This window comes from Lissotriton vulgaris, chromosome 11, assembly GCF_964263255.1.
Source record: "Lissotriton vulgaris chromosome 11, aLisVul1.2, whole genome shotgun sequence".
NCBI classification, from domain to species: domain Eukaryota; kingdom Metazoa; phylum Chordata; class Amphibia; order Caudata; family Salamandridae; genus Lissotriton; species Lissotriton vulgaris.
Window position 1 is genome coordinate 395,298,985 of NC_141699.1, and position 72,089 is coordinate 395,371,073.

Sequence of the window (72,089 nt, forward strand, 5' to 3'; positions counted from 1 at the left end):
CCCCAAGGTGAAAGCCAGGCATCCCGCCGCGGGGGGGCCGTTGTGGAGATTAAGCAAGCTTAATGCCCAGAGTTGCAGAGTGTGAACCCATGATTAGGTTGGGCACCGAAGCGAGAATTATCGAGTCCATGGACATTTGAGCTCAAGACCCTGCCGCGTCGGGAATTGAACCCTGGTCCCGGGTCTGACCTCTGCTTCAGGGTCTGCCTGCTCTAACCAGTGAGCCACACTTTTCCATTACCAGGGTATACTTACTATTCTGCTCCACCCAAACAGTACTCCAGAATTGACATGGCTTTGGTTAATAACAACATATTACTTCCTACTGATATAGAGGGTTGATCCCGGATAACCTCATATCATAACCCTATCTTGTTGGGGGGCGTGGCTAAGCACGCAATGGAGACGGACGCACTAGGGTAGAGCTCCGGCCCAAGCTCCCCTTCCCCAGGCCATTACTCCTTTAAAACTATCTGCCAACAGCTACAACTTCAGGCGAGGCGATATCAGGCTGTCGACCACCACCCTGCTGATTTTGGGGCTGAACAGGAGCTTTTGACCACGCTGAGGTCTTCCAGAGCGACTCAGTCGCACATCCAGCTGCCTGTCCAACGGGCCCATCTACGAGAGGCCGGTGCTTGTGTCTGCGCGCTGGTCCCTGAGACGTGGCCTGGTGGGCGGAGTGACCGTGACTGCCTGGGGGCACCAAATCCAGCGGAGGAGATTGCCGCTGCGGCCCGGAGGAGCAGGGAAGTTGGCCCACACATCCAGGGGTCCCCCATCCTGGGGGCCCCGAGAACCTGAAAATTTGTGCACCGAGGCGGGGTGCTTGCCCGGCGCGACTGGCGGTGGATGCAGAGACGGCGAGCCCATCTACGAGAGGCCAGGGCTTGAGTCTGCCAGCTGGGCCCGAGGTGCGGCCTGGTAAGCGAAGTGCACGCATTTGACTGGAGGAGCCGAATTACAGGGGGCGATCGCCGCTGCGACCCGGAGTTGCGCTGGACTTGGGCCACGCGCCGAGCTGTCCCCCATCCTGGGAGCACCGCGACCTTTCGGAGTTGTGCCCCTGCACGAGGTGCCGGCCCGGGGCGCCCAACGCAGATCATCGCGGAGCGGAGACAGGAAGATGGTGGATTGACTCTGCCATGAGGAGCACGTCCCTCCAGCCTTCCAGTAATGCCATTGTGTCTCACTGAAAAATGCAACCTGTCATTTGAAAGGTCTTGGCCAAGAATTGCGAAATAAATGGTAAAAACCTGAGCAAAGAAGATTACTTACACCCTCAACTTAATGTATTGATGGTACACACAGCCTCTCTGCCTCTCCTGGAAGCTGTTCGTGCATACTCGCTAGCTGATCGGCCTTGGCTGCTCTGTTTTCCACTGTCCAGCCTGCTCCTAATCCAAGCTATGGCTGCACAGAAGGCTAGCACGCTGAAGGGCAGACACGCCGCCCAGATTTCTCCTTCAGCGGGGCCAGCGCTTCTGCCAGATTAAATTCAAACCGGCAGAAAGTCGGAGTTCTTAAAAATGCCACGTCCCGCATGGGAAAACCTATCCTATAGCTACTTCAATCCAGCAAGGCAACAGGCATTCTGTGCGCTACCTCCGAGACGGCAATAGTTGACTCTTAGATTAACGCGGTTCAACTTTGCAGCACAGAAAAGACAGAAAGCAGTGAAGAGACTCTTGTCTGCCTGGGCTACTCTCAGAGCAAAGAAAAGGCGGATCCAGCGAGTGAACATCCTGAAAGTGTCTTGGTTGAGTAACTCCGATAAATGGACATTAATACAGAGGTTAGTGACATCGCTAGCGCTACTGTGTCCAATTTGGATACTGTTTCTACACCATTGTTAAATTCTCAGCAACTGGCAGAAGTAACTAATGCGCTGTGTAACAATGTAAGCTGCCTTAACACAGGGGTCTTAGCCCCAGCAGTTAAGTTAGACATATATTCCCCTGGTGGGCTAGAGCCCCCGCTGAAAGGGGATATACCCGTCACTAACTTAGATGAGCAGGCATGGAATCAGTCTACAGCGGTACATAATGAGGTGGATAGTATACCTGCCTCATTTTCTTTGTCACAGAGCATGGGCTACAGATCTTGTCAATGCTCTAGAGGATCCATGTGCTGAAGTGAATCTCTCCCCAGGGAAGAAGAAGCATAGTGCTAAGTCTGCCAGAACTGTCAAATGCTTTAAAAAAAAGTATTGAATGTCAGAGCCAACTGCACTACTGTTACGCACCCAAAGGGGGGGCGGATGGAAGCTCTCTACGAAAATGGACTATTTCCAGATGAGAAGTTAAGCCAATTATATCCCGACTCTCGAATTCCGGGCCAGGGGATGGGCCCAGCTCTGATTTGAACTCGACTCCACTCCCAGATGTACACAGCGCTTTGAGGAATTCTGTGAGAGGCGCCCTGATGCTACTTGGCTCTTCTCTCCCGGCAATGATCGAAACGATTACATCAAGTGCCAGTGTACAAGAACCCTCGCTTCTTTCAATTCTACAGGCCTTGCAGGTACAAAGAACCGAGGCACAGGAACACTATGCACAGGTTAGAGCTGATAACCTCCTGATTCACCAGTCATTATCAGAGGTGACCAGCAAGTTGCCATCGCTTACCAATGACGTGGCAGAACTACAACAATGCCTTGCAGACAATGAGGAGCTCAGGACATCTACAACTAGACTATTTCAAGCTTACGATAGCCATCTATCAGCCCTACATGGGAAAGTGGAAGGTTTGGAAAACCGACAGCGTCAAAACAACTTAAGGCTGTTTGGAGTGCCAGAAGGGAAGGAGGGGTCCGATCCATGTGCATTTGTTGTGTAGATATTTCAGAAAGCGTTTCCATACTTGAGAGATTAGGACTGGGACTCTCAAGTACAAAAGGCTCATAGATTGCCAATTTTTCTAAACAACGCTGATCAGATCAACTCACGACATCCTCGTCCACTTCTTATATTCATCGGTAACTTTCTTCTACGACAAGCTATTGCTAACAAAGTTCATCCTGCTACGCCTCTTGCTATCCAATCCATTTCCATCTTCGTGAGATATGATCTATGCAAAAGCACTATGGACAGGTGATGGAAGATGCAGCAGCTCATTGATCCTCTGAAGGCAACTGGGGATCAGGTGGTTCTGCAGGAGCAAACCCATTTGAAGGTCATCAAGGACAGACATTCTCAAACTTTCTATTCGTTCCTACAAGTAAAGCAGGTTCTAACCAAAAGGCAGAACAATACAATGAAATAATCTAAGTTGAGGGGGGGATCTCCTAAAGCGGCTATCGCAGTTAATGCTGCTTTTAGGCCGGATCACTTTGGTTAACCAGAACTAGATTTATTTGTATTCAGATATACTATTTGATTCTTATTTCTCTCTCTCTTTCTCTTTTTCTTGTTAGCCAAATATTGGAGATAATAGGCATACTACGGAGTGGGGGGGGGGGGGCGGTGTTCTGTGAAGCGTGCTTCCTGATGACTGTCACCAACGACAGCCGGGAAGGGGGATGATTCCTTTTTCAGGACACTGGGTGAGGGATAAGGGAAACTAATAACTTGAGGAAAGGGATGGGAAGGACAAAGGAGGGGCCTGACAATGGTGCTAGGTCAATGAGGGAAGGGAAATGTAAAAACCTAAGGGGCCAAAAGCAATCATGTTAACAATATGGTACAGGGTTACACCATAGACACGGTGCTCAATTTTATGAAATTTGTTTTTCTTTTTTCTTTTCTTAAGGATTTTGGGCAAAAGGCTTGGGTGTGGCACTTCATTTTGATTTTCACTGGGAATAACTGTGCTTGTAATGGGGGTAATTAGATGTATGTGTTGGAATGTAGTAAGAATGAATGCTGCAAGCAAATGTCAGTTAGTAAAGGAAGAGCTTAAACTATACAAGCCCCTTATTGTACTTCTCACTGAAACACACCTGGTGTACAAGGATAGGGCCTTACTCCAACAGATAGGTTACAAAACAACTGTTTGCAAATCCCAGATTGTCTCGATCAGAGCGGTAGCCATCGTGATGGATAAACAGATGAAGCATAACATTCTTAGGGCCTCTGCTGATCATCGTGGCAGATGGGCGATTGCGCAGTTTGAAATCAATGGCAGAAAGTATGTATTTTGTGCTGTATATGGGCCTAATGTGGATGACTTCGCTGTCAATAATGCTTTGATGTTAGAGCTATTGGATTGGCAGGGTAACTTGTTAGTTATGAAGGATTTTAATTGCACTCTGAATGATGGCATCGACTCTACAAAAGGGGGGGCTTTCCCAAGAATGGTGAAAGTCAGAGATTCAGTTTTGGAGCTGGCTCAACTTCATTGCCTTAGGGATGCATGGTGGACATTTTATCCTGCATTACCAGGGTATACATACTATTCTGCTCCACCCAAACAGTACTCCAGAATTGACATGGGTTTGGTTAATAACAACATATTACTTCCTACTGATATAGAGGGTTGATCCCGGATAACCTCATATCATAACCCTATCTTGTTGGGGGGCGTGGCTAAGCACGCAATGGAGACGGACGCACTAGGGTAGAGCTCCGGCCCGAGCTCCCCTTCCCCAGGCCATTACTCCGTTAAAACTATCTGCCAACAGCTACAACTTCAGGCGAGGAGATATCAGGCTGCCGACCACCACCCTGCTGATTTTGGTGCTGAACAGGAGCTTTTGACCACGCTGAGGTCTTCCAGAGCGACTCAGTCGCACATCCAGCTGCCTGTCCGACGGGCCCATCTACGAGAGGCCGGGGCTTGTGTCTGCGTGCTGGGCCCCGAGACGTGGCCTGGTGGGCGGAGTGACTGTGACTGCCTGGGGGCACCAAACCCAGTGGAGGAGATTGCCGCTGCGGCCCGGAGGAGCACGGAAGTTGGCCCACACATCCAGCGGTCCCCCATCCTGGGGGCCCCGAGAACCTGAAAATTTGTGCCCCGAGGCGGGGTGCTTGCCCGGCACGACTGGCGGTGGATGCAGAGACAGCGAGCCCATCTACGGGAGGCCGGGGCTTGAGTCTGCCAGCTGGGCCCGAGGTGCGGCCTGGTAAGCGGAGTGCACGCATTTGACTGGAGGAGCCGAATTACAGGGGGCGATCGCCGCGGCGACCCGGAGTTGCGCTGGACTTGGGCCATGCGCCGAGCTGTCCCCCATCCTGGGAGCACCTCGACCTTTTGGAGTTGTGCCCCTGCACGAGGTGCCGGCCCGGGGCGCCCAATGCAGATCATCGCGGAGCGGAGCGGCCGGTGGGCGAGGATCGCGGTGTGGAGCGGAGGGGGCGCGTGGGGCCTGTGCAGCAATGCCTCCAGTTACATACCTCATGGCTGCTCCGGGGAACTGACTCTGGCTTATTGTGGATGCCCTCGCTGCCGCAGTCGGAGACCACTGCCTGGAACTGAGTACTTCATCGACCGGCCCTAGGTGAAGGCACGGACACCCTCCATTCCTGATTCCCCTTTAGCCGGAGGCAAGGGGTTGAGGAGAGGTGCGACTGCCATTCAAGGCGAAGCTCTTTCCCCTGCAACCCCCCTTGCACCTGTGCACCTCTCCACCCGTGCTACCTGTGCTACCAGCTGCGGACCCGTCGGCCGCTGGCTGTTGCTGTCGAGGGTGCAAGCCATCCACCCAACCCGCTGCTCATGTCTGGGGCTACTAGGGCATGGACTGGCAAGGGAGGCGCGCAATTGAAGGGGAAAATGGACAAGACCATGAACCCTGCGGACGCCGACCAGACAGCGGCCAAACTCAACACAATGCTAGCTGCTATGGAGAGATTGGAAGAGTCAGTCCAGCTCACCCGCACCTCTCTGGAGACCAAAATAGACAGCGTCACAATTGATCTCACGCATCTGCGCGCCGACCATAGGAAACTGGCGGAACGTACCACTACTCTGGAGGGTGCCCTGGCAGATCTTGAACCCCGGGTCACTCAGGCTGATAAACAGGTACAAGACCTCCTCAATAGGGTCAAATTCTTAGAAGACCATGCTGAGGATGCGGAAGGGTGGGCACGGAGAAATAATGTGAGAATCGTAGGTGTGCTGGAACGATGGGAGGGGAAGGAGCCTGCGATCCACATGGAGAACTGGCTGAAGGCCCTGCTGCCAGAAGGAGTGCTGTCGCCTCACTTTGTCGTGGAGCGGGCACACCGCATGCCAACGAGACTGCTTCCTACAGGGTCTAATCCTCGACCACTGCTCCTTCGGATACTGAACTATCGCATCGCGACTCCATCTTGCGCAAATCCAGACAGCTTCACGACGTCCGCATTGACAATGCCAAAATAATGTTCTTCCCCAATTATACGATCCAAGTTCAGCGCCAGAGACACTCCTTCATTGCCGTAAAACAGCGTCTACGCCAACTGGACCTCAAGTACTCTCTCCTCTTCCCTGCTAGACTGAGAGTGGTAGCGCAGGACAAAACGCATTTCTCTGCCAACCCGGAGGAGGTTGAGGCATGGTTGGACAGTGGAATGGCTGCGACATCCCGGCAGGTACCGGGGCCTTCAACACTGCAGCGCATACGTGAATCACGACAACGACGGAGGGAAACAGGTCGTCGCCGGCCCGCCGGGCACGGGTGGCGGCGGATATCAGCCCACCTGCAGAACTTATTCATAATGAGCAACAGGATGCCCTCCGAATGGTGGCAGAACTTAGCTGCTCCCCAACCACAGATACTGTTCCGGATGCCAGTCCCCGAGACCTGCCAAGTGACGATGAGGCTATCTATGGGTTGCCTGATTCCCAGATGTCCACGGAACAGCCGGATGTCACACCGCAAACGGCGGACTTGCTTCAATCACGCTGCCTGACACTGTACGCCTGATTTGCGAGCTCCAGTTGGGCCCCAGCCTTGACAACACCCGGAACACGGACACCTTCTGGACGCTTGGCCAGTGGCGTGAGGTGCAGCGAGTATTGACTTTTGGTGATTGGCCTTTGGGGAGACACGGTGCTGGCGGAGACTTTCTGGTGCCCCTATCTGCCATGGTCCAGCTGATGTCGTCTTGACTGGATGGGGAATGTCAGGGCCAGCTTGGCCTTCCAGATGGCGCCTCAGTCCAAGTGGGGTGTATTCGGAGAGCAGTGCAACTTCTAGCTGGAACTCTTTATATCGGCTGTGGCTGGTTCGAGCTGCCTGGGGAGGGAGAAGCTTCCTCTGCTTATTCAGCCATTGTAACAACATAGCCGTGCCTAGTGCACAGCGACCCCCCTGGATTTAAACGTTAACTATCTCATTAGAGAGTTTGGACAGCGGCATGTTCAGCATTCGACCTTTTGGCATTCTTTACTTGTTATATTTTTTATGGCTCATTGCATTGTTTGGATCGCAATTTTATTTTATGTTGCACAATTATTGCAAGTACTTATTGATGTGTCTTTGATAATTCACTGTGGGGGAGTGCTGGGAGTGCGGGAGTGGCGGCCTGCTGTGGGGTATTGGCAGGGTGCGGGTAGGGGGGTAACTTACGGTAATAGAATGTCAGCAATAAAAATATGTATGTGGAATGTACGAGGCATGCATACACCGTCATGCAGGTACCAGATTTACTCCTACCTTAAGCGGCATCATGGTGATATCACACTCCTACAGGAGATGCATCTGAACGGCGCAGAAGCACAAACGCTACCCCATAGGTGGCGAAGGCAACTCTACGCCACGGGATATTCGTCCTATGCTCGTGGGACGCTGTTATGTGTGAGGCCCGGGACCCTTTTGCAGTCTCACACTCTCGCATAGGCCCGGAGGGTAGATTTGTGATAGCTCACGGTAAGCTGGATGGACAGCCTGTAGTCTTGGTTTCACTGTACGCCCCTAACACGGAACAGGGAGGTTTCTTTGCACTGCTATCTGTGGACTTGGCGCCTTGGCATGGGGTCCCCTGGGTGCTGGGAGGCGATTATAATTGTATTCTTGACATTGCATTGGACCGCTCTTTTCCGCCCCTGTCTGGCACTCCTGTGCAAGGGGCCATGAAAGTCTTTATAAACTGGGCCTGGCAGTGGGATTTACATGATGCTTGGCGAAGTCGTAACCCCACCACTATGATGTATTCCTATTACTCGGGCGCACCCACATTGCATGTACGGTTGGATCGGTATATGTTGTCAAGTGAATTACTCCCCCATGTTACTGACTCTTATTATATGGGCCGCACCCATTCTGATCACAACCCGCATGTACTGGAGTTGGCGTGGGACCATCCGCATCCACCTATACCCACTTGGAGGCTACAACCAGCTCTGCTCCTTGACGCTCCTTTTTGTAACTCCCTATATGCACAAACTGCTCACTATTTTGAAGAGAATAATGGCACTGCATCCACCCCCCAAATTGAGTGGGACGCATTTAAAGTCGTAATTAGGGGTCATTGTCTGGGCACACAAGCTAACATGCAGAAACAATTGGAGGGGGAACTGACACATATTGAGGCCGACCTGCTTTGAAGGGAGCAGGAGACGGTGGAGGGCGATGATGAGTCGCTGCTAGAGGCGCGAGCAGAACATACACGTTTGCTGGAAAGGCTATGTCATCTTAATTACGCGGCCCATTCGGCACGCACACATCATCTAGGTGACAAGCCCGGAAAACTGTTGGCCTGGCTGATGAAACAGGAGGACCGGGCGGCGCCTGTGGCAGCGATACGCACTGGCCGAGGCGATATGGTATACACGCAAAACAGAATACACGTGGCTTTTGTAGATCATTACCGAACATTATATTGCTCTCAGCTGCAGGTCCCCCTCGTGGATATCACTGAATTTCTCTCTGATATAACGCTGCCAGGGTTAGACGACGTACAACGGGATGACTTGGAGGTCCCACTCACACCTGATGAGCTGCGCACAGCTATTTTTGCCTTATCTAACGGCAAGTCCCCAGGTCCAGATGGGTTACCTGCTGAGTTTTTTAAAGCCTACTCAGATATCTTGATCCCTGAACTGTTGAGGGTGTACACTGCAGCTGCTGAGGATTCCTCCCTCCCCCCTACGTTGAATGAAGACAACCTAATTTCCCTCCCGAAGCCTGGTAGAGGCTGCACGCAATTGGGCTCGTATCGACCGCTGGCCCTCCTGAACACTGATTACAAGATACTTGCTTCCATATTGGCTCAGCGATTGGCCCCCTTGGTACCCGCCCTTGTGCATAGCGACCAAAATGGTTTTGTGTCCACTCGCAGCACCTCCCATAATATCCGGTGACTGTTTAGAGTGCAAAGTTATGCTACGCTGCAGTGGCCCCAATCAGGGTGTCTAGTGCTAGATCTCAAGAAGGCTTTCAACTCTGTAGAGTGGCCTTACCTCATGGCAGTATTGAGGAAATATGACCTTGGAGATGACTATGTTGATATGGTGGGCTTATTGTACCAGAAAACCTACGGTGCGAGTACGCACCGGTAAACTGCTGTCTGACACCATCCGAGTCAAAAGAGGCACTAGACAGGGATGTCCCCTGTCCCCGTTACTTTTCTCGCTAGGGATGGAACCTCTCGCTGCACTACTAAGAGCGCAGGGCGTAGAGTGGGGGATCCCCCAAGCGGATGGTCTACACGCGGTCTCTTTATATGCAGACGACCTACTCTTGTACGTCAGGGATCTAACCTGCTTGCCACTGGCACTGTCTGACACATTTCGCATTTTTGAGGCTATGTCGGGGCTCAGGGTTAACTGGGCCAAATCTGGAGTGTACTCCTTCAGCCCGGACATGCGGGAATGTGAAATCAGTATTAACAATGAAAGGCTTACTTGGTACCCCACCACGTTCCGATATCTCGGAATCTACATCTACAGAACCCTGCCTGATGTATTAGAAGGTAACTTGGTGCGAGCTATCTCCTCCTTACATTATAGGAAACAAAGGTGCTTAGCTTATTCAACATACATACAATACAGTATAGGAACACAATGGAATACTATACGGTTAAGGTTTCCTGACCCAGCCGGGAAAGGAATTTATTTTCAAGACACAATGTCTAATATACAATACAAATCGAAATAACGTAGTTATACCCATGGTCCTTAGCTATCTATTGGGTTCCCCTTGTTTCCAAAAATCTCCTCCTTACAGGCACAGATGGCCTTTAGGAAGACTCTCCCCCTCAATATGCCCAGCCGTGTCACACTGACAAAAATGATAGTTTTACCAAGATTATTGTATTATTATGCTAATATCCCAGTGTATGTCCCAACTCGTATTTTTCGGGAGCTGGAAACTTCGATCAGGAACCTTATATGGAATGCTGGGAGACCCCGCGTAGCACTAACGAAATTCTATGCGCCTACAGATGCTGGAGGCCTTGCCGTTCCCAATCAGGAACTTTATTATCTAGCGGCGCAGCTGCAATGGGTGGCCGGATGGCTGAGTGGGAAGAACCTGTGTGATACTGCTACGAACGTAACTGTCTGGACCCGCACGCAGGTACACACATTGTTCCACCCCTTGACCAAAACTCCCTTGTTAGAGGGCGACCTCAGGGGAGGGCAGGAAGTGCACCTGACCACCGTAGGACCCACCTCCCTAGGTACGAAGACGAGCACTGGAGGGAGAGACTCCTCAGGGAGAGAGTCTCGAGACTAGGATCGTACACACTACACAAGCACCACACGACAAAGAGACACCACACCGTAGCTTCTTAAGAACGTTTCTTTATCTCGTAGTTCAAGGGAGATCTTTATGATCAGAAAAGCTAGTAATTACAAGCGTAGCAGAGCTTCAGAGTCTTGGTTCAGGGTAAGGGTAGCGGGACAGTCTTTAGGATCAGAGTCAATGTCGTTGCGTATCCGGCGCACAGCTCTCAATCCTCGAGCCGGGGGATACGGGGCGATCTATCAGGGTCCAGCCGGACCAGGAGAGTCAGAGAGCCGCGAGTCACTCAGCAGGGCTCAAGCAAGATGTCGGAGGTCTTACGATCTTCAGGGGGAGCCGCGAGTCACTCAGCAGGGCTCAAGTGGTTCAAGGTTGCAGGGGAGCCGCGAGTCACTCAGCAGGCTCAGGTGGTTCCAGCAGAAGTCCTTCTCTGCCAAACGAGCCACAACCACGGCAGGGCTCTCGATGTTCCAGAGTCGAATCTGCCAATAGTCCCGGAGCAACCCCAGTTATAGGACTGCTCCTGTTTGATCTCCGGAGTCTGGTCGGCAGGGGTCTTGACACCTGGGGGCCGCTTGTTGGGGTTTCCTGCCACGCGGCCCCTTTGATTCATTCAGTTGGTTTCGGGAGGAGTTCCAGACACACAGCAGGCGTGGAGCCAGCCCTCCGGGCAGCCGGAGGGGCGATCGAAACCCACTTCTCGAGGAGAGGTCGGAGGTGTGAAGGATACTGCTCCTCCCTCTCTCACTCAAGGGGAGCGCTCTGTCTTCCAGCCAGGGTGGCGCCTCTCAACCTAGGCCTCGCTGGCTCGGGCAGCCATCTTAGGTGCCGAAAAGTGGGCACACAGGGCCTATGGGTCGGGAAGATGGAGGCACGGGCTGGGAAGTCCGGAAAGGGTCAGGGCTTAACGTGGAGGAAAGGGTTGGATAGGCCGGGGGACTCAGGGGTCTGGTGTGGTGGAAGCTCGGACGGGAGTTTGCTAAGGGGTCAGGGCTTAACGTGGAGGAAAGGGTTGGATAGGCCGGGGGACTCAGGGGTCTGTTGTGGTGGAAGCTCTGACGGGAGTTTGCTACGGGTCAGGGGGGACCACGCCACGAGGCTGGGTCTAACATGCGTCCCCCCCAGCTGAAAGTCGGGGAGAACTACCCATCCTCTTGGGAGTTCTCTTCGCTGAGGCGGAAGAACCTGGAGAGGCCATCAGCGTTGGCGTGGTTGGTACCATGGCGATGCTCTACTGTGAAATCCATTCCCTGGAGGGAGATCGACCATCGCAGCAGTTTGGGGTTCTCGCCCGCATCTGCATCAGCCACCGCAATGGTCAATGATCCGTCTGGACTCTGAAATGGGTTCCGAACAGGTAGGGCCGTAATTTCTTGAGGGCCCAGACTACAGCGAACGCTTCTCATTCAATGGTGCTCCATCTCTGCTCCCTGGGGAGTAGCCTTCGGCTAATGAAGGCTACTGGCTGGTCTAGACCTTCCTCATTCAGTTGGGACAGTACGGCCCCAATGCCGTGCTCTGAGGCATCCGTTTGTACCACAAATTCTTTGGAATAGTCAGGGGCCTGTAGTACCGGGGCAGTGCACATGGCTCTCTTGAGGGCATTGAACGCCTCCTGGCAGGCGGGGGTCCACTGTACTTTCTGGGGTTGCTTCTTGGAAGTTAATTCCGTGAGGGGACCTATGAGGCTGCCGTACCCTCGGATGAACCTCCGGTAATAGCCGGTGAGGCCTAGCAAGGCCCGAACCTCTGTTTGGGTGGTGGGGGGTTCCCAGGCTTGGATGGCGTCGATCTTAGGCTGCAGAGGGGCGACCTGCCCACTTCCGACCTGGTGCCCCAGGTAGACCACCGATCCTTGCCCGATTTGGCATTTGCTGGCTTTTACTGTGATGCCTGCCTGGTGCAGGGCCATTAGCACCCTCCGGAGGTGCTTGCTCCATTCTGAACTGAAGACCGCGATATCGTCCAGATATGCGGCACTGAACTCTTCCAGCCCGGTCAGGACCTTGTTTACAAGTCTCTGAAAAGTGGCCGGGGCATTTTTCATCCCGAAGGGCATTACGCGAAAGCGATAATGCCCGTCCGGGGTGGAAAAGGCGGACCGCTCCTTGGCCCCCTCTGTGAGCGCAATTTGCCAGTATCCTCAGGTCAGGTCAAAGGTGCTGAGGAAGCGAGCCGACCCGAGACGGTCAATGAGCTCGTCTGCGCGGGGAATGGGGAGGGCGTCGGCTCGGGTGACTGCATTGAGGCCCCGGTAGTCCACGCAGAACGTCAGTTCAGGGGCGACACCAGGGGCAGCGGCTTTCGGGACCAGCACCACTGGGCTGGCCCAGGGGCTGTCTGTGGGTTCAACCACCCCCAAGGACAACATCTTCGAGACCTCGGTCTGAATGCAGGACCGGACTCGATCGGGGACTCAGTAGACTCTGTGTCGCACCGGCGGGCTGTCTCCGGTGTCCAGGTCGTGGACACACCAGTCGGTGACCTTGGGGACGAGAGAGAACAGGTCCGAGAACTGCACCAGGAGCTAGCCGCAGTCCTCGCGTTGCTGGGGAGTGAGGGAGGGAGAGAGGTTTACTCCTTCCACGGAGCCATCCTTCTCTTGGGTGCATAGGAGGTCAGGGAGAGGCTCCGTCTCCTCTTCCGCCCCGTCATCAGTGGCCATCAGCAGGCTCAACTCCGTCCACACAAAGTGAGGCTTGAGGCGATTCACGTGCAGGACCCGCAGTGGGTTCCGGGGGGACTGGACGTCCACCAAGTACGTGACTTGGCTTTTCCGCTCGATCACCTTGAAGGGCCCCGTCCACTTATCCTGGAGGGCGCAAGGTTTTACTGGGGCCATGACCCATACATGCTGGCCCGGCTGGAACTCGACCAGAGTGGTATTCTGGTCGTACCAGCGCTTCATTTCTTCCTGACTCGCTTCCAGGTTGGCCCCGGCCAATTCTCGAAACTTTCTAGTCTGATTTCCGAGGGTCAGGATGTACCGGAACACCTCCTGCGGAGGGTAGCGGGGGGCAGTCTCCCACCCCTCTCGGACCAGGCTGAGGGGCCCCCGGACAGGGTGTCCGGACAGGAGTTCGAACGGGCTAAACCCCAAGGATTTCTGAGGAACTTCCCGGTATGCGAACAAGAGGCAGGGGAGCAGGATGTCCCACTTACGCCGGAGGGGCTCCTCTAAGCCCATGATCATCCCCTTGAGAGTCCGGTGAAACCGCTCTACTAGGCCATTTCCTTGGGGGTGGTACGGAGTGGTGAACCGATATGACACTCCACATTGCTGCCAAAGGAACGTCATGTACCGGGAGATAAAGTTCGTCCCGCGGTCGCTCACGACTTCACGGGGAAATCCTACACGGGAAAAGATTCCCATCAGCGCCCGGCCCACCACGGGGGCCGTGACGGTGCGTAGGGGTATGGCTTTCGGGTAGCGAGTGGCATGGTCCACTAGGACGAGGATGAAGCGGTGACCTTAGGAGGTCTTGGGGTCCAAGGGCCCCACAATGTCAATTCCAACCCGTTCAAAGGGGGTACTGACAACGGGGAAGGGTTGGAAGGGAGCCTTGCGCTTTCCTCCGCTTTTCCCACTAGCCTGGCACGTGGGGCAGGACTTGCAGTGGGCTTCTACGTCTGTTTTCATCTTGGGCCAATAGAAGTGCGTAACCAGGCGGCTGTAAGTTTTGTCTTGGCCCAAGTGGCCGGCTAGGGGTACATCGTGGGCCAAGTTCTGGAAGTCGCGGAAGTGTAGGGGTACCACCAGCACTCGGGCTGATCCTAGCTCTGCCGACTTTTGTTCGCTGTAGAGGAGGTCATTCTCCCAGTACAGCCAGTGCGTACCCGATTGGTCGCCTGCCGCCTGAACTGTGGCCTGTCGCCGGGGCCCGTCCAGGGACGGACATGTTGCTTGTTCTTGGCAGAACTCCTCTCGGGAGGGGCCCCCCTCGTGGCACCACTGCGCCAGTTCGGCCAGATCACCCAGCTCGGTGACCTGAGTGGAATCGGGGTGTATGACTTTGTCCTCCTCATCTCCCCCTCCTCGTGGGGCGGGAGTCGGAAGCCTCGGCTAGATCAGCCCGGTCGCCATCCACAGGAGGAAGGTCAGCCGGGTCTTCCTCAATTTCTCTGTCGGGGGGCAGTCGGGCTGCCATGGATCGGGTGGTGGCGCACACCCACTCGGGAAGACCCATCATTCCTAGGTGGGTGCGGCGCTCGACCTGCTTCCATGGGGAACTTTGTAGGTCGTTCCCCAGAAGGCAGTCAACAGGTTGGGATGTCCTGACCGCTACTTTTAATTTCCCTGCTACTCCCTCCCACTCAAAGGGTATCAGGGCTACCTTACACAGGCTCTCGGTATTATCTGCTGAAATTACAGGGCACATGACATTAGGGAGGATCTGGTCTTCTCTTACTAGATGGCTAAGGACCCCTGTGATGCTGGCGCCGGTGTCACGGAGGGCCTCCACTCGGTGGCCGTTCACGATGACGGACTGGCGGTACTTCTCGGTGTTGGGGGGGGAGGATGTTCCCGGGGACCATCTCTCTATCTCCCAGGGATACTAAGGCCATGGCAGCAGGTTCCCATTCCTCGGTGTCCTCAAACTCGTCCCCTAAAGCTGCATTCGCTATCTGTCTAGCTGGGGGACTGGTGGTAGGGATACGTGGGGCCATGGGACACAGGGGATCACTGGCGTAGTGACCGGGCTTCTGGCATCTAAAGCAGGTGATGGTCACCTTGTGCGGCCTCCCCGGGGGACCGGTCGTGGCAGGTGGAGGCGCGGGGAAATTCGGGGGTGTTGTTCTCGGGGGGCTACGCTAGGGACCGGACTGTGCCTCTTGTGGTCCTCCCTGGTTTCCCCCCCTCTCTGGCGGGGTAGTCCTTGATTGGTGCGGGAAGAATCCGCTATGGGGCCTTTGGAGACCCGAGTGCTCACCCAGCGATCCGCCTCAATGGCCAGCTTCCTCAGATCTGTAAGCTTGCTGTCGAGCAGATGCTGGCGGAGCTCTACAAAACAATTTGTGGACAAATGTTCCCATAGCATGAGGTCAGTTAGTTCGGCCATGGTGGTCACTTTGCTGCCCTTGACCCATCCGTCGAATGCTCTGCTAAAAAAGTTCACGTACTCTACCCAGGTGGTGTCAGGAATCTTCTTACAGTCCCGGAACCGCTGGCGGTACATTTCTGGGGTAAGGCCGTACCTGGTCAGGAGGGCCTCCTTCATGTGGTTGTAGGAAGTCTGCTCGGAGGACGGTAGGTCGAGCAGGGTATCTCTCCCCTCGCTCAGAAACCGACCCCACAATCCGGCTCCCCAATCTTTCTGTGGGACTCGGTGGGAGGTCATGGCGACTTCGTAGGCCTTAAACCATTGCTGGATGTCGTCATTTTTGTAGTATTCTCTGACCACATCCTTGGGGGTGTGGACCTTCGGCTCAGCTACGGCGGCAAACTCTCGGTTCCCGAGAGGTCGGCTCTCGTCGTTCCTGGCCTTGATCTCGAGCTCCTTCAAGCCTCGCTCGTGTTCCAGCTGAAGTCTCCTTCCTTCATGCTCCTGCTGGAGCTTCTTCTCCTCTAGGTCTCCTTGGACCTTCAATTGCTCAATCGCCAACCTTTTTTCGGCTAGTTTTAATTCTCCTTCAATTTTTAGTTTCGCCATTTCGAGCTCATGGTGGCGACTTTGCTCTCGGTCTGCGAGCTCTTCCGGGGATAGGCCCCCGTCCGGTACAGTGCTTCGTACCGGGCTGCTGCCGGTTTCGGTCTGGGGAATTCCCGGCGCAGCCGCTCCTTCTGTGCGGGGGGTTCCGGACTCCACCCAAGCCTTCAACGCTTTCTGCATGTCTCCTTTTGTATTGAGGCCAGTGGTAGCGATCCCTAGTTCTTTGCAGAATTCTTTTAGTTCTTTGTTTGTGTAGTCTTCCAGTTGCTCTACACGGAATGTCGTACCTGTGTCAGTTTCGATGATACTCATGGTGGTTGTTAGAAATGGGATCCCTGGCTGGCCAGGGCTTGCGCCAAAGTCAGTCAGAGACCACCACTCCTAAGTCAGGGCAAGGGAGTTACACGCCAAGATAACCCCTGCTCACCCTGTAGGTAACGTGGCGCGAGCAGCAAGGCTAAACTTGGAGGCGATGTGAGTTAAGTATTTGCGCACGCACCCCAGCACCAACACCCAAGGCCCACCACAAAGGAAACTCCACACAAGGTTATATATAAAAATAGCCTTTGTATTACACCAAAACACATTAGATAAAACACACACTTTTTACAATGTGCCAACAGGCACGGGCAGAATTTACAGGGGATATGTACAAGACAGGGCCACATGGACCACTGTCAGGAATCAGCACTTTTAGAACTTAGCACTAGGTAGAATTAGTACTTAGAACATGGAATATAAATCACTGTAGCACAAAATGGAACATAAAGCACACAACCAGTAATCACTGGTAAGGGTTAAGTACCACCTACGCAATCCTAACCACCTTAGGAACAGGTCACGCAGGGAACTAGGACCTCACTAGCACCACCTGTACTAGCAAGAACAACCACCTAAGTATCACAATACCTGTAGGGGTATAAGCACATAACACATGATGCAGAACATACATTCAGAGGTGTAAGAACATGGCACATGACGCATTAAAACACATTCAGAGGTGCAGCAAAAGAACAATTGCGCCAACTTGCATAAGTCACCACCTGTGACTGTCCATAGGCCAACTGGCCTCTGTAGGGCTAGGACGCCCTGTGTCCCAAAGTCAGGGGGGCCTAAACGTGGCAGCTGCCCACGAAGTGCTGGGCAGCTGTGACGACAATGGTGGGGCCAACGCTGGAGCCTCACAGGCTCTGGCCAACTGACTGTCCCCTGAGCCCCTCTGGGCTCTAAATCCACAATGGCCGCCGTTGGAATCCCCCTCCTGGGGACTCGAAGCAAAATGCGGCAATCACCCCCGACGTCGGAGTCCCTCTCTGGGGACTCAAGATTCAATTTGGCCCAGGAGCCTCTCAGGGCTCGTAAAACAAATACCTGCAGCAACGGAGGAGCAGCCCGCTGCCTTTGGGGCTGCTCTAGGGATGTGCCTGGGCCCCCACGGGGCCTTCAATGAGCAAGGGTGCGCCAAAAAGTGGGAAGGGTACGACTGGGAGGGAGCGGGCACCGGCAATGTGCACCGACGCCCCCCTCCTTGGACAGGAACCCCGGCCCCACTCACCGGTCTCTGGAGGCGGCGTCCCCTCTGCACGGCTCTTCAGCAAAGGCAGCTCCCACCTGGTCACCCGGTCCCGCTCCTGGGGGCCAGGTACTGCTAAAGGCGGCGGGTGGGGCTCTCTCTCCAAAGCACCGGAGCCCTGCCTGCACCCTCGGACGACCTCCTCTCTTCGGGCTGCAGGGATCGGGACTTCCAGGCAGGCCGCGCAGCGATTGGCCGGCCTGTCAGCTGCTTCCAGGTCGCCGTGGGCAGAGCGGCGGCCCGCGGGAAGGCTTCAAAGCAGGAATCTGGGGCAGATGCCGGGTGGCACCGGCTTGGCAATTATCAATAAATCGAGTTGGGCACTCGATATTAGGGTGGCAATGTCCCTGGTAGGGTGGGCATCTGCCAGGGGACTTTAAAGTCGGCAAATAAGCGGGGTAAGCTCCCGTGCCGCAAATGGGCAAAACAGGGGGATCCCCACACCGGGGAATCCCTCGAGGGCGGCAATTAAGCGGCCAAATGCTGGGTGGGCACCGGCAGAGAGATACAGCGCTCCCAAGCGCTGTAAGTCAAATAAAAGCGCTTCCAGGCGCTAGGGCAGGAAATAAAGCACTTCCAAGCGCTAGGAGGCAATTCTAGCGCTAGAGGACAGCACAAGTCCAGAGAAAGTCCTTGGAATGCAGCAAGGCAGGGGGGGGGGCAAGGCTGGGCCCTTAGCCAGCTCACTGGGTCTCCAGGCAGGGAGACAGTCCAAGTGGCAGTCCTCTGGCCCAGCAACAGCAGCAGCCCCCTCAGGCAGGATACTGGAAGAGAACAGCTTCTGTGGGGACACAGCCCCATTTTTATACACCACATTCCTTTGTTCTGGCACAGGGTGAGGGGAGAAACCAGTCACAGCTGGTTGGTGAGCACTCTTGATGTGCTCAATCACCCTTTTCATTCACTGGCAGGGCTAGGGTCATCAGTCGCACCACAGGGGGAGGAGCCAGCATTGTCTGGGGAAAACCCAGCCTCATTCAGGACACAGGTACACTCCTCCCCAGCCATCAGCATGCTAATCTCCCACTCACCACCGGGCAGACCCATCCAGCCTTCCTGGAGCCACGCTCACCAGCCAGCTCCAGCCAATCACACGCCAGGCATATTTTACACTAATATGCCAACTCCTAGAAGTGGCATTTCCGCACAAGACACAGTCATGCCACATACATCATTGCGAAGCATTCACTCTCACGAGTTCACACATACAAATTCGAACATGCAAACCTCACGCACCAGGAATTACCAGAGACACAGGCATTCCCCATGCATTCCTATGGGAGGGCATGCACTCAGAGTGCGCACGCACTTTCCACTGGGACACAGTGAAAGTGCGCACAACCCAAAAATCACCATCACCAGGTCACCATTAAAAGCAAAAAGTTCAGGGGTGAACCTGCCAGAAGGGCCAAGTCCAACACAACCCCCTTCCAGCCAAAACGCAGGGGAGACCAATCACCACTGTGATGGACTTTCCTGCTTGGGGCGATAGAACACGGACGCGGGCCCGCAACTGCAGGGACACCCTCCTGTTCTACGCCACGGTGAACCCATGGGATTTCTTCTCAACACACTGTCTGGACCAACTGGGCTACCCCACTGGTACTCCCGAGCTGTCCGCGGCCAGGCCCAGGCCCTGGGCCACCCAGGTGGCACCGGTCCTTGCCTATTCTTAGAGCGGGGGGTAGTAACCCCTGGCACATAGTATCCATTCTCCACTCTTCCTGTCTGCAAGACAGGACTAGACTGCCACTGGTTCTCCAGCCTAGGGTCTACACCCTCAGGAGGACCAGGAGTCTCAGGGAGGGCTCTCCTCCCCCTACCTCTTCTTCTAGGGTTCCTCCTCCTCCTGCGAGGGGTACCCTTACAACGCCACTTCAACCCAGGGTTTAACCCCTCAGGTTTCACCGGGGTCAGAGGTGGGCTCTCCCACCCTCTGCACCCCCTTCCAGAGGTCTGCCCTCTCCCAACTGGAGAAGTTCCTCTGGATGAAGAACCGGTCAGGACACTGGTTCCAGTCGTCCCACCCTTCAGGTCAGGCTTAACCTGAACCTGGCCTCCCAACCTCTGGTCTAAAACCTGTGGTGGAACAATTGCCTGGCACTCCAGGACTTCTGTGGATTCACACACCATCCCCCTGAGGCTAACAAATGACACATATGTTGTGTGACTGTCTGCCTGGCGCAGATCTCCCGCCTCCTGTCCACCTGACAGTGCGCAAAGATCCCCCAGCACAGAAGTGGTGTCACCATGGTCACTACACGGGATCCTAGCCCAACTGGGTAGTCCCTGACCCACTGGTTCTGAGGTTCCATGACGATTTGAACCCGTGTTTTCAACATTGTCGTAAATACATAATTTTGGTATCAGCGAACCGCAAATGATCCATTTAGCATATCCTGGTGTTTTCGCTATGCTACGAGCAAGAGTACTCCTGTTACCAACACATTTCCGATCTACCCATGGCATCCAAATTAGATCATGGCAGCCATTTTGTGTTTCTTGCCCTCACATACGCAATGATCTCTGATTACTTCATTTCGATTAAGGACACGTAGGCTTAGCCGGCGATTCACCTTTCTAGTGACACGTGCACCTTAGAACAGAACACGCTGTAGCTGCATGACTCGACAAAGGCTGCCTCCTCTGCCCGAGGCCAGCCTTGCTATACTGGTTCTCGTGTTCGTTGGCCTGATCATGATTAGGCGACCGAAGCCGGTAGCCTTGCCCATTTACGACCCACAAACATCCCTTATCCTGCTTTTCTATCTTCTGCACCTGGCTCTGCTCCTTTCCTTCTGGGCCTTTATTAGGGGGAGGTAACGAAATTTACGATGAGGCGGTCCGGCTCTTGAATGAAATGTTGACATGGAATTGTGATGGAATAGTGGGAACCCCTCTTCGTAATGTTTGACATCAAATATTATCGACGATTCCTGTGCAACGCCAAATATTTATTGTTTAGGACACAAAGGTTTGGGAATGTACTAGCATTGTGAAGAATTCGCCTGAAGGTTAAAATTTTGTATATAAGGAGCAACCCTTCTTGTACAATTCGAACAGGCTCCTAGAATCTGCCCGTGTGTAGTTTCTGTGACTTCTGTGTCCCTGCAGTAATAAACCTTTGGTCTTTGACGCCACCATCGAGAAGCCCGTGTTTCTGTTTATTTGTGCACCGAGACAGGTGGAACTCCGGGGTCTTCGGGTGTTATCCCTGACACCTCTGGACGGAACCAAAAAGTCCAGAACTCCAATTGGCGCCCAACGTGGGGCGACGTCATTCGGTACCGGTCCAAAAGCCTGAAGAGTTCGAGAAGCTTCGTGTGAAGATTCCTGAGGGAGGCGCCCCACTTCATCGATCCCGGCATATCGCAAAAGTGGCCCGACGTTCTCTTCCACGAGGGTTCCCGTTCAGGACGGCTGCAGTGGTCCGTTGCCTTGACCGTCGCCCTGTCTTGGACCCGAGGTGCAGTCCTTAGTACGGCGAAACGTGACGGGTTTCTCCTTGGTGACGTCTTCAGTGCCTCAGTTAAGTATTTAGTGGTTGCTAATTGGTTACTTCGTAAGGATTGTTTAAAATCCTTTTTAGTTCTTGGTTTGGTTTGGTTTCGTAAGATTATCACTGGTTGTTCTGGTTACGATAATCTATTGGTTTAGTTTGGGTATCGATACATTAGTTCGCTTTTTGGTAGGCCTAAGTTCTTGGTTCGAGTGCACATTCCTGTTTGTGTTTGTTTGTTCTGTGTTCCGGATTATATAATGGTAAGTCGGAAAAATTGTATGTTGTCGTGCTTTGGTTGCAACAGTGATTCCCGGTTGGAGGACTCATGTCTGGTTCCTCCGATCGGAACTCCCCTATATGATCTTTATTGTAAGTTTGGAGTGGGTCCTATATCTTATAATGAGGTGTGGGTCCGATACACTGAAAAAGATGGTGTCCTTAGTTGGCCACTGCATGGTAGTTTTGAACCTGAAGTCCTTGACAAGAAACCCGGCCGGCAATGTTTGATTCTTTCCGTTACTGGCGAAAAGAATCTAAACAGAGAGAAATTAAAAGGTTGAAAAAAGAACAGAAAGAGCAAGAATTACCTTTAGAACAAGCGGCTAAGCAGCTGCAAGATAACGAGTCTGAGAAAGCAATGGAGGTGGGCACTAGAGAGCGTAACTTAGCGATAGATAAGTGCTATCCTGCCTTGCCATCGAGTACAACTAAGATAGTAGAGGACCCCGAAAACGATCCTCTGTTGTCTTACTTGTTACGGTCACCCCCACCGTATGCACAGGGTGCTACGGCTCCACCTGTACAGAATGTTCAATTGCCGGTTGCTGGACAACCTGGTATTCCTGCTCCTGCCCCTCAGAATCAAGCTCCTGTACCTCCTGTGGTTAATATGAATGTTCCTACGGCACCCCCTTCTTTGCCTATACCTGTATCGCTTACACCTACTGTTTCACAAGCTACCTTACTTGATACTCCTACTGTCCCTGTACTATCTGTTCCAACTGCTACTGTGTTTTCTACATCTGCTAGTATTATGACTCCGCTTTCTGTTCGTCGAAGAATCACTGATTCTGTCTCTAACATTCTGTCTCCTTTCTATAAATCTTTAATTAAGACTCCTACTTCTGACTCTGTACAAAGACATAGTCAGCTCCCAAGTACTGAGGAACGGGAATATTAGATTCCACGGCTCTCAGATGGATTTCGAAGAGTAGAAGATACAGTACTAGAGATGTATTGGATACATTTATGCAGTGGAACGAACCAACACAACGATATGTATTCGACGAGATGTGCTCTCTTTTACGTGAGGAATTAGAAGAAGATGACTCTGACACGAATTTAGAAGAATTGATTAAAGTTCAAAAAGAGTTTGCTGCAGGTATGATAGTAGGTCAAAATATAAAAGAAGCGATGGAACTGATTTTAAGTTATAGGAATGATCCATCTCTTCGCTCACCGAGAGATTTAGAAAGACAGAGTACGAAGCAGAATCGCCAATATCCAATGAGGGAGGTTCCTCCTATTTGGCGTGAAGCTGTGCAAGCTAATGTAAACCTTGGTATTGCAGCCGCTCCGGCCCAGTTCCAAAGAGTGTGGATACGCATTCCGTGGAAGCGAGCCGAAGTATTAGCAGTGAAACAGGCCTTGCCAGATCCGCGTAAAAATCCTGCTGGATATTATAAGGAGTTAGCACAGACAGTTGAGGCTTGTGCAATGAATCTAGCGGACATTGACATGTTATTTGCGAATGTAGTTCCGCAACCAATTTGGGCTAAAATTCGTAAAGAGAATCATCCAGTTGCCCTAGGTGGTGATTGGGCAGCTATCATTGCAGCAGATGGTCAGCAAATAGGTGGTTCCAAACCCGAACCTCTAATTGCTAATCTTCCAGGTAGGATAATCGACTTAATGAAGACTCTGATGCCAGCATTGCGTGTTAACTGGGACAAGTTGTCCGCATGCAGGCAAAAGAAAGACGAAAGTGTCTCCGATTTTTTCACGAGGTTCGAAGAGACTTTTGTAGATCACAGTGATCAGGATATGAGCACAGAAGGAGGACAGAGATTGTTTGTCGATAAATTTGTACACAATCTGCTACCAGAGCTATGCAATAAATTAAAAGATTCCGAGAGTGCGTGGGCTGTCTCTACAACTGCGCAAATACTTGCAACGGCACAGTATTACGAAATTAGGGATAAAGAGGAGAAGGAGAAATCAGATAAGAAAACGAAAGACTTAAAGACTAAAGTTCTTCTGCAACAAGCATATCCGCCTCGCATGAATCAGACCAATACACAGCAAGGGTCGTATCAAAGGACAGATTATGGTTCTCAGAGACCACAATACCAGTGGAATCAATGTGCGTACTGTAAGAAAGAGGGTCATTATAAGAATGAGTGTCCAGTCTTAGCGCAAAATAACGCTGCAGCAGCTCAGAGAGGTCGTGGTGGTTTTGTGCAGAATTCTAGAGGTCGAGGACGAGGTGCTATGCCTCCACAAACGAATGATCGCCCTTCCAATCACTTTGATCAGCGAAATGGACAGTCTGCTCAACAGAATAGGTCGCAACAGTATCATGTTGAAGACTATTGTGAAAATGATGAGGGATTTCAACAAAGTGAGTACTAGGACAGCCATGGACAGAGAGAGGGAGTAGTATCAGTTCCAGTGGATCAGAGTGGGCCTTATGTCGCAGTAGCAACATCAGGTGTAGTCGAACCGTTTCTGTTGGATACTGGTGCCGCAAAAAGTTCTATCATTCATGCGAAACTCCCTGGCGCACCTTTGTCCGGCTCAACAAATGTTTCCGTAGGTTTTTCAGGCGCCCCTGTTTACAACCCTGTATCTGGTCCTTTGTCTATTTCTGTTGGACCGTGTCAATTGAAAGCACCCCTGATTTTGTCGACAGGTTGTAATGAAAATCTGCTTGGTTTAGACTTGTTAAAACGCCTATATGCGACATTGTACTGTTCTCCGGAAGGAGTACAGCTTACATTGGGTAGACGAATCACCTCTCCGATGTACTTGTCAATGGATGCACTTCCGCCAGAGCTGCGTTCACTCCCTGATACTCTTTGGGCGACTGGTCCTAACGATGTAGGCCTTTTAGAAATACCACCATATGTAGTCACTTTGAAAGCAAATGTCAAATTTCCACGAATTCCTCAATATAAAATATCTAGTGAAGGTGAACGTGCACTTTTATTGATTGTGCAAGATTTGATTAAAAAAGGGGTGGTTGAAGAAACTAGAGGAAATGTCTGTAACAGTCCTGTATTGCCAATTTTGAAACGTACTGATCCTTCAAAGCCTCCAGTATATAGATGTGTTATCGATCTCAGAGAGGTTAATAAAATTGTGGTTCCGCAGTTTCCTGTGGTTCCAGATATTACTGCATTGTTAACATTGATTCCTGCAACAGCTACATGGTTTTCAGTCATCGACTTGAAGAATGCCTTTTTCAGCATTCCGATAGCCGAGGAGAGCAGAGATATTTTCGGCTTCTGTCTGAAAGTCGAAGCTTCAGGTTTAAACGCGCTCCACAAGGCTATTGTGAGAGCCCATCCATTTACAGTCAAGCATTAAAAAGTCAGTTAGATTCCTTTGTACTTCCTCCAGGTTCTGCTCTAGTGCAGTATGTAGATGACCTTCTAGTGGCTGCCGATGACAAGGAAACTTGCAAAGCAGCTACGATTTCGTTATTGCATCATTTATCCAATTTGAATCACAAGGTGTCACCTTCGAAAATGCAATACTGCTGCCAAGAAGTGACCTACCTAGGTCATCTCTTGTCAAAGGAGGGAAGGAAGTTGACCCCAGAGAGAATAAAAGCCATTACGCAGATGAGTGTTCCTCGCACACAGAGAGAAGTACGTGCCTTTCTAGGTATTACCTCTTACTGTAGGCAATGGATCCCAAATTTTTCTCTTTTAGCAAAACCATTGGTAGCTTTGACTGGGAAAAATGTTCCGAGTCCGGTGCCATGGTCTGCTGAATGTCAGGAGAGTTTTTCTGAGTTACGAAATGCATTATGTTCTGCTCCTGTATTGGGTACACCCGATTACAGCAAGCCATTCACGCTCTATGTTCACGAGAGAGAAGGTTGCGCGTTGAGTGTTCTGACACAGAGATTCGGTGATAAACAACGCCCTTGTGCGTACTTTTCATCAACATTAGATCCGGTAGCTAGAGCGTTACCTAGTTGTTTGAGAGCTACAGCGGCAGCTGCGGCTTCCATTCGACAATCTGCTGGTTTGGTGATGAATAACATGCTAGTGGTCATGGTTCCTCATGCTGTGGATACACTCATGAACCGAACTAAGACGCAACACCTTACCAGTGCTAGATTATCTGGCTACGAGCTCACATTGCTAGCCAGTCATATTCAGATCAAAAGATGCAATGTGTTGAATCCAGCAACATTGTTGCCGACTAATCAAGAGTCGAGTGATTCCGAACCCCATGATTGCTGTTTCAGAACCGAGGAGGAGACAAAAGGACAAATTGATTTAAAAGACACTCCATTGTCAGATCCAGATGGCACGTTGTATGTTGATGGGTCATGCTTTAAATTGGAGAATGGTGATGTGACTGCTGCTTATGCAGTAACGACTTTGAATACGATTGTGGAGACTGCAAGAGTGAGTCAGAATTCTGCCCAAGCTGCAGAGTTAATCGCTCTAAAGAGAGCGTGTGTTTTAGCAAAGGGAAAGAGAGTGAATGTGTTTACAGATAGTCAGTACGCATTTGGAGTGGCCCATAATTTTGGCCGTTTGTGGAAAGAAAGAGGTTTCATTACGTCCCATGGGACTAAGATTCAACATAGTCAGCTAGTTAACGACTTGTTGGAATCTCTAACCTTGCCGACTGAAGTTGCGATTGTGAAATGCAGTGCGCATAAAGCAATCACGGATGATGTTGGTCGTGGGAATGCTTTTGCTGATGAGACCGCTAAACAGACAGCTAGAAATATGATGAGTAGAATGTATGTGGCTACGTCTGCGAGATGGATTTCTGAGTCTGGAATGTGTGAAGACACAGTGGAAAATGTGAAAGAGATTCAGAAAGAGGCGACTGAGGAGGAGAAACGTGCATGGAAAGAGAGTACGGGTAAGTTGGACTCGAGTGGGTGTTGGATTGATTTGTCGCAACAGCAGCGTTGGATGTTGCCTGATGCGTATGTGCTTGCAGTAGTGACGATGGCGCATGGAGTAGCGCATATCAGCTCTAAAGGAATCTGTAAGATGTTGGCTCCAGTCTGGAAGAATGATGGGATTAGCAAATGTGCAGAGAGAGTGGTGAAAAATTGTATGGTATGCCTGATGCATAATCCTGGCAAGGGAATCCCCGCGCCAGCTGGTCATTTCGCTCCTCCCTCTTGTCCCTTTGAAGTGATTTAGTTGGACTTCATTCACATGGATCGTTGCAACAACTTAAAATACGTCCTGGTGGTAGTTTGTGCTTTCTCCTGATGGATCGAAGCATATCCACTGAAGGACAACACTGCCCTATCAACTGCCAAAATTCTTCTCAAGGAATATTTCCCTAGATTCGGAATGCCACGGATTGTATGGTCAGATAACGGAAGTGAGTTTATAGGGAAAGTTATGCAGAGTGTGTGTGCCGGTTTAGGAATAAAGCAAAAGTTTCACAGTGCAAACCATCCCCAGTCTGCTGGTTTAGTTGAGGGTTACAATGGCACCCTCAAACTAAAACTTGCTAAAATACAGGCATCCACAGGTTTATCCTGGCCAGACGCACTACCCTTGGCTTTGTTATCCACGAGAGCGACTGTACATTCTAGAGTAGGGCTTAGTCCGTATGAAATTGTCTTTGGCCGTCCCGCTAATATTTGGGGAGTGCCAAGGCCAAAGGAATTTTGTTCTCTGGAATATCCAATGTTGATTGATTACCTTTACGACTTGACTGCTAAATTGAGTCTTATTCACCAACAGGTTTTCGATGCATTGCCAAAGCCACCAGAGAGTCCAGGTCATCAGCTGAAACCAGGTGACCACGTTGTGGTGCGGAACTTCGCCAGGACGAAGAACCTTCAGCCCAGATTTGTTGGCCCCTATCAAGTACTGCTAGCAACGAGAACTGCTGTTCGTGTGGCCGTACGCAAGCACTGGATCCATGCGACACATGTCAAACGTGTGCCCCTGCCACTTCCTTATGACAACTGGATTAAGAAGGGAATTGGTGCCTCTGAGTTCGAGCGAACACCCAAGTTTGTCCCTTTCAGCGATGCCGAACTGATAACTGACACTTCGAACTCTGACTCTCCTCCTGGAACTACTTCTTTGACTCCTGAACACTTGTCCTCTGCATCAGAAGAAACTTTGCCATCTGCGAACTTGAACATTGCAACCTCTGCTGATAACACACTGTTTCCTGATCAAACAGTTCCTGCAAAACTGAGATACAATTTACGATCTCGCAATATGGACAAATAAAGCAGGAAACTGCCTATTTTATACATTTGAAATTTTAACACTTTGCTTTTAGCCAGGAAGTTTGCTATTGTTTTATTGTTTTTAAAATTGCCTTGCCGTCTGGGTAGCCGTAGGGTCGTGGCTGTGTGCCTAGTTGAATCTGCGGGGTCAGACACAAGGTCGATCTTTCTGTTGGTTCTGGGAACTCCCAGGGCTGATAGAGGCATTTTCATCTACGTACACATCATCAGTGGTCGCGAGCGGATTGTAGAAGATGGAGCTTCCTGCGCTGCAACGAGAAAATGTGATTTATGTTCGCAGAAACAGACTTTACAGAATTCTTCATAGCAAATGTTTCCTGATGCAATGTGCTATTACATTTTTAATTGTTTTAATAACGTTGGTGGGTGGAATCGTTTTTGGTATAAATTTAATTTTTGTGCCAGTAACTACAGTACCTCCCCTTGATCCTGCTACCTCTACTGTTTCCTCTATACACTCTTTTCACTCGTTTCCTGAACATGAGCAAGCTCGACGCTCAGAATTTATCAATAACACTTTCGTACAGCTCTTGCACCAACACCAACTGATAGTCAACACTACAGACTGCTGGGTGTGTGGCTTGATACCCCACACTATGGATAAAGGCATTCCCTATCTGGTTTTGCCTTTTAGCTATAATGGATCATTTCAGGCCTTTCAGACCATTTTTGCCTATGCCCTTGAAACCTATCCTCCGCGTCCACCACGTTCCACTAAATATAACTCTGCCAACAAAGCTTTAGTCCAGGGAATTATTGACATGATCAAGGACGTCAATAATACTCCATCTTACCCTAGAGACGAATTGCGAGTATATTTGAGTTGGAACTCTACAGAGTATCGCCTTAGTTTGGGAGAAAGCAAGCGAAAAAGCTCCACTCCAATCTGGGTCGTGCCTCACCGAGGTCAGGTCTGTTTGCAAGGAAATGGGAGAAATCCGAGAGCTCAGCTGGGGAGGAGTGAGTGCGTTGAGACTTACGTGTTTCCGTCTAACTCTTCCCCTGCCTTCCTTACTGCTAGGGGTACCTACTTCATCTGTCAAGACAGAGCGTATACATGGTTGCCTGCTGACTTTTCAGGTTCATGTTATATTGCTCGATTGTTGCCTCCAACATACACTGCTTCTTCAGACTATCACAAGACCAGAGTAGCAAGAGGTGTTTTCAGCAAGGAAGATACCGCTGGTCAGGAAGCTGGAGACTTCTTCAAAGGTTTCCTTCCGTTCTGGGGGCCTATGGCCAGTAGTAGAAACATACGTCAGCTAACACGGGTAGTTGAATCTACTATTACCGAAACTGCTGGTGCCATTAGCAACTTGACAGCTGAGCTTCAGGCGGATAGACTCATGACGTTGCAGAACCGTATGGTTCTAGACGTGATACTTGCAGATCGAGGTGGGGTATGCAGAATGATCCAATCGAGCTGCTGTGTCTTTATTCCCAATAATGCTCCAACAGTCTATGAGGCGATGTCTAAGCTACACAAGATTTCCGACTCTATACATGTAGACAAGGGAAACTGGTCCTTCATGGAGTGGTTGTGGACTCTGATATCAGCGTGGGGATGGAAGGTTCTGATGGTCATTGGTGTCATCTTAGTATTCCTATTCTCATGCTGCCTGATTATCCAGTGTGGTCCAGCTCTGTGTAGTCTTTGTGCTGCAACCTGTTTCAGAAAACCACCTGCGTCTGGAGAAAAGGCACGAGAAAGGATGATGATACAACAGCATGTCACTGACCTGATGAGCATAGAGTTAGACTCTGACATAGACTGAGTAATTGCCTATGTAAGGGCAAAAGGAGGGTCTGAGGTTCCATGACGATTTGAACCCGTGTTTTCAACATTGTCGTAAATACATAATTTTGGTATCAGCGAACCGCAAATGATCCATTTAGCATATCCTGGTGTTTTCGCTATGCTACGAGCAAGAGTACTCCTGTTACCAACACATTTCCGATCTACCCATGGCATCCATCTTAGATCATGGCAGCCATTTTGTGTTTCTTGCCCTCACATACGCAATGATCTCTGATTACTTCATTTCGATTAAGGACACGTAGGCTTAGCCGGCGATTCACCTTTCTAGTGACACGTGCACCTTAGAACAGAACACGCTGTAGCTGCATGACTCGACAAAGGCTGCCTCCTCTGCCCGAGGCCAGCCTTGCTATACTGGTTCTCGTGTTCGTTGGCCTGATCATGATTAGGCGGCCGAAGCCGGTAGCCTTGCCCATTTACGACCCACAAACATCCCTTATCCTGCTTTTCTATCTTCTGCACCTGGCTCTGCTCCTTTCCTTCTGGGCCTTTATTAGGGGGAGGTAACGAAATTTACGATGAGGCGGTCCGGCTCTTGAATGAAATGTTGACATGGAATTGTGATGGAATAGTGGGAACCCCTCTTCGTAATGTTTGACATCAAATATTATCGACGATTCCTGTGCAACGCCAAATATTTATTGTTTAGGACACAAAGGTTTGGGAATGTACTAGCATTGTGAAGAATTCGCCTGAAGGTTAAAATGTTGTATATAAGGAGCAACCCTTCTTGTACAATTCGAACAGGCTCCTAGAATCTGCCCGTGTGTAGTTTCTGTGACTTCTGTGTCCCTGCAGTAATAAACCTTTGGTCTTTGACGCCACCATCGAGAAGCCCGTGTTTCTGTTTATTTGTGCACCGAGACAGGTGGAACTCCGGGGTCTTCGGGTGTTATCCCTGACACCTCTGGACGGAACCAAAAAGTCCAGAACTCCAGTTCTTCCACTGGGGAACTCCCCCAATCACTCCTCACTTCGGACTTCTGTGCACTCCCTCCTGGAGTAGCACTGCCGGACACTGGAACCCCTGGAGCTCTAGTTACAGATGCTCCAGGTTCCCTAGACACTAGGAGATCTTCCTCAAATGGACTAACAGGACACCCTAGGTCCCCAACCTGGTGTTCCCTCAAGAAACCATCCAAGTCCTGAGGCAGGGCTTCGGGCGTCTGGGGACCCTCGGTCTCCCTCTCACTCCTGCTCCACTAAGCCAGGCAGTGAGCCCCTACACCCTCCTCGCTATCCTGGGACCTAGCTGGGCTACACTGAGCCTCCTCCACCACGGTGGGCTGGAGGATACCTGAACCACTACTTTTGGATTCACTCCCTAATGACTCTAGAGAACCTCTGGCACTATCCCAGCGGTCTGCTTCACTTGCAAGCTCCCAAGGATCCATGGTTTCACACCTCAACAAGTGTTGCCGCAACTCCGGCCAACAACGACTGAGCACCTGCTCCTTGAGAATAAGATCAAACAGTTTGTCAAAATCAGGTCCCGTGGGAACCTCTAACCACTCAATCAATGCACACTGACAGTCCCCTGCAAAGTCCTCCCAAGACTGGTGAGACAGTTTCCTACTGCCCCTGAACTTCAACCTATACTCCTCTTCTTGGGAAACAGGTACCATACTCGGGAACTGGGACTTTCTGCACTGAAATCTATATAGCTGCCACCACTGGACTCAACCCTCCCTGGGGAATCCAGACAATCAACACTGCGCGCAGGGGATAGTCTACCCTCCAGAGCTACTTTGCCTCTGGTGGAGGCCCTCTCAGCCTCCTCTATCCTTTCCTGCACTAAGACCCTCTCAGTCTCTAGCTGTTGCTTCTTAACCTCCAGCTGCGCCATAGCCTGGGCATGCTCTAACCGGTTCTTTTCTAAAGCCAGCTGGTGCTTCCTTTCTCTCCTCCTATCTTCCAGCTCCTCTGGGGACAGGGAATTGGATGAGGCGCTGCCTCCTATACTGGACCCAGCAAGAAACTCCCTATCTATGGGGTCTTCACTCTCTACTGGCATCCAGATACTGACATCTTCTCCCTCCTCTTCTGAATCTTCAGGGCTCCCCACAGACCCACCACCCTCCTGGTGTGAGGCCCGGGCCCTTTCCTCACTGCGCTCAAGATCCATTGATCCTCTTGCCATTTGACCATGCATCTCCTAAGTGCATACCAGCCTGACTGATCCGCCCCTATGCCTCTCTCTTCACAGAACCTTCTCAGCTCCCACACACCGTATGTGGCTAGATCATTGAAATCAAAAACAAGCTCCATGTTGGCAGGACGTTCTAGAGACAAGATTACACAGGGAACCTAGGGGTCTGAGCTAACACAGGAGTAAACAATTCACAAAGGATTCAGCAAGCTCTCTACCCCAGAGAACTCACACTCACTTGTCTAGTGCCACACACCATTCATCCACACACAACCCTCCCCTCGGACTGGTAAGGCAGTTTCTACCACCCCTGATTCCTCAACCTGACCACATGTGACACAGGTACCAAACTCTAGGCGCAGGGCGGGGAACAAATGTACTTGACACAATTGCACAATGATACCTTCAGGATAAGAAAATAATGGAACTTCAAAAACAATAATCCCCAAAATGTGGTCATCTAAAATGCAGAGTTTTGTAGTGCGGCCCGTTGCCCCTGTGGTACAACGCAAACACAAATCATTATCCTCACCGCTGCGTCCAATGTTAGAAATGGTATCCCTGGCTGGCCAGGGCTTGCGCCAAAGTCAGTCAGAGACCGCCACTCCTAAGTCAGGGCAAGGGAGTTACACGCCAAGATAACTCCTGCTCACCCTCTAGGTAACGTGGCGCGAGCAGCAAGGCTAAACTTGGAGGCGATGTGAGTTAAGTATTTGCGCACGCACCCCAGCAACAACACCCAAGGCCCACCACAAAGGAAACTCCACACAAGGTTATATATAAAAATAGCCTTTGTATTACACCAAAACACATTAGATAAAACACACACTTTTTACAATGTGCCAACAGGCACGGGCAGAATTTACAGGGGATATGTACAAGACAGGGCCACATGGACCACTGTCAGGAATCAGCACTTTTAGAACTTAGCACTAGGTCGAATTAGTACTTAGAACATGGAATATAAATCACTGTAGCACAAAATAGAACATAAAACACACAACCAGTAATCACTGGTAAGGGTTAAGTACCACCTACGCAATCCTAACCACCTTAGGAACAGGTCACGCAGGGAACTAGGACCTCACTAGCACCACCTGTACTAGCAGGAACAACCACCTAAGTATCACAATACCTGTAGGGGTATAAGCACATAACACATGATGCAGAACATAAATTCAGAGGTGTAAGAACATGGCACATGACGCATTAAAACACATTCAGAGGTGCAGCAAAAGAACAATTGCGCCAAATTGCATAAGTCACCACCTGTGACTGTCCATAGGCCAACTGGCCTCTGTAGGGCTAGGACGCCCTGTGTCCCAAAGTCAGGGGGGCCTAAACGTGGCAGCTGCCCACGAAGTGCTGGGCAGCTGTGACGACAATGGTGGGGCCAACGCTGGAGCCTCACAGGCTCTGGCCAACTGACTGTCCCCTGAGCCCCTCTGGGCTCTAAATCCACAATGGCCGCCGTTGGAATCCCCCTCCTGGGGACTCGAAGCAAAATGCGGCAATCACCCCCGACGTCAGAGTCCCTCTCGGGGGACTCAAGATTCAATTTGGCCCAGGAGCCTCTCAGGGCTCGTAAAACAAATACCTGCAGCAACGGAGGATCAGCCCGCTGCCTTTGGGGCTGCTCTAGGGATGTGCCTGGGCCCCCACGGGGCCTTCAATGAGCAAGGGTGCCAAAAAGTGGGAAGGGTACGACTGGGAGGGGGCGGGCACCGGCAATGTGCCCCGACGCCCCCCTCCTTGGACAGGAACCCCGGCCCCACTCACCGGTCTCTGGAGGCGGCGGCCCCTCTGTACAGCTCTTCGGCAAAGGCAGCGCCCTCCTGGTCACCCGGTCCCGCTTCTGGGGGCCAGGTACTGCTAAAGGCGGCGGGCAGGGCTCTCTCTCTTAAGCACCGGAGCCCTGCCTGCACCCTCGGACGACCTCCTCTCTTCGGGCGGCAGGGGGCGGGACTTCTGGCAGGCCGCGCAGCGATTGGCCGGCCTGTCAGCTGCTTCCGGTTCGCCGTGGGCAGAGCGGCGGCCCGCGGGAAGGCTTCAATGCAGGAATCTGGGGCAGATGCCGGGTGGCACCTGCTTGGCAATTATCAATAAATCGAGGTGGGCACTCGATATTAGGGCGGCAATGTCCCTGGCAGGGAGGGTACCTGCCAGGGGACTTTAAAGTCGGCAAATAAGCGTGGTGAGCTCCCGCGCCGCAAATGGGCAAAACAGGGGGATCCCCACGCCGGGGAATCCCTCGAGGGCGGCAATTAAGCTGCCAAATGCCGGGTGGGCACCGGCAGAGAGATACAGCGCTCCCAAGCGCTGTAAGTCAAATAAAAGCGCTTCCAGGCGCTAGGGCAGGAAATAAAGCACTTCCAAGCGCTAGGAGGCAATTCTAGCGCTAGAGGACAGCACAAGTCCAGAGAAAGTCCTTGGAATGCAGCAAGGCAGGGGGGGGGGCAAGGCTGGGCCCAGAGCCAGCTCACTGGGTCTCCAGGCAGGGAGACAGTCCAAGTGGCGGTCCTCTGGCCCAGCAACAGCAGCAGCCCCCTCAGGCAGGATCCTGGAAGAGAACAGCTTCTGTGGGGACACAGCCCCATTTTTATACACCACATTCCTTTGTTCTGGCACAGGGTGAGGGGAGAAGCCAGTCACAGCTGGTTGGTGAGCACTCTTGATGTGCTCAATCACCCTTTTCATTCACTGGCAGGGCTAGGGTCATCAGTCGCACCACAGGGGGCGGAGCCAGCATTGTCTGGGGAAAACCCAGCCTCATTCAGGACACAGGTACACTCCTCCCCAGCCATCAGCATGCTAATCTCCCACTCACCACCGGGCAGACCCATCCAGCCTTCCTGGAGCCAGGCTCACCAGCCAGCTCCAGCCAATCACACGCCAGGCATATTTTACACTAATATGCCAACTCCTAGAAGTGGCATTTCCGCACAAGACACAGTCATGCCACATACATCATTGCGAAGCATTCACTCTCACGAGTTCACACATACCAAATTCGAGCATGCACACCTCACGCACCAGGAACTACCAGGGACACAGACATTCCCCATGCATTCCTATGGGAGGGCAGGCCTATCTCATCACATGCACTCAGAATGCGCACTCACTTTCCACTGGGACACAGTGAAAGTGCGCACAACCCAAAAATCACCATCACCAGGTCACCATTAAAAGCAAAAAGTTCAGGGGTGAACCTGCCAGAAGAGCCAAGTCCAACAGTGGTTTCTTCCGTTGTCTTTGCTTAGTAGTGCGTTAGTCGTGTACTGTACGATCTCTAGATTGCGGCTCGTATCCCGTCGCTTGCAACCAATGTTAGAGGGCGACCTCAGGGGAGGGCAGGAAGTGCACCTGACCACCCTAGGACCCACCTCCCTAGGTACGAAGACGAGCATTGGAGGGAGAGACTCCTCAGGGAGAGGGTCTCGAGACTAGGATCGTACACACTACACAAGCACCACACAACAAAGAGACACCACACCGTAGCTTCTTAAGAACGTTTCTTTATCTCGTAGTTCAAGGGAGATCTTTATGATCAGAAAAGCTAGTAATTACAAGCGTAGCAGAGCTTCAGAGTCTTGGTTCAGGGTAAGGGTAGCGGGACAGTCTTTAGGATCAGAGTCAATGTCGTTGCGTATCCGGCGCACAGCTCTCAATCCTCGAGCCGGGGGATACGGGGCGATCTTTCAGGGTCCAGCCGGACCAGGAGATTCAGAGAGCCGTGAGTCACTCAGCAGGGCTCAAGCAAGATGTCGGAGGTCTTACGATCTTCAGGGGGAGCCGCGAGTCACTCAGCAGGGCTCAGGTGGTTCAAGGTTGCAGGGGAGCCGCGAGTCACTCAGCAGGGCTCAAGCACGATGTCAGCGTTCTTACGATCTTCCGGGGGAGCCGCGAGTCACTCAGCAGGGCTCAGGTGGTTCAAAGTTGCAAGAGAGCCGCGAGTCACTCAGCAGGCTCAGGTGGTTCCAGCAGAAGTCCTTCTCTGCCAAACGAGCGCGACCACGTCAGCAGGGCTCTCGATGTTCCAGAGTCGAATCTGCCAATAGTCCCGGAGCAACCCCAGTTATAGGACTGCTCCTCTTTGATCTCCGGAGTCTGGTCGGCAGGGGTCTTGACACCTGGGGGCCGCTTGTTGGGGTTTCCTGCCACGCGGCCCCTTTGATTCATTCAGTTGGTTTCGGGAGGAGTTCCAGACACACAGCAGGCATGCAGCCAGCCCTCCGGGCGGCCCGAGGGGCAATCGAAACCCACTTCTCGAGGAGAGGTCGGAGGTGTGAAGGATACTGCTCCTCCCTCTCTCACTCAAAGGGAGCGCTCCTCTGTCTTCCAGCCAGGGTGGCGCCTCTCGACCTAGGCCGCGCTGGCTCGGGCAGCCATCTTAGGTGCCGAAAAGTGGGCACACAGGGCCTATGGGTCGGGAAGATGGAGGGACGGGCTGGGAAGTCCGGGAAGGGTCAGGGCTTAACGTGGAGGAAAGGGTTGGATAGGCCGGGGGACTCAGGGGTCTGTTGTGGTGGAAGCTCGGACAGGAGTTTGCTACGGGTCAGGGGGGACTTCGCCACGAGGCCGGGTCTAACATCCCTGCCCGTCGCAGTTACACCTGGCGGTGGCTCGCACATGTTATGTACGTAGCCTGAAACTCACCCGCGCTGTGAAGCCCTATGCCGCGGTGCTCCCGCTGTTGGGAACACCCCGGGACGGCGGGGTGGTGGTGGAGGCAGCGTTGGAGCGATGGACACAGGCTGGGGTGGACACGATGGGAGACTTGTATGCAGACGGTGCCCTGGTGCCCTTTGAGGCACTAGCTGCAGACACGGGCCTTCCAGCCGGGCAGTTTCTCCTGCATGCATCTCTCACACGCACATTCGTACGGGCTTGGGGAGACATCTCTGAGGAGTTACAGGCACACCTCTTAGTGCAATACGTGCGTGTCATGGGAAATGGCTCCCATGTGGTCCATTGGCTGCCGCAGGCTCTTTTGAGACACACGCAGTGCTCCACCCAACCGCTGCGAGACAAATGGGCAGTAGACAGGGGAAGGGAGTGGACGGATAAGGAATGGGCAGTAGTGCTGGCTGGCCCCGTTAAGATTCCGCGCAACTCCCGCTTCAAACTCATTCAATTTTATATATTACATCGTGCGTACCTGTCACCAGATAAAAAGAATAAATACTTTGCAGTTACCACTTCCTCGTGTCCAAGATGTTCACTGATCGGTGCAGATCTCCTCCATATGCTCTGGACCTGCCCCAACATACAAACATATTGGCACACAGTGACGACTCTGTTGGTGAGGGGTGTTGGAGAGGACCTGCTGCACACATGGGAGGTATGTCTAATGGGCCTGTATAAGAGAACGAAACATAACAAAGTCCCTGCTAGATTCTGGGATCTAATGTTTTCACGGCTAAGAGACTACTCACTAAGCGCTGGAAGAGTAGAGAACCCCTACATGCAAGGCACTGGTGTACCTCTCTTGATAACTGAGCGAGAGCGGAAAGCACTCCTTCACAGGGAGGAGACGGCAGGACTGAGAAAGTTCCCCATTGCGCAGCTTTGGGATGATACCCTGAAGTCTTTCCATCAGGCGTGTCTTGATCAAGGGGTTACTTAGACATTTTCCCCTCCGGGCCCAGCCGGAAAATGGGCGGGTCAGAGAGCTAGACATCCCCACGGTTACTTAATGCCTCATACCCGCATGTAACTGCGCCACATGGTAACGCGTCTAACCCACACGATAATGACCCTACTCCCCCTCAGCACACCGGGGCTTGATGCCTGTTGGACGTGACGGGCTGACTTCCCCCCTGCCAAGAGACCCGCACCCCCACACTAACCTTTCCCCGGAACCGAAGACACATGTCCATGATTGCACGCGGACACACTTCCTGTCTCTCTATTTCTCTGCTTCTTCTTTTCTTTTTTCAGTTTTGTAGTCCTCCTTTTTCTTTTCTTCAATCTATCTCCCCTTTCCTCTGTTGGTTACGTTCCAGTGTCATGATAGTTTTTCCATTTGACACGATTGTTAAGATGTTTTGAATATTGTATTATATGTCATTTGCTTTCTATTTCACAGCATCTATTTACGAGATCATCTTGGGTGGTACGCCCCATGATTGTTGTTGGATATGGACTGAAGGAGACAATTAATCGAAGGGCCATGCCACTTTGCATCACACCCGTAGGCCCCAGGTCGCATCACTACCTGGGCTACTGTGCACTCTCCAAAGTCTTTTTCACCACACATACTACCTTCATTTGTTCAGGTTACGCCTCGGGGATCATTATGATTTGATGCCTACTATATTGTCCCTCTCCATTACGAGCCTAGTGCTTCGTAGGAATGTGATTTATCCTTGCGAATAACATACCCTTGAGGACGTTTTGCCTTAGGTGACATGATGTGTGATCAATGTCCCATAGTGCACTGTCATTACCTCTGACTGCCTTTGTAAGATTAAGGGATGACGTTGTATTTCTTGTTTATTATTCTGACATGTACTGTGAATACACACTGAAAACAAATAAAAGATATTCAAACAAAAAAATCATAACCCTATCTTGCTTGTTTTTCAACTACCGGTAGTAGACAAGATTAGACGGCCATTTTCATTCCCTAAGTACTTGTTGACAGACGGCGACTGTCTCATGCACTCAAAAATCTTTAACAGAATTCTGACAGTTCAATGTCGGTACTGCTTCGTCCTTCCAAGTATGAGATACAATGAAGGCCATGTGAGAGGTATCACCCAACAGTATATTTGCAACAAAATAAAGTTAGGGAAACTAATACTAAAGTAGCTAGTAACGCATTAATACAATTAGAAACTCTCCATGCAGAGGAAATTGGATCAGGGACGCTAAATCAGGAACAGTTATACCTTTCACTAAAATATACACGCTCACTTATGGGTAGGATATTAAAAAAGAGGATGGCTTCTAACGTTAACAAGCACCACTCTGTACAATATGAATATGGGGAGCAGGTTGGGAGAGTGCTGGCTTATCAAATTGTTGATAAAAAATCAAAAAGGCAAATAAAGGCTATAAGAGGAGAGAACGGATTGCTATATGTACAGCCTCATTCTATAATAGAGCAATTCTTCCAATTCTATGAAAAACGTTATGCCGGACCAGCCCACCTAACAAAGAAGAGCTTGTTAAACATTTAAAAGGCTGTAATCTGCTGTGCTTGAATGAAAAAGCCACCTCTCTCTATCATGACATTACGCACAACGAAATCTTGGTTGCCTTGGCCGCTCTACCTTCGGGTAGGGCTGCAGGGGATGACCCACTACCAATCGAGTTTTATAAAGCTTCAAGAATCTTATTCTGCCATTACTAAGTGAGGGCTTACCTCACTTAGGGGGGACGCCACAAATCACCTGACTTTGCCGTTTGCTGTTCGAGGAGGAAGAAAGGACCGCTACCACTCGCGGAACCTGCTTCGCGGGTCCCGCTTCACCGCTGCCATCACCGGACCTACAGGTAGCTGCTGGGTGTGAGAGCGTGAGACAGGGCTGCGAGCGTAGGAACCGGGACTCGCTTTCCCAGGAGTCCCGGTAATCCTCAGGCCGAGTCACCTGGCCCGCTCTCCCTGACCGCCCCGCCCAGCTGAAGCACCTTAAAAGACTCTGCCTCCCATAGTGTGTGGGGACGCCACAAATCACCTGACTTTGCCGTTTGCTGTTCGAGGAGGAAGAAAGGACCGCTACCACTCGCGGAACCCGCTTCGCGGGTCCCGCTTCGCCGCTGCCATCACCGGACCTACAGGTAGCTGCTGGGTGTGAGAGCGTGAGACAGGGCTGCGAGCGTAGGAACCGGGACTCGCTTTCCCAGGAGTCCCGGTAATCCTCAGGCCGAGTCACTTGGCCCGCTCTCCCTGACCGCCCCGCCCAGCTGAAGCACCTTAAAAGACTCTGCCTCCCATAGTGTGTGGGGACGCCACAAATCACCTGACTTTGCCGTTTGCTGTTCGAGGAGGAAGAAAGGACCGCTACCACTCGCGGAACCCGCTTCGCGGGTCCCGCTTCGCCACTGCCATCACCGGACCTACAGGTAGCTGCTGGGTGTGAGAGCGTGAGACAGGGCTGCGAGCGTAGGAACCGGGACTCGCTTTCCCAGGAGTCCCGGTAATCCTCAGGCCGAGTCACTTGGCCCGCTCTCCCTGACCGCCCCGCCCAGCTGAAGCACCTTAAAAGACTCTGCCTCCCATAGTGTGTGGGGACGCCACAAATCACCTGACTTTGCCGTTTGCTGTTCGAGGAGGAAGAAAGGACCGCTACCACTCGCGGAACCCGCTTCGCGGGTCCCGCTTCGCCGCTGCCATCACCGGACCTACAGGTAGCTGCTGGGTGTGTGAGCGTGAGGCAGGGCTGCGAGCGTAGGAACCGGGACTCGCTTTCCCAGGAGTCCCGGTAATCCTCAGGCCGAGTCACTTGGCCCGCTCTCCCTGACCGCCCCGCCCAGCTGAAGCACCTTAAAAGACTCTGCCTCCCATAGTGTGTGGGGACGCCACAAATCACCTGACTTTGCCGTTTGCTGTTCGAGGAGGAAGAAAGTGCTAGAGCGCGCAGTTTTCCCCAGGTCACCCGGGATACCAATTCTCTAACACGCACTGGGCCCTCGGCGTGATGAACACATTAATTTCGTTTGGGTGAAAACTGGGTGAGGATTTCTCCTCCTGCACGCTGCTAGGAGTAATCAAGTTTGGATTTACCTCTGCTTACCATGCACCCGACTTACCACGGGCGCAATTCCTTGACGGACCTGGAGCTGTTAAGAAAAAGTAGACAGGCCTAACATCCAATACTCCTAAAAAATCCTTAAAATACTTTCCACAGTTTTGTAAAATGACCACAGACACCTGATTAAGTTCAAGTTTTTATATAAGAATTCAAAGTGAAGAAGCCAAAATAATAAGCGATACACAGAGTAATATATCAAACATCAAAATCAGTACCAAAAGGTAACTTTGCACAAAAAATATGACCATTTAGAGTATATGGGAAACTACAGGGAGAAGTTTTAGCACATACTATTCACTGCAACGTTATACTAGAACATAGGAATGAGATGGGACCTAGAACATGTACTTAACCTAAGTATTAAAGCTATTCTTTGCTAAGTTCACTGCAAACCACTAAAGGAAAGGGAAAAACGGGAACATGCTATGGTTTATAAAATCAATGAATTTCTAAAGGGGAGGGGGTGAGAAGGAACCAACTAAAATTCAGGCACCTATAAGTTCAATGGCAATAAGGCAATAACACAGGTAAGAATGCTTTAACAGATCAGAGAGAGAGAGAGAGAGAGAGAAAAAGAGATACGCAAACCCACAATCTATATTTACCTAATTCAGATTGAAGACCAACCCTGGCCACGGGTCAGTTGGGAAGACGGGGACAGGGACCCTCAGAAAAGGAATGCCAGACTGTGAGCAGGTACAGCTCACGGAGAATAAGGACAGGATACCCCTCAGGTTCGGATCAAGGACTGGGCCTCCCAGGGTACGACCAACACCCACAGCTTCGGACAGCAACGCCTGCGTTACCCCCTCCTGCAAGTAATCCGCCAGAAACCCTGATTGGATTTTCTAATTCCCCAGCAAAGTGCTTCGCCAGCACTTAGGATTTTCCACCCCTTAGGAGATTGTGGAAAGTATGGACAAAGTGCTTCGCAGCACTTTCAGGCTTGAACACCTATTGAGATCGTAGGGTCAGTGACAGGTCTGCTACTCGGACAAGTCGGACAATTTTCCTAAGCTAAACTAGGGTAGTTATACAGTTTGGGGACCCTTAGACCACCCACTAATGTTGCAAGTGACAGTTTCCCACATTGTGATTGGTCAGGAGAGGTGGTGCGGTCTTTACCACCTCCTAGAATTCAGTTTCCCATGATTAAATATGCAATTTTGAATACCCGCCCCTCAGGTTCACGTTCCCATGCATAGAATACAGTAGTACAGGACAGTTTTCAGTAGGTAGCAACAGTATTGCTTCTTTCAAGGTGAGACTCCGTATTCCCAGCGGTGTTCCCAGGCGCATTGTGCTTCAGGAGCCAGCTGGCTAGGTTTAGCTTCTGCGCAGTTGGAACTTTCTTTGGTCAGGTGACGGTGCCCAGCAGAGCCTCAAGCATGGCTCCGCTCATGAATACCCAGCCCACAAGGACGCGGTACATGAAAAGTAAGCGAAGACAAATTAGAATCATACATAAAAATGATCGCACTGTATACCATGATAAAGGAAAACCAACCCTTACTTTTATAATAACTATAGCATTAAGGATTAATGCGAAAGAATAGATAGGCTAAAAGCTGCTGCAGTAAGCAGAGAGCGTGGTAAGAGACAAGCGGCCATATTTAGCATCAATGCGCATGAGCACAGAATCCCTCCAGAATGCGAGTGCGTCACATCACATGGGTATGACCGACGCATGCGCAGACTGAATTTGCGGCAAAGCAGCCATTTTCAGTGCAAGCTTCGTTAGTACGTGAAAAGACAAACAAGCAAGCATCCTAGGGACACCCGCGTGTAGGGGAAAACACTTTACAACTGACGAATAATGGTGTTAATATTATTATGTAAATCGGACAAGGGTTTTGCATACGAGCAAGGCGCTATACGTGCGAATCCTTGCTCCATCAATCCCCTCTTTGATGATATTTACTATCATCACTACATGAAGGAAACAGATGCCAACTTTTCTCATTCATTCATATCGTCCATTTCGATTTCAATGAACTTATTGTTTAGTTTTCTTTCAGCTTCCCTATGAGAGTGGTGATTTTTCGCCTTTTTGTAAATTGCACTCTTCAGCTCTTCTAACTCTAGCTCATCAATGTTTCTTTTCACCCCCCTCGGATTGACTGTATATTTCTTTTTACACTTCTGACATTTGCAGCAGATAAAAATGATCAATACAATCACACCTATTATGACTATTGGCATCAGTATTTTCCACAAAATATTTCTACCTAGATTAGTAAACCAACTACCTATAGAGGAGAGACCTCCAGTCAGTCTCGTCCAGGCACTGTCAACCTCTAATGGTTTGAGTTCCTTTTCCAAATTGGTTATGTTCTTCACATATTGTTTTAATTCGATACTCTTATCAGGAATGTAGGTGCAACAATGTTGCGCTCTCAGCATTCTACAGACTCCGCCCTCTTTTGCTAATAGGGTGTCAAGGGCAAGACGGTTTTGTAAAACCATTGATCTGATCGCAACCATTTCAGTATTGACCAGCAGGAAACCAGCAGCAGTGTCCGTAGATAACCGGTCCACCACTGTAGACAATTTGCAGATTCTATGGGTGTTCAGAACTACCCCCATTCCAGGTATCAGTGCACTAAAAATATCACCTACAATTTCACCTACACTTTCGCGTCTACTACGCACTAAGCCATTAGTTTCATCATCGCTTCCAGCTGCATTGCTCACATGGTATATTTTCGGGAAAACAATGCCAAAGTAGCAGCTTCCATACCAGTGATCCGGCAATTTGAAATAAGCCTTGTTCCCACATATATAATATATTCCGGGAAACACAGGTTCTGACCCATTTTTGAAACCCCAACCTCCAATTACCTTATAATTATGTTCACACTCGCTGGAACCGATGAATACATTGTTATAGTACTCTGTCTTTTCCCTATGGATACAAAGTTTCCCCTTTCTTTCAAAATCCAGCAACAAGGCAGGACTGGCTTCGCCTTCTGAGGTGTTGTCCATGTGCTCAGCCCACCTAGGGATTCTATCCTTCTCGTCATTTGCCTTCTTCTGAAACTTTTCTCTCCTTCTGTCTGCCATCTTTATAAACATCTTTTCCTGCTCTTGCAGTGAACAGGTCAGATTGTCTTCTCTTGCTTGATCTAAGTCTATGTTACCTATAGTCAGGAAATATTCTCCCATATAACGGGTCACATCACTTGTAGTATGTACACGGTTCAAATGTCCTCTAACAGGAAGTTCAGAAAATACTACGTCATCGTTTGAATAATAGTACTGCAAGGTGCTTCTATAGAACAAGCTAGCTAATATACTACAGGATATTCCATAGGTCAAAGGTAGATGGTGGTATGTCACGCCTTCAGCCACTGAAGTTGGCAGCTTCATGCAGACATAACAGTCCTCTATTTCCATAGCTTCTACATAATGCACTAACAAGTTAGCAAAAACATTTAGATGCGTCCTGTTCTTCATTCTGTGAAAATGTAGTCCATCCTCATCTGGTGCTTCTAAATTAGGTCGTGTGTGTGTCAGTCCTACTCTTTTGTCGCGTCTTTCTAGTCTACGTGGTGTTTCTGCAGTCTGTACAACTCCTACATCTACTACTTCGGGTTCAGTAGGGGACAAGTTAGGATTCTTACTTATCATAAAAGGTAGAAAAACTGTTAGTCCTATCCACATTACTATTAGCATAGCTACACTACACAAGCATATCTTACAACAGGTTTTGAGACACCCACAGCGGGATCTCCCAGAGACACTCGGATCAGACATTTTAGCTTACAGGTGGCTTTTGCTACCCCTCTTCGATTCTTTGCACCAGAGGCTCACTTCAGGGCTCACTTAAGGAGGGTCTTCGTCCGAACTCCGATCAGCAATGGACTCGTTGTCACTGTTGCCACTGTGGTGAGGCTCGTCAATCTCTTCCAACACAAGGTACGTCCACTCAGGGCTCCGATACAGTCGGTTCTGTTTCTTTATTCGGTCGCTCTTTCTCAGCGATTTGCCTTGGGCTGCATTCCTTTCACTTAAAGCCCTTTTTCGGTCTTTATCGTTTTCTTCGACTGTCTTTAGTCTGAGCCTTAGTCTTTTGACGTATCGAGGTGTACTTCTTCCTCCGTGCCTCCCAGTGGTTGAGGAGACTTCTCCTTCTTCGTGCACTCTTTTCACTTTTTGTTGTGGCACTTCTGATTCCCTGCCTGTCTGACTAGTTCCAGGTCTTTCGTCTATCTCTTCTGCCTGGTTGCTAATCTGTCCCTGCTCAGATTCAAATCGCACTTTCTTTTTACTTTTTGTTACTGTTGTTTCCGTTGTCTGAGCACTTTGATCTAGTTCTATCTGTTCCTGTTCATGCTCTTCGATCTCTTCGTTTTCTTCTGCATGAACGTCAGCCCTAATTTCTAACTGTCCCTTTCTCGGCTCCGGAGTTTCAGGAGGAGTCTCGAGATCTTGATCTGACCCTACTTGGCCTATGTCCTGATCAGGTGTGTTATGGCTTTCGTTGACCTGACCTTCTCCTTCTACTCCTGACTCACCTGGACTATCCCACTCACTGTCTAAGTAGGAATATTTCCTTGTTCGTATTGGATCATGAACTGGTTCGTCGGCGGGATACCATTCAACGTCTTGACTTGTGCTCGGCAGTTCGATGTCAGCTAGCTCCGGACTCTCTTCCTCGGAGGTCTCTTCAGCTGTGCTGCCTTCAGCTCCAGTCGCGTTTTCTCCAGATACCCGCTTTGTGTGGCTGGCGTGGATCCACTTCGGTACACCAGCGCACTTCACAGCAGTGGTAGTGACGAGGATCACTTGTCGTCGCTTTCCCCACCTTGGCTTCAAGCAGCTGCTCCGGGTGTGTTTCTTTAACACCACCCAGTCTCCTGGCTGCAGGTTGTGTGCTGGAGTCTTTGGCCACTCGTCTTCAGTCTCTCCAATCTGCTGAGAGAGAGAACGCACTTGGTCACCCAGCTGCTTGCAGTATTCTAGCACCATATCATCAGAAATGCTTAGCAGTTTGTTTCCGGGTACCCATGCCTGGCGCATCACTCTTCCCATCAACACTTCATGGGGACTTAGGCCAGTCTTTCGATTCGGGATACTTCTCAGACTCATCAGCACCAGGGGTAAAGCTTCTATCCAGTTCATTTTTGTGGAATCACACATTTTTCCCAGTCTGGACTTCAGAGTGCCATTTATTTGTTCCACTACCCCAGAAGCCTCTGGGTGGTAGGCACAGTGCAGTCTTTGCTTCATTTTGAATGCTCTACAGAGTTCCAATAGGACATCGTTGGCAAAGTGCCCACCTTGGTCCGTTTCGATCGTCTCTGGGATCCCATACCTAGGTATCAACTCCCTGAGCAATAGTTTGGCTGTGGTTATAGCGTCATTCTTCTTAGCTGGATATGCTTCCACCCACCTAGAGAATAGACAAACTATGACTAAAACATATCTGTATCCGTTGCATCTGGGCATGGTTATGAAGTCTGCCTGGATTCTTACGAAGGGACCTACTGCCTTTCCAATAGTACTCTGTTTCACTACAGTCTTCTTTCCTGCATTGAATTGCTGACACACTAGGCACCTCTGGCAAAGCCTTTCCGCCTGGTCCCTGAACTTTGAATTGCAAAACACTTGATCAAACACCCGACACATCGCATCTCTTCCCATATGTGTTGGCTCATGTATCATTCTGACCATGGGGTCGATCAAGCTATCAGGCAGTACAGGCACCCCCTCCGGATTTACCACCACACCATCTTCTCGCAACTCGCACTCCTTTGCGGCCCACCTGCCCTTTTCTTGCCTGTCTGTGGCTTGTTGTATCTCTCTTAATTCTTCCCACGTTGACACATTATCAAACAACATAAGTTGGCAGCTGGTTCCATCCCACCGGGCAATTTGTAGGGACATCTGGTGTCGGGCACAAAACTGTGCAATTTGGTCAGCGTACCTATTACCGGCAGTCACATCATCATTTCCAGATCTGTGAGCCGCACACTTGACCACAGCCAATTCTTTGGGTAATTGGATGGCTTCCAGTAAGTTATGCACTACTTTCCCATTTCGGATAGGTGTGCCAGAGGAAGTCATGAATTCTCTTTGCAACCACAATTGGCCGAAGTCATGAACAACCCCGAAACAGTACTGACTGTCGGTGTAAACAGTAATTCTTTTGCTTTTTCCCCTCTTGCATGCTCGGGTTAACGCTATAAGCTCCGCCACTTGTGCAGATTTCACCTCGCGCATGTAAGATGCCTCGACGACTCCTGTCAGAGTAACCACAGCATAGGCAGCACTCAGACTCCCACTCTCATGTCTCAAACACGAGCCATCCACAAACATTGTTTTATCCCCGTCCCGTAGTGCTACTTCACGAATGTCAGGACGGGGCTTGGTGCTATATTCAGTCAGATCGATGCAATTATGTTCCCCACCCTCATCCGATTCTGCATCCAGAGGGACAGGTAACAGTGTCGCAGGATTTAGGACATTGCACCGGGAGATAGTTACATTTTCAGCACCAATCAAAATTCTCTCATACCTAGTCAGCCGACTAGGTGTGAGGTACTGGGTCTTAGTTCTAGTCAGTAGGATGACAACAGAATGAGGGACATAGACAGTGACGGGATGTCCCATGACAATGCCCTCACTCTGTTCCAGGCTGACGCAGGTAGCAGCAACGGCTTTTAAGCAGCCAGGCAGTCCAGCGGCCACTGGATCTAGGGTGGCTGAAAAGTAGGCTACTGGTCGTCTGACTGATCCGTGCCCCTGGGTCAGGACTGAAAGAGCACAATTTTCTCTGGTGTCACAGAACAGTTCAAAGGGTTTGGTGTACTCAGGCATACCCAATGCAGGTGCGGTACATAGACAGTTTCTCAGAGTTACCCAAGCATTCATGCTCTCACTGTCCCAGTGGACGGGGTCTTCCACTCCTTTCTTTGTCATATTTATCAGGGGTCGGGCTAGAGCCGCAAACCCTACAATCCATTGTCTGCAGTAACCCACAACTCCCAAGAACATTCTCACTTCTTTCTGGGTGGTGGGCAGTTCCATTGCTTTAATTATTTTGATCCTTTCGGTAGTGACCTTCCTGATTCCCTTTTCTATCTGGTGCCCCAGATATTTTACTGAGTTTTTACAGAATTGTAATTTGTCAGGCGACACTTTATGTCCTCCTTTTCCTAGGTGATTCAGCAAGGCAATTGTGTCAGTGACACAGTCGGACTGGGTTTTAGATGCCACTAACAGGTCATCTATGTACTGCACCAAAACAGACTCTCTCGGCAGCACTAGGGATTCAAGGCACTTTTTCAGTATCTGGTTGAAAATCGATGGACTTTCAGTGTACCCTTGAGGGACACGATTCCAGACATAGATACGACTGTCGAATTCAAAACTGAAAAGGAACTTGCTTTCTGGATGCAATGGGATGGAAAAGAATGCGTGGCACAGATCGATGACAGTGAACCATTCTGCGTTCCAAGGAATCTGGTAGAGTATCACTGCAGGGTTGGGTACAATAGGACAGCAAGGCACAACAATTTGGTTTACCTTGCGCAAATCTTGCACCACCCGGTACTTCCCACTAGGCTTTTTGATCCCAATGATAGGCGAATTACAGGGGCTGCTCAGCACTTCCTCTATTATTTCTGCTTCTAGCAGCCTCGTGATTTCAGTCGCTACTCCTGCCTTCACTTCTGCACTCATTTTGTACTGCCTGGTTTTGGGGTATACAGCATTTGTTTTTATTGTTACTTTAACCGGGTCCACATTTGCCATCAGGCCTACATCTTTTCCTGTGAAATCCCACACTTCGGGTACTACCCTTAGCTGGAGTTCCTCAGGTAAGTCCTCAATTGTCAAAGGCTTAATGTCAGCATCTTGTCTGACTAACATCAGTTTGTACAGGCCATCTTCATCGGGGGTCTGAATTTCGACGCCATTTGGTGTGCAATAAATGGTACAACGCATCTTGCACAACAAATCACGTCCTAGTAGATTTACAGGACTGGAATCACAGACCACAAATCTGTGCATTTCCTTGAAATTTCCTATAGAAATCTCCATTGGTTCAGTTACAGGGGTACTTATTATCTGATTTGATACGCCCACTACTTGGATCGCTTCTCCCGAGAGGGGTAGGTTAGGAACATCCACTGTTCTTACAGTGGATCTGGTAGCACCAGTGTCCAACAGAAAGGTGACGTCTTTGCCTTCAACCTTTCCTTCAATGTATGGTCCAGTCTGGTCTACCGGTAAGGAGGCGCCAAGTACGCACTCCTCATCCTCCCCTCTCAGGCCCCGTCAATCTTGATCTTCACAAAGGAAGGTATCACTTAGCAGGTACTGTGGAATGACTGCATTTCTTTCACTCTCAACCTCCCATACTTCCGCCCTCTCATTCTGCTGACCCTGATTCTTAAAATTCTGTCTAGGAGCGCGAGGTACTGGAGGTAATTTTACCTGTTGCTGGGTTTTCCTTGTCCCCTCTTTCGGTACCTGTGGATTTAAACCATTTACAGGAGCATTACCGGCCTGTAGGTGTGGACACTCGTCTCTCCAATGCCCCATCTGGCCGCACCCATGGCACGGAAACTTTTTCATGGCCTCCTCACGACTCATTTTAGGTCTGGGCTTTCCTCCCCCCCCAGAATTGGTATTCGGAACATTATTATCAGAAGTCATTTTACTTAACTGTTTTTCTTGCTGTTCGGCTAATTTTACCTGTGCCCACATCACCTTTTCCTTGAGGGCTTTCTTTTTATTTTCAATTTCATCTTCGCAGTATTTTGCATATTTCAGGACATCATCTATGGGCTTTCCCTGCCAACTGATTTTGTTATCTCGAATCCATTGTGATATTTCAGGCCTTAATCCTAGCACAAATCTGTAACTGAAATGCGTCATGTCTTTCATGTCTACATTATCGATACCACTGTAAGTTTTGAATACCTGTAGTAACCTTTCGTAAAATGAATGAACTGTCTCATCACGTTCTTGGGTTGTTCTATCTATTCGGGTCCAATCTGTCTCTTTGGCTGGCACCTTTTTCTTAAGATACTGTATGACCTGGTCATATTTCCTCATAACATCCGCTGAAGGGGCCCCCGTTCTCTCATCTCTGGGATATTCATCATTAGGCCAATCAATCTCTATTTTACATTCCGTCCACAGATCTACAGGGACCACAATGTCGAAAAACCCATCCAGGTCTTTCAGCAGACATTTCTGAACTTTTATGAAACGTTCCACCTGTCTGTACCAGTCAACTGGTTTCTCGCGTAATTTCGGGAAGTCATTTGTAAATGACACAATGTCTTGCCTGGACCAAGGGACATGGACGTACTTCCCTCCCGGGACCTCTCTCATGGGACACAATTTTTCTGTTGGGGTTACTTCCTTTAATACGAATTCTGAAGTTACTGACCCAGCCCTGCTGCCTTCCTTCTTCTTTGCCCACCTTGTTCTCCACTTCCCCACTTCGCCCCATTTCTGCAGGAGTTTCAACAATTCTTTTACTTGGATCTGTTTCCCCATCACATTCAGGCTTTCTAAGTCCTTGTCTGAAAAGTCCACTCTGTAGGGTTTCTGAAGGATTTTGGAGCGACTAACATCAACTCCCATTTCTGTGGCGGCATCCATTATCTTTTCGTGGAGCACCCTAGCACTCCGGGTAAGATTTTTACTGATGAATAGTAACTCTTCTTCATTATACGAGCTCAGGCGCTCAACTCCCACGTTCCCAGCCATCATTTCTTCTATTTCTATTCTTAATTTATATATTTCCAATGTTTTAGGTTGAGAAGTGGTCTCTTTCTCTATCTCCTTTGTCCACCTGTCTAATTCTTCAGGGGAAACTAAAGAGGCGTTCCTGATTCCAGATGCACTTTCAATCACCACTTCCTTTTGTCTAGGCTGACTTCTTGCCCCTACTATACTGGCCCTCGGCTCCCTTATGGGCAAATCCATTAAACTTCCGGATTCACACTCACTTTCCTGGTCCTCATCTATGAACACTTCTTTCCTCGGGGTCTGGAAGCTAGTAGTAGGCAGCATTGGGGTGATGACAGGAGGAAGGGGACTAATCAAGTCATTTTTATACATTGGGATAGCAGGACCAATAGTTACCGGAATGGTCAAGGCCTCAGGATGGGGATGCATCTGTGCAATGGTTCTGGCTAAGTCCTCTCGCTGTCTAGTCAGGACTTCTCTCTCCTTTTCCTGCAACCCCCTTCCAGCAGTATTGCCATGTAATACCTGAGGTACTAAGGATGGATAAATACTCGGGGCAGTCGGGGCAACCAATCGAGGGGGACTTTCCCCGAATGGTTGATAATTCGGGACTGTGGACTTGGGTCTGCAAAACTCATCCCTTTCACTATGCTTACTGCTTGTAGCTGTCCTGTCTGTATCACTTTCCCTCCCACTCCGGGGGAAATTGGTAACAGAACTTTGGGAATGCACCGAATCTGATTCCGCTACATAGGGAGGTGGATCCTTCATTAACAAGTCTTCCAGGTGTTCATCTTCTACATCCCCCATAGGTGCTAGGTGATGGGTTTTTGCTTTACATTTTCCTCTTTTCTCCTCTAATACACCCATCATGGGGAACAGCCCTTCAGTTAACATAGACTGCCTCCACTGTTTCATTTTCTGCTCTTTGGTGGGCGTTGGAAGTCTGGGATACCACCTACTCACTCCCTTATCCATTCGTGGTTTATCTCGCTCTGCAGCCTCAATCTCCCATTCCTCCAAAGCTTCGTACTGGGTCAACCTAGGTCTAGGGTGTAACTCATTCATGCGGGTCCTTAAGTTAAACAAGATCCGACCATTAAATGTACCTTCAACAGGGAATGCCAGGACTCCGTCATCTACAGTATACTTTGCCCAATTTTCTAGCCAGAGACAAGTGTGATACCCTTTATCAAACATCATAAAAGAGGCAGGGGTATTTGGCGGGGGAATGAGTACGCCTTCCCTCGTTCTAATGGGCTTGTCAGTTTTGAAAAAATTCTTTACTTTATCCGAGAATGACAATTTTCTCTTTATTCCATACATCATGTGCGGTCTACCTCGTATAAGCTGATCCTTATGAAATCCTAGGTGCTTTGGATTCGGTATGAAGTCTGGATACCACATACAACTCTCCAGACTCGCTTCTAACTCGGCTTGATTAATTTTGTTTACTTTCGCGCTTCCAATGCTAGCGCGACTTCTATTTCGCGCCACCCAATCAGGTCAGAGAATACAACTACGGTCAACCAATGGGTGCGCGGCCTTTTCGCAAGACAGAGTCTCCCGTTTCGGCACTCACCCCTCCTTCACAAATTCAGCTCCGCTACCCGCCCGCTGTCCTGACCAATACCAGCGCGGCACGGAGTGACGTCAGAGCAGCTCTCCGACTGACTCCCGCCGTCACAAGGTAACGGAAACTTTTTACTCTCTCTAAAGTGCGAGTGCAGGTTTTAGTTAACAATACACAACGTTTGCCACTATGTCTGAGTGTTCTAAATAGAGAAAAGACTTTTCTTTCGCTACTAGTAAACCACTTCTGTCTACTTTTCATTCACTCTGGATAGACTTCTTTGCCTGTCCCTACACACTAGTAACATAGAACCCGTTATTCTTCTGACTCATCCACCTTGATCGGGGATATGTACTGAGCCAGGATTTCACCAGCGAACTATTTTACTTACCAGACAAGCCTCGGAGACCCTATTACTCCTCCCGTATGCGACCCTTACTAGGTGATATCGCAATGAAAGTTTTATAATGGACTCGTAGCTATCATTCACTCCAGAAACAAAGGTCCTAATTAGTGCTTCCAGTTATCCTTAACCCTGCACTAATATCTCAAACCTAGTGACTTCAACAGCTAACCGGATTCTACTCACCGTTAGCTAAAATACTTCCCCGGGGATTCAGACTACACTGAACATTTACAAACAATTCTGGGTTAATTCAACATGCAGTATTTATAACAGAAATGCAAATTCATGAACATTTATATATAAAAACACATTTCAAAAATATTGTAAAAATACAGTAACAATCAGCAGCACGTTTTTGTATTCACGGTTTGTTTATGACTATCCTGCCTACCTAATCTAACTAGTCCAAACCATCCTCTGCTACCAGAAATTACTGCTAGAGCGCGCAGTTTTCCCCAGGTCACCCGGGATACCAATTCTCTAACACGCACTGGGCCCTCGGCGTGATGAACACATTAATTTCGTTTGGGTGAAAACTGGGTGAGGATTTCTCCTCCTGCACGCTGCTAGGAGTAATCAAGTTTGGATTTACCTCTGCTTACCATGCACCCGACTTACCACGGGCGCAATTCCTTGACGGACCTGGAGCTGTTAAGAAAAAGTAGACAGGCCTAACATCCAATACTCCTAAAAAATCCTTAAAATACTTTCCACAGTTTTGTAAAATGACCACAGACACCTGATTAAGTTCAAGTTTTTATATAAGAATTCAAAGTGAAGAAGCCAAAATAATAAGCGATACACAGAGTAATATATCAAACATCAAAATCAGTACCAAAAGGTAACTTTGCACAAAAAATATGACCATTTAGAGTATATGGGAAACTACAGGGAGAAGTTTTAGCACATACTATTCACTGCAACGTTATACTAGAACATAGGAATGAGATGGGACCTAGAACATGTACTTAACCTAAGTATTAAAGCTATTCTTTGCTAAGTTCACTGCAAACCACTAAAGGAAAGGGAAAAACGGGAACATGCTATGGTTTATAAAATCAATGAATTTCTAAAGGGGAGGGGGTGAGAAGGAACCAACTAAAATTCAGGCACCTATAAGTTCAATGGCAATAAGGCAATAACACAGGTAAGAATGCTTTAACAGATCAGAGAGAGAGAGAGAGAGAGAGAAAAAGAGATACGCAAACCCACAATCTATATTTACCTAATTCAGATTGAAGACCAACCCTGGCCACGGGTCAGTTGGGAAGACGGGGACAGGGACCCTCAGAAAAGGAATGCCAGACTGTGAGCAGGTACAGCTCACGGAGAATAAGGACAGGATACCCCTCAGGTTCGGATCAAGGACTGGGCCTCCCAGGGTACGACCAACACCCACAGCTTCGGACAGCAACGCCTGCGTTACCCCCTCCTGCAAGTAATCCGCCAGAAACCCTGATTGGATTTTCTAATTCCCCAGCAAAGTGCTTCGCCAGCACTTAGGATTTTCCACCCCTTAGGAGATTGTGGAAAGTATGGACAAAGTGCTTCGCAGCACTTTCAGGCTTGAACACCTATTGAGATCGTAGGGTCAGTGACAGGTCTGCTACTCGGACAAGTCGGACAATTTTCCTAAGCTAAACTAGGGTAGTTATACAGTTTGGGGACCCTTAGACCACCCACTAATGTTGCAAGTGACAGTTTTCCACATTGTGATTGGTCAGGAGAGGTGGTGCGGTCTTTACCACCTCCTAGAATTCAGTTTCCCATGATTAAATATGCAATTTTGAATACCCGCCCCTCAGGTTCACGTTCCCATGCATAGAATACAGTAGTACAGGACAGTTTTCAGTAGGTAGCAACAGTATTGCTTCTTTCAAGGTGAGACTCCGTATTCCCAGCGGTGTTCCCAGGCGCATTGTGCTTCAGGAGCCAGCTGGCTAGGTTTAGCTTCTGCGCAGTTGGAACTTTCTTTGGTCAGGTGACGGTGCCCAGCAGAGCCTCAAGCATGGCTCCGCTCATGAATACCCAGCCCACAAGGACGCGGTACATGAAAAGTAAGCGAAGACAAATTAGAATCATACATAAAAATGATCGCACTGTATACCATGATAAAGGAAAACCAACCCTTACTTTTATAATAACTATAGCATTAAGGATTAATGCGAAAGAATAGATAGGCTAAAAGCTGCTGCAGTAAGCAGAGAGCGTGGTAAGAGACAAGCGGCCATATTTAGCATCAATGCGCATGAGCACAGAATCCCTCCAGAATGCGAGTGCGTCACATCACATGGGTATGACCGACGCATGCGCAGACTGAATTTGCGGCAAAGCAGCCATTTTCAGTGCAAGCTTCGTTAGTACGTGAAAAGACAAACAAGCAAGCATCCTAGGGACACCCGCGTGTAGGGGAAAACACTTTACAACTGACGAATAATGGTGTTAATATTATTATGTAAATCGGACAAGGGTTTTGCATACGAGCAAGGCGCTATACGTGCGAATCCTTGCTCCATCAAAAGGACTGCTACCACTCGCGGAACCCGCTTCGCGGGTCCCGCTTCGCCGCTGCCATCACCGGACCTACAGGTAGCTGCTGGGTGTGAGAGCGTGAGACAGGGCTGCGAGCGTAGGAACCGGGACTCGCTTTCCCAGGAGTCCCGGTAATCCTCAGGCCGAGTCACCTGGCCCGCTCTCCCTGACCGCCCCGCCCACCCAACACCTGACAATAACACATATAAAGCTGTGATCAACGCTGCGCGGGAGCGCGCGGGAGCGCCCGGGCAAAGGGCGGGCCCTCTGTGGCCCTCAGAGGCCCGAGGAGACTGGGCTGGGCCACAGATCTTGGCTAGGCGTTCTGAGCTCCCTCCCGCCATTTCATTTGGTACTCCCGGGTTATGGCCTGCCGTGAAACAAGAAGCATGGCCGCCGCTGGAGCTAAAAAACTCACTGGGACACTGGATGATTTTATCACCCGCACACACGCACTTATCGACGAAGGGATAATTCTCATGGACACAAGAGTTTCTCAAGACCTGGCCATGGCCAAGCGTTCTTCCCTTGGCCTCATTGCTGAGGCTCAGACACCGAAAATGGATTCCCGGCGAGAAGCACAGGTGTTAGTACATCATTCTGGTCCTAATAAGGACTTGGATGTCCTTAATCTCGCCCAGGATCTGGAGGCTTCACCTAACTTAGACATACTGACTGAGAGTGGAACGCAAAGAAGTGAAATAAATGTTAGCAACCCTACAGTCAATCTAATAGAAAGAGCGCGGGTTGAAGGGGCAATCCCTAAACAAAAACGCAAAACTAACAACTTAACGGCTGTGAAAGGGAAGAAGGCTATCACTTTATCTAATCCTTGTATTGTTGAAAAACCCTCAGACAGTCTACCTATCCCCACAGAAGGCCCACCTCCTAATAACCCTGGCCTACTGCTGAGTCTCCCAGATGATACCGTAATTGACCAAAGTCTGGAAGAAATTTTGCAACTCAGCGGCCCCACAGGTAATTCAATAATAACACCCCCATTGGAGGAGCCGGGTTCTACCTCAAATAATACAACAATTTGGAATATGTTAAAAGCTTCACTAGAACCTATAGAGGCAAGACTACGCTGTCTGGAAACGGTTTTAAAAAATATACACAAGGACATAAGTGCTCCCAGCTTTACCCTAAATAAAAAGTCTATTCAGGCTACTAATTTACCTAAACCCACAAAGACTACAATGATTCCTAATAAAGCGCCGGAGACTAATAACATGACGACTAAGAAACCCAGTAGTGCCTCAAACCAAGTAGGACCTAAAACTAAACCCCCTGTTGTAGAGCAGATTAAAAAAACAGATACTAATCTGATCTCATCTAAAAATAATACCATCCCCCAGTCCACACCCAGCGACAGTTTATCCCAGGCGCCTAAACTTGACATAGAGGATAAGGGTAAGGTTAGGAATCGTAGAAATATTCACCTTCCCCCAGATGCCGCACCTTATGTGGTTATCCTTACCGGAGTTACAGAACTCCGGTCGCCAGAAGAAGAATCATACCAGGCACTTAAAAATAAAGTCTGCCACTGGTTAGCGAATAATTATCCTCTCCCAACAAACATATCAGCTGATATCCTAATGATAGAGAGGGCTCCCTGGGTAGGACGAAATAAGAAAAATTTGCAGGGGGACTGTGTGGTGGTAACTTTTGAAAATCCAGAGGCAGTAGATTTTATTTGTAACAGCAGGGCCCCAAGATATCAGGCGAGCAGGGTTACTGCCAGACCTCTCTCGTATTTTTATCTTCCCCACAATCAAGCGGATAATCGCTGGAGTTGGTTTAAAGGCTCTCACGATAGGATTTCAAGACAAAGGCCTAACTTCCCCTGGGATATTCAACCCCCAGTGAGGGAGGAGGGCTGGGATGGGGGGTGGAACTTGGTGGGGACTAGGGGAGGTAGACCACGTCAAGGTGGTCCCCCGCATGGCCCCCAACTCATCCACCCCTTTTTCTATCAACAACCTCAAAATGGCCCTTCCAATCCCCTGTACTTCCCTATCGCAAACCGCTTTGAGTGCCTTTCCAACACAGATTGGGTGGATTGACATACTCAGGGTTCGCCAGGGGAATATGGTGTCTGTCTAAATCTAACACGTCCCTGTAAGGATGTCTCCATAGTGGCACCTATAACAGCTAATTTATCCCCCATACCCGGAACTAGCCTGACGACGAGAGAGAGCCGGGGCGCGGGTACACCGAATGCCCCTAACACAGACTTAGCACTTTGTAAAGTCCTTACTTGGAACGTGGCAGGTTTAAATGCGAAGGCTCTGGACCCAATATGGCAAAGTTTTATTGAACAACATCATATTATAGGGCTTCAAGAAACGTGGGACACAACACAAACTTTTTCCCTGGATGGTTTTTGCAGCTTTTCCACTCCGGCAGTCCCAGGCATAAGAGGAAGAGCAAAGGGTGGTTTACTCATCTTGTGTTCCCTGGATTTAGTAGGGGTTTTCAAAAAAATAGATACTGCTTTAACAAATGCCCTTGCGGTAGAATGGACTCTCCCTAACTCAAAGATTGTACTGTTGATTGACTTTTATAACTCAAAGGAGTCCGTCATTGTAAATGAACATTTAATTTCTTTGTTAAATTTTTTGTCAGCTTATAGGAGTGATTGCACCACCCCCTCGGAATTGGTTATACTGGGGGATTTTAACATACACCCTTGTGGGGGAGGTTGTTTTAATGATAGATACGGGGGGATATCACCCGAAGCTATTCTCCATTTTGAACACACTGCAGAGGGCGAGTACCTAGAGTTCCTTCTAGCGAACCTAAATCTCTTCGAATTCGATCAGGGCATTAGCGAGCCGAGAGCCCCAACCTTTGTTGGAAGAGATGCCAATACAGTTATAGATTATATTTTTGTTTCAAATGGGGTCTTGGCAAAGGTACATGAGTACAGCGTAGTTGACCTTATCTCATCGGATCATCATCCTGTTCTCTTGTCCTTGGATTTAGATTGCTTTCGCACTGGCAGTTCGCCAAGCATGGCAGCCATAAAGGATCTGAAATCTAAAGAGCAGGGAAGGCGCCTGAAATGGGAGATGATCGTCCCAGAGGATTTCTTTCATGCAATTGCCCAAGAGACGGAGGACAGCATGGCAGTATGCTTGGACCCAACTGCAGAGGGCCCTAAGGTCTTGATAGCCTTCGAAGACATCTGCTCCAGGATTAGTAAGAACTTGGAACGAAGGTCGGTTGGGCAAGGGAATATAAAGACCCATAAATGGTTCAACAAGGAATGTTCGAGGGTTCATAGTGCTCTGATGAAAGCCATCAAACAAAAACCCAGAGATAAGTCCTTAGTGGCCAAATTAAGGAGGGAATATAAAACCATAACCCAAAATCGTAAAAGTCAAATTAAGGAGGAAGCATGGAATAGCCTACTATCTGTGGAAGTCCTGAGAGACAGCAAAAAGTTTTGGGCCATTGTAAATCAGCCCTTTTTTTCCGACAACGGGCAAACGGATTTAGACTGTGTCATAGAAGATAACAGATGGCTAGCCCATTTTGGCAAAATCTATGAGTCTAAAGCCCCTGCCTCAATTGACAAAACCCACGACCATACCAATCTGGTCATGGATTTTAACACCATGGAAGTTGAAAGGGCGATTAGAGAGACCAACAAACATAAGGCCCCGGGCCCTGATGGGCTTCAAAAACTTTTGGACCATTTCGGCCAGTTCATGGAAGCGCTTGATTTAAAAATTAACACCGTCAAGTCCCATGTTATGGTCGTTGGCTCGCGAAAGAAAAATATGAAGATCAGATCTTTCAGCTCCAACAATTCACCAATTTCAAGGGTGCCCTCCTTTTGCTATCTGGGTGTCACTTTTGACGAGAGAGGAACCTGGAAGCCACAAATGAAACTCAAGGAAAATGGAGTAATTAGATCAACAACAGCACTCCTGAGCTTCTCAAAAAAATTGGGCTCGAAACCTATGGAAGCAATGACCAGGATTTATAGAGCCAAATGCTTGGCAATTGCTTCCTATGGGGCAGATATTTGGGGCTATGTTTCAGTTTCAGGCATACAAATTGCCGAAAATAACTTCATACGGGCCTTGTTGACTCTCCCGAAATCTTCCCCCACACATTCAACGCATAATGAACTAGGTATGGGGTACGTTACTGATCTTCTAAAAATGTCCCCAGTACTTTGCTGGATTAAAAACTGGACCAATGAAGAAATCAGCCTGAATCATTGCATCCTTAAGGATTGTATATCTCTAGACAAAGCTCATACTATCCCGTGGCTGGCATATGTTAGAGCGGCATGTGCGAGGCTAGGGCGTCCGGAAATGTACTCTCTTCCGCAACATCTCAAAAAAGAGGATGCAAAGTGGGTGAAGCAACATTTTCGATCTTTGTTGGAATGCGAAAGAGAATCGGCTGAAATCAGTAAACCTACAGTCAGATTACTTTTTCAACTCTCCACCACTACAGATATGGAACTCTACTTAAAATATGTCACAAAGCCCTACCATCGATTTCTGCTCATAAGGTTTAGATTTAATTTGATCCATCTCATCCTTGGTGCGCATACAGATTGGGGTACCCCAGAAAACTTTCCCCCTTGTACATGCAACTGTTTCTCAACACAGGACACTCTGCATCTGGTTATGCTGTGCGAGCACTATCTGGTCCCGCGGAAAAAATTTCTTGTGCCCATTTTAAAACCTTTAAATTTCGTTCAGGTACGGCCAGCATTACTATATTTATAGATGTTGAACTCAGTGCCAGTCGCTTATGGCGTAGCCTGTTTTTTAGTAGCTGCCACCAGACAGAAAAAAGTAAGAACTGCCGCATTATTAACTCATGAAAATTGATTGTTAGTATATACTCTGGTGAGATTTATATGCTGTTATCCTTAGGTGTTCCCTGTATCCACCAAATCCCTTCTTATTAACGTCCCCTTTTCTTTGTTTTAAGTAGGAATGCAATCATTTCTCTCTACTTATTTATTTGTTTTTTTAAAAAAAAAAAAAATTCTCTGTATCATGTACTGCTTTTATGGTTTTAATTAACCGAATAAAGTTTTTTGACTGACTGACTGACAAGTGAGGGCTTACACCAGATAGGGATCAGTGTGGAGGTACCTAACTCTTGGGATATGATTAATATTGTCTTTAAACAAAAAAAGGGTAAACCACCTGAGGAGTGTGGATATTATCGTCCTATATCCCTTATAAACACAGGTTCCAAGATCTTTGCCAAAGTCTTGGCATACCGACTAGCCCCCTTGATGCCAGGTTTAGTTTCAAGCCAGCAGCATGGGTTTATAGTAGGTAGAGATACTACAGCACATGTCAATACTGCTATTGTTGCCTTGGATATAGCAAGGAAGGCTGCAAATATTATGGGGCTGGTACTGCTAGATGTCGAAAAGGCTTTTGACCGAGTTGTATGGGACTGCTGATGCTCAACACTCTTGGCTAACGGTTTGGGGGGCTGATATAGTAAATGGACACATGCCTTATATAATAACCCACAGGCTAAATTATTATTTACCAACTTGCACTCTACTCCTTTTCAAATACATCGTGGTACTCGACAGGGGTGCCTCCTTTCTCCACTCTTATTTGCACTATATATTCAACCGTTTATACGGTCACTCAATTCTAATACTCATATCTTACCATTAAGAGCCGGGCCACGCAAGCTAAAGGTTACTGCATATGCAGATGATATTTCCGTCTTTTCCTCGGACACAGCGATGGCACTCGTCTCAATCCGACATGAAGCTGAAATATTTGCCTGTTTTTCCGGCCATATACTGAATGTCAATAAGACTCAAGTTCTTCTCAGTTTCCATCCTGACAGACTGATCGCGGGGACTTGCTCAATTGCTACCTACCTCGGGGTACGCATCTCCTCTCATGTTGAGCAACTATGGAGACTAAAATATGAACCACTGTTGCAATTTGTTATTCAATAAAGCTGACACAAACTTCCAATCAGTATAATTGGAAGATACAACATCATTAAAATGACAGTGCTACCTAAGTTTTTATATTTGTTTGATCATATAGAGAATAGATTTGCTTGAATTATTTGATTAGTCTCCACTTCAATTCGTTTTTAATTTTTTAAATTTTGTTTTCTGTTTATCTCTTTTTTTAGCTCCTATGTTTTCTAATTGCTCGTGTATTGATTTCTGTTATGTATTATGTACACCGGGCATAAATATCCCTTTTTTTTTGTTTGTTTTTTCGCGTCGTGAAAATTGTAAAAGATTATTAGGATTGCTTTCCTTTGACAAAAATAAATAAAGGAAACCACATCGTCCTTGCTCAACCAAACCTATTTTGTAACATTGCTGAATAGGATTCTTCAGTTAACGCTCTGGCTCGCCATGTTCTTTCGTCAAGGTCTACTTCTCAGGCTCTCTCGCTATCGCTAATACAGTGTTGTATCTATTCTCGACCTTACAATATATGTGAATAATTGCAAGGGAAAAGTCATCGTAGCAGAAATGGAAAACAGTATTTTATATAGAATGGAAAAGAGACCTAGTAAGTGCAAGTTTAACATATTAATTCAATAATACACAATTAATATGCATGTGCACATGTAAACACAAATGAATATAACTTGTAAGACATTAGATTCACATTGCATGTGACATTTTAAATCTTTAAAAATCATGTGTAAGTATGGCTAAGAATTACTTTTTATATGAAATACATGCATAACATTAGTGTACACATTACCTAAATCCATTATTGTTTCTGAGGTAAACGCATTCTAAATATGTGAGGATGGTTTCTTATTCAATCACCTTAACAGTAAATCTTGTTTAATGAGTTAGGTGACAGTGGTATGTATGAATTCTTTAATTCTACAGTGAATGCACCTCAATAATGATGTCAAGTGCAACATTTCTTATTTTAATTGTTGTTAGCTCACACAGAAACATGTACTAAATACACTTTCAAGTAATGCATTTGTGATGTATAAAGGTGGGGTCAAAATTGTGATGTACCAGGATACATTCCCCACATGTATATGTTCTGATTCCCTAATCTAGAGCCACCTGTTGAATGCATTTTTGGGGCCTATTGGGCCGTTTCCGACTGCAAAAATATTCTACAAATGTACAAAACACAAACTACAATTTGGTAACATTACCGACTTGCAATTTGTGTTTCCAGTTCGGTATTTTGAAGGGCCGTTTTAGGGTGTCCCTTACAAATACCAAATCTGAATGGGATGAATGAATGTTTTGTGACCAAATTACAGTTATAAAACATTCATATTTGTAAGGGCTCATTGAAGGAGGTGGTAACCTATTCGCAAAATTTGGATTCAATATGTGGGCTCCACTCACAGCACCAGGGTATTTCCTTATGACTGGGCCAGAGGAGTTTGAGAAATTGGTCTCATTGTCGAGCCCACAGGAATGCTACCTAAGGTACTCATCCCCGTAGGAACAGCCAAAGTACATGTATAATTTCCTACCGCTCTAGGATTATACAAAGGAACTAGAGGGCCAATTGTTACAGGAACTGACAGTGTGTCTGGGGTGTTCAGTGCATGTGCATTCAAAGGGCTGTAATTACTGAACTTTCTCCCATTAGATTTTATTTTAGGTTCACTGGTGCCGAAGGCACATCAAAAGTTTCACCTGTATGTACATTAATTGTTCTTCCAGTTTGAGTCACATTGTATGGTGGTGGATGGTTTAACAATAACTCTGTTATAAAGTACACATTTGAATTGCTATCACTGTCCTTAGCCACATCCTCTGTGACATCTGTCTATTTCTTCTTTTTCTTATACTTTTGTTTACCTTCCCCTTCTTCCTCACTCGTTAATGCAGGATATTATCTAGCTCCTTTAATCATATAATTTCTCTTAGATTTCTGTTCTGCATCCCATCTAGCATCTGCAGGAGTGCGTATGGCTTTCTTGACCCTTTCGTGAAATCTCTGTCTCTCTCGCTCTCTCTCTCGCTCGCTCTGCCTAAGATGAGCTGTATGTCCCAGGCATTAAGGGCTTCATATTGTGTAGGACTAGGAGGCCGTTTCATGTCATAGAATTGTGGTTCCAGGTGACTTGTGGGTCAAATGCAAAGTTGCTGTGGATTGGCACGAAAGGGAACATTTGAGGCATCCCATATCACATGCTCCGTCACCAGGTGATTACCTTTTTGAAGTAGAAAATATCTCCTAAATATATTGATTCAGTTAAGATTGGCAGATTAACCCAAGATTCCAAAGAAAAATATATGCTTAATATGAAAGACTTTCGCAGGCTTTTAATCAGTATAGTGGAACAGAACCGACTGAAATGTGCACAGCGAAGTCTGAATCAACAGTTTGTTAGGAATGCTGGTCTCATGCAGGGAGTGTATCAACAAGGAGCTTCTGTGATGCAAGTTGGTAATGGGTTTCAACCACAAATTAGAAGTCATGGTGTTCCAATTCATCCGAGTACAGGGATTGATATGGCGACTTTAAAGAAGTCCAAACCTTGCCACATTTACCGCAAGTTGGGGCATTGGAAGTGGGACTGTTGATTTAATGTTGGTAACATGGCAAATGGGAATCAGGTTCAGAATGTGGATTTGTTCAATCTCAAGGTAGTAATATGGTTCACCTAGGAAAGATAGATCCCCTTAATCTGGCTAAACATTACGATACATTTGTCTACCAATCATAAGATAACAACAACAATATATTAAAGAGAAACATCTGAATTTTTTAATACACAAAAGTTAATTCAACACCAGATTAAAAACACAGTAATATACACAGTATAATAAAACAATTCACTAAAATGGTACAAAAACAATCCAATAAAATCAAACTCATACACCATAGATTATGACCCGCATAGTCAAGTCAAGTCAAGTCAAGAGATTTATATAGCGCGCTACATACCCATAGGGTCTCAAGGCGCTAGAGGAAGGGTGGGGAATTACTTGTCAAATATCCAAGTTTTAAGTTGCTTTCTGAATGCTAGGTGGTTCTGAGTAAGGCGAAGGTGAGTGGAAAGTGAGTTCCAGGTTTTAGCTGCCAGGTAGGAGAAGGATCTACCTCCCATGGTGGTTTTGTTGATGCGAGGTACAGTGGCAAGGGCTAGGTTGGAGGATCGCAGCTGACGGGAGGGGGTGTAGAAGGACAATCGTGTGTTGAGGCATTCGGGTCCAAGTTCGTAAAGTGCTTTGTGTGCGTGGGTTAGGAGGCGGAAAGTAATCCTCTTATTTACGGGGAGCCAGTGGAGGTTTTTCAGGTGACCAGAGATGTGTTCTTTATGTGGGATGTCTAGTATGAGCCTGGCTGAAGCGTTCTGGATGCGTTGTAGTTTTTTCTGGAGTTTTGCGGTGGTACCGGCGTATAGTGTGTTTCCGTAGTCCAGGCGGCTCGTGACCAGTGCGTGGGTGACCGTTTTTCTAGTTTCGGTGGGGATCCAGCGAAATGTTTTTTTGAGCATGCGAAGAATGTTGAAGCAAGATGATGAAACGGCGTTGACTTGTCTGGTCATCGAGAGTGAGGAGTCCAGGATGACGCCCAGGTTCCGTGCGTGGTCCGTCGGGATGGGTGCTTTTCCAAGGGCTTCTGGCCACCAAGAGTCATCCCAGGCGGAGGGGGAGGTGCCTAAGATGAGGACTTCTGTTTTGTCTGAGTTCAGTTTCAGACGGCTGTGCTTCATCCACTCGGCTACTTCTTTCATTCCTTCGTGTAAGTTGGTTTTGGCGGTGTTAGGGTCTTTGGTGAGTGATAGGATCAGTTGAGTGTCATCCGCGTAGGAGATGATGTTGAGATTGTGTTGGCGAGCGATGGCCGCAAGGGGGCTCATGTATACGTTGAAGAGGGTGGGGCTGAGTGACGATCCTTGTGGCACGCCGCAGATGACTGCAGAGGCCTCTGACTTGAATGGTGGGAGGCGGACTCTCTGTGTTCTTCCGGTGAGGAACGAGGTGATCCATTCCAGTGCTTTTCCTTGGATTCCTACGTCTCTGAGGCGCTGTAGAAGGGTGCTATGACAGACTGTGTCGAAGGCAGCGGAGAGGTCGAGGAGGATGAGGGCGACTGTGTCTCCATTGTCCAGTAGAGTTCGAATGTCGTCTGTTGCTGCGATGAGGGCGGTTTCAGTGCTGTGTTTGGCTCGGAAGCCGGACTGTGAGGAGTCGAGGGATTTGTTGGCTTCGAGGAAGGCGGCGAGCTGGTTGTTGACAGCTTTCTCAATGACTTTGGCCGGGAATGGAAGAAGCGAGATGGGGCGGTAGTTTTTGAGTTCGGTGGGGTCAGCTGTGGGTTTTTTCAGAAGGGCGCTGAGTTCTGCGTGTTTCCAGCTTTCCGGGAAGGTGGCGGAGTTGAGGGAGCAGTTGATGACATCTCGGAGGTGTGGTGCTATGATGGAGTCTGCTTTGTTGAAGATGTGGTGAGGGCATGGGTCAGTTGGGGATCCTGAGTGGATGGAGTTCATCAGGCGGATGGTGTCCGCAGTGGAGATTGGGTTCCAGTCGTTAAGGATGTTCAAGGGGGGTGAAGGTCCTGAGGAAGGTTGGGTGGGTTGGTCTTCGGGTCGGTTGTTGAAGCTGTTGTGGATGTCTGCGATTTTGTTGTGGAAGAAGGAAGCTAGGGAGTCGCAGAGGGCTTGGGAGGGGGTGATGTCGTTGGAGTTGGCTGATGGGTTGGTAAATTCTTTGACGATGTTGAATAATTCCTTGCTGTTGTGGGCGTTGTTATCTAGACGGTCTTTGAGTGCGGCTTTCTTGGCAGACCGGATTAGTTGGTGGTGTATGCGGGTGGCGTTTTTGAAGGCGTCCCTGGTGCTGGTGTTTGGGTCTTTTTCCCAGGCCTTCTCAAGGGAGCGACAGTGTTTCTTCGATTTCTTAAGGTCATCGTTGAACCAGGAGGCGTTTTTGCTGCCTAGTTTGCTTTGGCGTTTTTTCAACGGTGCTAGGATGTCGGCGCTGTTGGATAGCCATTGGGTGAGGTTAATGTCTGCTTGGTCGGGGTTTGAGGAGTGGGCGGGGGAGTTTTGAAGAAGCGATGAGGAGATCTGGTCGATGGTGATTTTGTTCCAGTTTCTTCGCAGAGTAGGTTGAGGATGGTTGTGAGTTGTGGTCTTATTGTAGATAAAGTGTACGCAGCTGTGGTCCGTCCAATGGAGAGTTGTGGTGTGACTGAAGGAGACATGTTTGCTGGAGGTGAAGATAGGGTCGAGTGTGTGACCTGCGATGTGGGTGGGCGTAGAGACAAGTTGTTTGAGTCCGAGGTCAGCGAGATTGTCCAGAAGGGTGGTGGCGCTGCTGTCATTGCTCTTTTCCAGGTGAAAATTGAGGTCTCCCAATAGAATGTAGTCCTTGGAGGGGAGGGCGTGTGGGGTGATAAAGTCAGTGATGTCGTCACTGAATTGTGCACGGGGTCCTGGAGGTCGGTAGAGGAGGGTGCCTCTGAGTGTGGTCTTGGGGTCGGTGTGGATCTGGAAGTGGAGGTGTTCGGCGCTGGCAAGGTTGACGTCTGAGCTGGTTGAGATGCGGATGGAGTTCTTATGGACGATAGCGATTCCTCCTCCTGTTTGCTTGATGCGGTCCTTGCGGATGATCTTGTATCCTTCTGGGATGGCAATGGTGATGTCTGGGGCTGAAGAGGCATTCATCCATGTTTCTGTTAGGAAGGCGACGTCCGGTGAGATGGTGTCTAGTAGATTCCAGAGGTCGATGGCGTGCCTGTGGACCGAGCGGGTGTTGAGCAGGATGCATTGTAGGTGGTTGGTGTCAGATATCTGGTTGGTGTTAGTGGATGAGGAGTTTTTCTTGGTGCCGTCGAACTTGCAGGAGTAGCATGTGAAGGGTCCATGGGTGTGTCCAGGAGCGGCTTGGGCGCAGTTGGAGAGTCGGCCGGGGTTAAGGGCTAGGAGGGTGGCGGCGTCGTATGTAATGCGGGAGGGCTGGGCATTGCGTGGACCAGGGGGTCTGGTGCTGGGCACGGTCCAGGCGCGGACGGGCGTAGACTGGCTTACCTTTGGCGCACCTTCGGCGCGGATTGGGCGCGATCGCTGCGCGTGAACGCTGCGCGGAAGTACAACAGTCATATAAAGGAGTTGGGGGGGAGGGGCGAGGGCGGAGCAGCTGGGAGGCGGGGTGGATATCCGGGGAGGGGAGACTAACAACAACAAGGTAGTAAACAAGATGGCAGTTGGGGCACACACTTGCAATCCCACGCTAAAAGTTACTATTAGGGCACAGGGAGACACAATTGTTATAGCGAGGCACTTCAGGTGAAGCTCAGCGTTGCAGCGCGCTGTGCTAATATGTAAATTAGTCCGATATGGACTAGCGCTACTCTGCTCTGCTGAAGTAAGGAGCGCTATATAATTAAATGAGTGGACAAATCGGGCGCAGCACAAAGCAGCAAAGCAGCAAGCAGCTGAGTGAACAAATGAGCAAACAAATTGGGCAAAGAGAGCACAGCAGAACGATACCGCAGTGGGGCCGGGGAGGCAGCGTGATGAGGAGCGCCCGTCTCTGACGAGTCAGAATGGTCACAGAGGTCGTGTGGACAGACCGAGCCTGATGCAATGTGGGAGGGCGGAGCAGCTGGGAGGCGGGGTGGATATCCAGGGAGGGGAGACTAACAACAACAAGGTAGTAAACAAGATGGCAGTCGGGGCACACACTTGCAATCCCACGCTAAAAGTTACTATTAGGGCACAGGGAGACACAATCGTTATAGCGAGGCACTTCAGGTGAAGCTCAGCGTTGCAGCGCGCTGTGCTAATATGTAAATTAGTCCGATATGGACTAGCGCTACTCTGCTCTGCTGAAGTAAGGAGCGCTATATAATTAAATGAGTGGACAAATCGGGCGCAGCACAAAGCAGCAAAGCAGCAAGCAGCTGAGTGAACAAATGAGCAAACAAATTGGGCAAAGAGAGCACAGCAGAACGATACCGCAGTGGGGCCGGGGAGGCAGCGTGATGAGGAGCGGCCGGCTTTGTGCAATACAATTGGTACACTCAATAACCTATCTTCCCACTTGGTATTACACAATGCTTGAATCTGTGATTATACTAAGTGCTGGAATCCTGAGTTGTACAAGAAGAATGCATCGACGCGTTTCGATGGAATGCAATGATTACACCATCTTTTTCAAGACTACTATTTTTTCTGTCCTATAAGCAGGGTCATGTGCAAATTTTCACCCCTTGCTAACAGTTTAGACGACAAGGTGCTCTCAGATCTGTGTTTTCTTATTTTAATTTCTGTGGCGCGGAATGGTCCAACGCTCAAGGAGTTCAAATCTTAGTCTCTAAATGTAATGAACAGGTATGCTGATATTCTCCACTCTTCTATTGGCCAACTATTCTCCTATATTATTAGATTATAAGGAGTCAGATCCTGTCAATTTATCGATCCAATAAAACGATCATAATCTCTCTGGCAAAAGGTCTCTGTAGCACTTAAGTACAATCGGGTGCTTCAAATTAAAAGTCACAGGTCCAAAAGGCTTCTTAGCTCTTTCGAGTCCGGCGTCTCGACTGGGGTTCCGAGTTGAATTGCACTAATATGGTTGAGACACACTAAGTATAGAGTACCCAATTACAATGTGCCCCAAGTTCAGGTAATGCAGGTTCCACAAATCCCGATGCTACAACAAAATGTGAATGTTCAGAGATGTAATTCAAATTAAATTCCCAATGTAAACACTAATCCTTTTGTGAATCAGGATATGTCTCAACGGTAGTCTATGATACAGACAGAAGCAGATCATAGCTTAGACCTGTTGCAATGACGAGGCCTGAGAGGGGAGGAGGACTGCATACTTGGCACAACCTTAAAGGTAGACCAGTGTGGTCCATACATGGGCAGCGAGGTGAATGGTTATCCTATTTTATTCTTGATAAACACTGGTGCTACCCGCGGAACTGTGAGAACAGCAGGGGTTTCCAATCTACCCTTCGTGGGAAAAAGAATCCAAGATATAGGAGACACAAACAAACAAATGGCTAGCTCTGTTTCAGACGCAGTACATGCCAAGATAGGACCTTTCGAGGAGAATAACCTATTTGTGGTGTGTGATTTGAGTCCTGTAGATCTACTTGGAGGAGACCTGTTGTGCAAACTAAATTGTTCCATTTACTGTATGCCAAATGGTATAGAGTTCCAGACTCATTATGAGGACATTGTCTTTAAAATTCTCGAACAGAAGCCAGGGATCGTATTTTACCTATGTTGACAAAAGATGATTTGTCCCAAGAATGTAGAGACACAGTGCTACCTAAAGTATGGGACTTTGCAGGGAAAGATATAGGTCTCATAAGTGTGTTGAACCAGTCCGCATAACAGGGAAACCCAATGGTGAGTACCTGAGAATCCCACAATACAATCTGACCCTTGAAACTGTTGATGGAATTACTCCTGTGATTGACTCAATGATTGAGCAAGGAATTCGGAAAGAGATTATGGGGAATCCATGTAACTCACCCATCATGGATTTCCAGAAACTCAATGAAATATATCACATTGTCCAAGACCTGTCAAAGGTCAACTTCATTGCTGTCCCTTCTTGTCCTGTGGTACTGAATCCACCTGTGATCTTGTTTCAGATTCCATATGAGGCCGAGTGGTTCTCTGTCATTGATTTATGCCAAAGCTTCTTCTCTACACCGTTGCATGAGGTTACCCAATTCCTCTTTGCATTTTGGTTCAGCAGTCATGTTTTGGCATGGTGGTGAGGCCCACAGTGGTATACAGAGCGTCCATAAATCTTAAGAAGAATCTAGAGTCCATGAAAATGCCCATCACTTCGCCCTGGTCCAATACGTGGATGACCTATTGGTGGCATCAAATACTCAAGCGTAGCGGTATAAAAATGATAAATGCTGATAAATATGGGCAACCAGAAGGTTGAGTTAAATCAATAAGTATCCAGTTTTGAGGTGGTGAGGCAGCGCGATCGATCTCAGCGGGAGACAGCGAAGGGTGTGAGGAGAGTTCCACTTACAAACCCAGCGCCAGCGCGAGGTGATCGGGTGTGGCAGAGAAGGCTGATGTCCCATTGAAGTTGATTTTTGACTGGTTTAAGAAAAGAATATTGATTTTTGAGGAACAATCGATCTTTCAGGCTGAAGAAACTAGAGGAGTTTCTCCACACATCTGGCATTTCCTGTCACTCACTGTAACACAAAGGAGCTGGTTTGTGTTACAAGAAACATTTCACTGACTTTGGAGGCAACAGAAAATTACACTGCCACCTAGTGAGCTCCAGAGTGTACTGCAGTAATCTCTTACTTTTGGTTAAAAGAGTATTTTTTTTGTTTGTTCATTATTATTAATGTGGTATTTATCGCTCATGTTCATATTTCTTCAAAGGAAAAAAAAAGTGTAGCCAATCTAATTCCATCTAAATACTGGCTTATGAAAACATTACAAGTATATTTAGTGGCAAAAAAAAGTGCAGAGAGGATTGAAAAAAGAAGAGTATTGTAGGCATTATGCAAAATGTAACACCACCCCCTATGTTTCTTTTGAACACAGGAGATCCCACCATACAATGGAAAAAATGGAAAAAAATGTTCATGAATTATGCAGTCGTATGCGGGCCAAATCTAGGGCTGGAGAGAAAAGTGGCTTTACTATCGTATTATTTGGGGGTGGAGGGAGAAGAGGTGTTAGAGCATCTCCCAGAGCTAGGCGCACAGGAAGCCAGAGGGTTGAATGAATTCGAAATAAGCATAAAGAAACTAGATTTACACTACCTCCCAAAAACTAGCACCATAATGTAAAGATACCATTTTGGAAAAAGAGGACAAAAGGAAGGAGAATCAATATAAGATTTTGTATCTGACTTATGCAAGTTAGCCGCAGCATGCAAGTTTGGGAGCGCTAGCGAAGAAAGGATCAGGGACCAGTTTGTGTTGACGTGCAGAACTGAACGTGTACGTGAAGAGTTGTGGTTGAAAGATGACCCCCCCCCTTAGAGAAGTACTTATAGTGGCAAAACAAGTAGAACACATGATGCAATGTGTTAGTGAAATAAAACAAGACAGTGAAGAAAAAGGCAAAGAGAACAAGGTCAAGGTGAGTGAGGTTGTGGCAGAAAGTGAGAGTGTGTCAGAAGTAAAGGACCAGAGAACAGTACACAAAGAGCAGAAAGAAAGCAAAGCTGGGTGGCTATTCAAAGGCATCTGCTACAGGTGTGGGAAGCAAGGACACATGGTGAACGATAGGGATTGCCCAGCGCTTAAATACATTTGCAGCAAATGTGGAAAGAAAGGTCACTTTAAGCAGTACTGCAGGAGTGGCCAGGGGTACAAGAAGCAGGGGAAGGATACCACTACCAGAGTGTGTGATGAAATAGTACTGCAGGTATAGAGAGGGCAAGTTTGTAATCCCAAAGAAATCATAAAGGTTGAGGAGACAGGTGTGGAAGCCATGTTTGATTCTTGCTCCAAACTGACGATCATAAATGCTGATGAATTTGAGCAGGTGTCTAAGGGCAGAATAAGGTTGAACCGTATGGACGTAAAGCCAGGGGCTATGGAGGAAAGGGTTACTTCTGGGGCACGGTGGAGTACAAAGATAGAGTGACTGTGTCAAAAGTTTATGTATCCTCGTTGGGAGACAACATCTTGGGTTGGCCGGCTCAAAAAGAGTTAGGGATTTACCTCAACCCCATCAAAACCCCACACATTTGAATACAGGAAGTAGAGGAAACTTGGGAAGGGATAGAAGCAGAGTTCAAAGAGGTATTCACTGATGAATTCGGATGCCTGAAGAATTACTCCCACAAGATAAGACTGAAAGAGAATGCAGTACCAGTCGTGGCAAAAGTTAGGAACCTACCCATAGCAATTCAGGAGGCAGTTAGGATTGAACTAGAAAATTTGAGTAGTCAAGGAGTCATAGAACCGGTGGAGGCGACAGAATGGCTGGCGCCGATCGTCGCAGCAAGAAAAAAGGATGGATCGGTCCGCCTGTGCATCGACCTCAGGGCACTGAACAAGGAGGTGGTCGTTGACAAATTCCCACTGCCAAATATCGCACGAATGATGAGCATGCTGGAAGGAGCAAAGGTGTTCTCCACACTGGATCTGACCTCAGCCTACTTCCAAATCAAGCTCCATGAAGAATCGCAGGAACTTACATCGTTCGTGACGCTCATGGGTGCATTTAAATTCAAGATAATGCCCTTCAGGTTAGTCTCTGCCGCGGCTGTATTTCAGAGGATCATGGGAAGCATACTGAGAGGCATTCCTGGAGACTTGTGCTACCAAGACGACGTACTCGTGTTTGGAAAAGACTACGGTCAACATGATGGAAGGTTGAGGCAAGGTGGAGGC